This window comes from Panicum hallii, chromosome 5 (assembly GCF_002211085.1).
Source record: "Panicum hallii strain FIL2 chromosome 5, PHallii_v3.1, whole genome shotgun sequence".
Taxonomy (NCBI): Eukaryota; Viridiplantae; Streptophyta; class Magnoliopsida; order Poales; family Poaceae; genus Panicum; species Panicum hallii.
In genome coordinates this window covers 16558476-16630564 of record NC_038046.1, presented here as the reverse complement: position 1 = coordinate 16630564, position 72089 = coordinate 16558476, and the positions used below count along the sequence as shown (strand labels likewise).

The 72089-nt window shown below is 44.5% G+C and overlaps 2 protein-coding genes and 1 non-coding gene across 9 annotated transcripts; 2 read left to right on the top strand and 1 right to left on the bottom strand.

Moving 5' to 3' along the window:
• Nucleotides 1-28394: 28394 nt before the first annotated feature.
• LOC112894705 (pentatricopeptide repeat-containing protein At4g02750) lies at nt 28395-38183 on the top strand. 7 transcript variants are annotated; one of them, XM_025962494.1, is made up of 12 exons: nt 31410-31659; nt 31760-31869; nt 32526-32601; nt 33806-33874; nt 34070-34150; nt 34291-34362; nt 34519-34584; nt 35207-35398; nt 35553-35636; nt 35733-35876; nt 36406-36495; nt 37910-38183. In XM_025962494.1, the coding sequence occupies exons 1-12, from the start codon at nt 31528-31530 to the stop codon at nt 37973-37975; spliced, it is 1182 nt and encodes a 393-aa protein (XP_025818279.1). In that variant the 5' UTR covers nt 31410-31527; the 3' UTR covers nt 37976-38183. The 7 variants fall into 7 exon arrangements, 5 of the variants coding, with proteins under 5 accessions (XP_025818276.1, XP_025818277.1, XP_025818279.1 ...); XM_025962495.1 differs by having other exon boundaries at nt 37902-38030; XM_025962496.1 differs by having other exon boundaries at nt 37898-37921.
• Nucleotides 38184-42537: 4354 nt separating this feature from the next.
• TRNAV-CAC lies at nt 42538-42611 on the top strand. The gene has a single exon. It is a non-coding gene; the product is annotated as a tRNA-Val (tRNA).
• Nucleotides 42612-44056: 1445 nt separating this feature from the next.
• Nucleotides 44057-45584, bottom strand: LOC112891352 (probable protein phosphatase 2C 68). The gene has a single exon (XM_025958182.1). The coding sequence runs from the start codon at nt 45326-45328 to the stop codon at nt 44255-44257; it is 1074 nt and encodes a 357-aa protein (XP_025813967.1). The 5' UTR covers nt 45329-45584; the 3' UTR covers nt 44057-44254.
• Between the last annotated feature and the right edge of the window lie 26505 nt (nt 45585-72089).

Sequence of the window (72089 nt, the reverse complement as noted above, 5' to 3'; positions counted from 1 at the left end):
ACAGAACTGGGGCTCCCCACGGCGACGAGCTTGGTCTAATGAAGCCAATTCGCTGCAGTTCTTCTAGTTGCTTCTTTAATTCTATTAACTCAGAAGCTGCCATCCTATAGGGTCTCTTGGCTATCGGAGAGGTTTCGGGGATAAGGTCTATGACGAACTCTATATCCCTGTCCGGCGGCATACCGGGAAGCTCTTCGGGGAACACATCTGGGTATTCGCTTACTACCGGGACTCCTTCTAAGGGCTTGGCTTCCAAGCTAAACACCATTGGGTCGAACTTACGGTCCCGGGTATGGCAGATCACTTGGACTCCTTCGGGGTTTGTTAGGTGTACCACTTTGTCGGTACAGCCTATGAGACCATTGTGTCGGCTTAACCAGTCCATTCCAAGGATCACGTCTATTCCCCCAGACTTAAGTACTACCAAATCTGCTAGAAAGTCTACCCCACTTAAATTGATCCTTACCCGTGGACAACCTAACTGACAGTTAATGTCGCCTCCAGGCGTCCGGGTTAATAGGGGTGTTTTTAGTAGCACTGTAGGTATTCTGTGTTTTTCCACAAAACTCGAGGATATGAACGAGTGCGACGCTCCAGAATCGAATAGTACTGTTGCCAGAGCTGAGTTGACTAGGTACTCACCGAGCACTACGCCTTGAGCCTCTTGAGCCTCCTGCGTGTCGATGTGATTGACGCGGGCTCGTCCAAATGATTGCTGCTTCATCTGCTGGCTGTTGTCGCTGTTGCGGATGGGCACTCGGTTAGCACCGGTCAGGGCTGGTCTGGGCCCATTCACCGTGTTGGAGAAGGCCGATATTGCCGGCTTATTCTTGGCATAAGGGCAATTGGCGATGAAGTGCCCTGTCTCACGGCAGTTGAAACAGGCCCTAACATTGTTGTTGTCGGAGGCGGCCAGGCTTGTGTTGCTCTGCGGGGCTCTCATGGTATTCTGACTTTTAGGCTGTGCTTCAGGGGCCCGTGGTCCTGTCACCTGGGACTGAGTCCTATACTGCATTGGGGCCTGAGATCTTGGTGTAGTGTAGTTGAAGTTTCTCGGCTTTTGGAAGTGGTCCTGTTGGCGGGCCTTACTTTCCAGGAATTTGCATTTATTATCTTTCCTCTCTTCGGCTTTGGCCCTTTCCGTGAGGATAGCTTTGTTCATCAGGGTGTTGAAGTCCGGATAGATCTGTGGGGTAAGCAAGGTCCGGAGTTCTGGGCTTAATCCCTTCTTGAACATGTCTTGCTTCTTATCGTCGTCGCTCACTTCTTCCGGCGCATATCGGGCCAATTCTATGAACCGGTGGGTGTACTCTTCCACCGTCATGCTTCCTTGTTGTAGTGCGCGGAATTCATCCGCCTTGCGCTTCATGGTGGCTGAAGGGATGTGGTAGCGGCGGAACTCCCTTACAAATTCTCCCCAGGTGATGGTAGAGGCATCCTCGGCTACGGTACAATAGTTTTCCCACCAGGATAATGCTGTTCCGGTGAGCTGGTGGGCTGCTAGAAGGACTTTGTCCCGGTCCTGGCATTCGAATGGTTCGAGCTTCCTCTGAATCACTCGCAACCAGTCGTCTGCATCCACCGGGTTGCAAGATCCGGCAAAGGTGGGCGGCTTGGTCCTTAGAAAGGCCGTCAGCTTGTCGTTCATATTCTGCCCTCGTGGCTGCCGGTTAATGAGGGCATTGGCCAGCGTCTCCAGTATGAGGGTCTGGTTATGGATTATCTGCGCCAAGTCTCCGAGGGGTGGGGGTGGTGGTAGTTGCTCTCCTTCTTGACTTCCTCCTCGGTTCTGGCTTACTTCTTGTTCTCCTTGGGGAAGATCTTGTTCAACAGGCTGTGCTCCGGCACTAGCGGCTACGGGGTTCCGGCCACGGGAGGCCCTCGCGACGTTCCGGGGGGTCACCTGTTGATTGGTTAAATTGGGGTTACGATTATGTGATGTTTAAGTTGTTTAATTCGTATATATAAGGCAGAATCTACCTTCTGGCGGTACCCATATAAACAAGCAGCACACAACAAACCAGCACACAATCATCACAAACAACAAGCACAAACCCTTTTATTACTGCAAGGGGGGTACAACTTGGGGGTACGACTAGGTCTCGTGCTACTCGGCCAGGGTCTTGTCTTAAGGGTACGTCGTAAACAGAAAGGCTGGGGAAGGGGCATCACTGGGACGGCATCGGTCACTCTACTTGCACGGTGTGCCTTCTTCCGGGGCGGGAAGGGGGAGAGGTCCTCGCTCGCCGTCTTCTGGGTTCCCATCGGTCAGGGGTTGCATTGCAGCATCCCCTTCGTCGGCGGCAGCAGAACTTTTAGGGTTCTCGGGTGGGGCTCGTGTGCTCCCAAAGAGCGATCCCCACCCTATGACGGGTGTCCCGAGTAAAACATGGTCTTCCCCGATTGCCGGGACTGGTGTTCCACTTTGGGTCCAATCTTGCATATGCCGGTCTCGGGCCTGCCTAAGGCTCTCTTGGGCGACTGCTTCGCTACTGACCGCGGCTGCGGTTCTTGCTTCGGCGTGGGTGGCTCGGATCTGCTGTAATCTCACTGCGAGCTCTGCTTGCTCGGCTCGATGGATCTGCTCCCTTAGAAGGTTGGCTTGCTCATCAAAGAGTTGGTCCAGAGCGGCCAGGTAAGTAGCCACTTGGTACAGGGGGCCTTCTTCATGGCGACGTCGCTCCAGGTTTCTCATACGTGCTTCCCAGACTGGGGTTCTGATGGCCGGCGGGAAGAACTTGGCTGGCGTGGGGGCGAGGTGTTCTTCAAAAATCTGGCACAAATAACGGAGTGCTTTTCTGATGGCCAAGGGGTAGGTGTCTTGGTGTCTAAACCCTGTGGCGGTCGCTCGCCAAGGCTGGATGTCGGGGTAGCGGTTGCTCCTGGCGATGACCAGTATCACCCTGCAGCGGAGGGTACCATGGTGCTCGTACTCTCGGCTGTAGTACCTTGGGCGTTCTGTAACGCCAAGGTCCTCCAGGGTGTTGATTAAGAGGCCGGGAAAGCCAGGTGCTGTTTGGCAATCGCCCTGGGTCCATCCTTCCTCAGCCATCTGAAACATGAATAGGGTAAACAGTCTAGCACAGATACAAAAGGGAGTGGATAACATTTATTATTGTAACACGGGGATATAGTTTTCATGGGCACGGGGTTATTAGGGTCGGGTTCTAGCTTGGAGTGCTAATCCTATTATGGGGATTCTTTCTCGGTCCTGATGGAGCGCTTCTTTATTGGAAGGAACCGATCCATCTCATTTTCGGTCTGAGTACCCTTATCCCAATGGGTTTCCATGGGTTCTTCTTCTTCTTCCTCTATCCATCCACCTATTCCGTTGCGGTTCTCTTATTCTTGCATCTGGGCTTGGAGGGCGGCTAAAGAATACTCGGCGCTTGCGGCTCTTGTCCGTTGTTCCTCCAGCTCCTGGGTTATCTTTTCAATCCCATGGATTAGCTACTTCAGTTCTGCCGCCTGTTCGCGGTAGAGTGCATCCAAGCCAGTAAGATAGATGGATAGGTGGGAAACCGTGTCTTCCAGATCTTCTTCTTCTCGTCCGAGCCCCCTCATCCGGGCAATCCAAGTGCGTCCTCTTCCCTCAGCGGGTGGGAAAAATCCCATAGGAGTCCGCTGAAGGTGGTGCCTGTAGAGCACCCGCAGCCGTCGCAGGGCTTTACGGGCGGCCTTTCGATAGGAGTCGGGGAAGCGGAAGTTAGAGGTGGAGATGAACCAAGGGTCCACATCAGGGTAGCGGGTGCTCCTCTCCACAAAGACCATAATATCGCACCGAAGGGTGCCTCTGGCGATGTACTCACGGTAGGCATACTCCGGTGGTTCCATAATCCCAACGCGTTCCAGGCTGAGCAATAGTAACTTGGGGAGGCCGGGCTCTGCGTGGCAGATTCCGTTAACCCATCCATTGCCAGCCATCTGGAACAAGGCAAAGACCAGTGGTAAGTGTTTGTGCAGAAAATTTCTAAATCGGGACAAGTTCTAGGGCCTGAAAAGGGTCTCGCTCCTAGGGTCACGTCCTACGGCCAGCCTACGGCTCTGATACCACCTGAAGCATCCCCCCCATCAGGGAAGACTTAAAAGTGTTACGTTATCAGTCCCAGGAGGCTGATAACACTTTTATTACATCAGATGGTACATCACCGTACGACTCTTCGCGGTAATGGGCAGTGAAGCGCCACTATCGCGAGGATTACAACTAAAACCCACACTACTACACTAGCTACGAAGAGGGCATCATCAGAGTCTTGCGTCATGCGGAGTTCCAATGGTGACCTCACCCACAGGCAAGACTGGGTGCAGGACGGAACCCTACTCGACGTCTTCGGGGATGTAGTCGGGATCTTCCACTGTAAAAGTAAGAATGGGGTGAGTACAAACGTACTCAGCAAGTCCAATCACACCCGCGGAGGGGGAATAACAGAGATAGATGCACAGGTTAATCCAAGGATAAGGTTATGGTTCATTTGCGGAAAAACTCGGTTTTGTGCAAAAGTTCGTTTAAAACATTTTCAAAACAAGTTTTCAAGTGCCAAGGAGTACGTGCTGTTGATCCACACAGGATCCAAGTTTTAAACCGCTACCGGACTCCCCGTCCGCCGTAGCTCACACGACTCAACTGCCGGATACTTTCCAAACAACTCACACCAGCCCAACCGTTCCAGAGAGAAACACTAGTTATGTGACCACACCGTAACTTGCCCAATACAGTGGGCACGGCTATTCGAATAGATTTTAACTCTGCAGAGGTGTGCAACTTTACCCACAGGTGGGGTACCACAGCACGAACACCTTGGTGCCGGTGCAGATCCCATCAAAGCCCTTACCCACCTTAGCTAGACCTGACTAGCCACCACGGGATCTATCAAGGGGTCATTCAACCTAACACCGGGGTTTAACCGGGGCATAAGTCACACAGAGCTTATCCCGTCTCCTTGATCACCCGTTGCTCCCAGCTCTCCTGATGGCTATCAGACTAACTAGTGGGGTTAGGCTAAGCCGTTGCCCATACAACGGTCAAGTGGTTTGCACGACAGGAAGCTAGGTGAGACGACACATCAACTCGGTCCTTAGGGGTGACAAGATGGATATCTCCTTCCTTGCTCAACCACATAGGTACGAGCACACCAACGGCAAATCACACAGAATTGCCATCCATCCCGTCTAACTCATCTTTCAAAACACATTTTATCCCTTCCCACACACGCACACACTTTCTTTACAAAACCAGGTGGTCAAGGTATGGGTATCACAAACAAGGGTGGCTATCCTAGCGTGTTTTCAGTAAGCAAATCCATGCAATTTTATAAAACAGGCCGCCGGGTTGTGTTTATAAACACTAGGATAGAAACATGCATCAAAGGGTGGAGTTGAACTTGCCATCGTCAAGTCCTTGCGGGAGGTCCTGATCGAAGCACTGTCCCTCGGGTTCGGGGTCGCAGAACTGGTCCTCGGTTGCTTGGCCGCAGTCGGGAACTTCTTCGTTCACTCCGTGTCCTACGACGCAAACAAACAGACACACAATCAAGCACAAGGACTAAAAGCTTTTATCGTTGAGCTTGAATCGGAAATAATTTAGTTACGGAGGTAGGGGTAATATTTTCGGGTGGTTTCTTAATGGCGCGGTTAGAACTATACTAGAAAGGGCGTGGTAAAGTTTCGGGTCAATCGGAGGTTGTTCCGCGCATAAAATGACGCGTTAAAGAGGGTTTTAGGGCTTAAATGGGGGTCCAGGGGCCTATTCATAATTATCTAAAGAGGGTAGGGGTCTATTTGCGAACCCTATAAATATTCAGGGTACGCTAAAGGGTGTCGAGTATAATTGGGTTTACGTAATAAAGGGCTTGGTTTGAAATATTAAAAAGAGTAAGGTCTATTTAGCCAAAAGAAGTAATTAAGTGAGGGGGGTTCCTTTTGGGAAAAACAGAAAAGGGGGGGTCTATGGGCAAAAACGCCCCCTTTCTTCCTCCCCTCGCCAGCAGGAACAGAGGAGGGGGAGGAGGAGCTCGGCGCCGGCCCAATCCGGCGGCCTAGGGCCTAATAGCGGCTAGAGATTGGGGGGAGAGGAAGAGGGGGAGGAGGGGGTCTCATTCCGGGCCTTACTCCGGGCGGGGGTGGCGCGAGGTGGCCGGCCGACGGGGCGGGCGGCGGCGGGCAGAGCGGGCCGGCGGGGCGGCGAGGGGAGCTTGGGAAGGGAGCTGGGGGGTGGTGGCGCGGGTTGTGGAGGTGCCGAGGTGCGGGGGGGGGGTGCTATTTATAGGCGGCCGCGGTGGAGGAGCGGGCGAGCGGCTGGTGGCCGGCGGGGCGGCTCCGGGGCGGCCATTAATGGCGCCCGGGGTCGCGACGCGGCGTGCGGCGGCGCAGGCGTCGAGGGTGGCGTCGAGCACGTGGGGAGGCGGGGCCGGCGCTGTGCAGTACAGGGCGGCGCGGGCGGCGAGGCCGGGGCGGCAGCGGCGGGCGGCGCGGCGGCCGTGCTTGCGCGTGCGTGCCGTGGCCGTGCGCGTACGCGTGCGCGTGGGTCGCGTGGATCGCGTGCGCGTGCGGTCCGGCGGCGCGGGCGTGTACGGCGGCGTGCGCGCGAGGGTGGGGCGGCGTGGCCGGGGCCAGAGGCCGGGCGACGCGGCTCGGGAGCAGGGGAGGGAGGAAGGAGCAGGAAGGAAGAAAAAGAAAAGGGAGGGAAGGAAGAAAAGGAAAAGAGGAAAAGGAAAAAGGGAAGGGAAAGAAAAGAGAGGGGAAAAAGAAAAGGTAAAGAAAAGAAGGAAAAAATTAATTAATGCGCGTCGGCGGTATTCGCGGCGGCGACCGTGCGGCGAAATTCGCGGCGGCGACCGCGGCTGGTTAGCCACGCGTGCGCTGCGTTCGCGCGCTGCGCGGAGAGAAAAAGGTGACGTGATCGTGATTGAATTCGGGTGTCGGCCTCGGCTCCCGGGGAGTTAGGGTTTCGACAAAACGGTTCTCGAAAGCGAAAATTTTAGCGTGTAATTTATGGGTAAGTTTTCGGGATGTCACAAATTTCAGGTTGGTTCTGCCACAGACATTCACTTCGTCCGAGACGGTGGCTTTGGGACAAGTCCGTGTTCTACATGTGCCTTCGTCGCATCAGTTTGCTAACATAATGACTAAGGGTCTTTCTGTACAGTTGTTTATTGATTTTAGATCCGGTCTTGGTCTCCGTCGGGCTCCCCCTACGACTGCGGGCGGGTGTTAGGCAGGTGTTAGATATATAGAGTTGTATATGTGCTTGTATTGTATTACTTTACCCCGAGCCTATACGGCCTATCTAATGAAAGGTCACCCCCTCCAAGGGTGTGTGGTGTTTGCCCAACTCTCTACAGTTAGTATTAGCATGGTATCTATGTCATTCGTATATATGAAAATCTTCTTGAATTAGCTGTTTGGTTGGCAACTTAATATAATGGATAAGCTGCAAAGACTTGACATGGAAACCTTGTATGGTATATGCTCACATGTTTTTCTTCTGTGTTTCGTACTACTCATTATCTTGAGATTTAGATTCCTTTCTCTGAAACTATAAGCTTCTGTTTCTGAAGTTTAACTAATGCATAGACATAATCTGAAACCGCAAACTTCTGGTTCTGAAACGTTCCTTTGCTGCTTTCATTGCTGAATAACTAACATAACTTTAATCCTGGCTTTTATAAATGAAAATGAAGTGTTGTGGGGAACTCCCCCACTGTTTGCCCTTAAAAAAAACTTGAATCCTGTTTTTCCTAAACTCAACCCCTATGTTTCTTTGGTTGCATCTTCTAGAGTGTAATATGAGCAGACTAAGCAAATGACCACTCTCAAACACACAGCACAAGTTGACGTGTGCTTGATGTCTATTTTGCAGGTGAGGTGCATGAACATCAAGAGCACCATGGGAAGTCAAACAGAGTGTTCTAGGTGCTCTACCTTTCCCTGATTGCGTTTATCAGTTTTTACCGTTCGCTAGAGCTGATAGATCGGCATGCTTCAGGCTGTGCAGCTGCTTTTTATTTATCTGTTATATGCCCAACATGAACAATGTTGTGTATATGTGAATTATGGTCCCTGCCAACAGGAGTGCCTTGATCCAGTTTAAAATTTTCTCTGGTGTATTGATATTTTTGCACAGCCATTATAGTGGTCCATTCGTTATCTATGTTATACTCCCAACCAGTCCTGAATTAATCGGTGGAATTATGTGTGAATATTAAGGGGATCATTTCCCAGTTGATCATGCATTAACCTTGCATCACTTTAGAATATAGGGCCCTCTTTTATTTTTTTTGTTTTACGTACTCTGCTTCCCAAATGTTTTACAGACGTGCAAAGCGCGCCGAGTGTTCTAGTGTCTCTTGGTTCTAGCACCGCCCCTGCCCACCTCGCTCGCCATGGAGGTTCCTCCTCTCTGCTAGCGCCATGCCGTCCGTCTTGCATCTCGGCGAGACGGCGACTCCCTCCGGCGCTTCTCCCTTGCTGCCGGCAGCCCGGCACCGCTCAGGCCTCCCACCCCACATCTCCTTCGGTGCTAGCAGGCTGCCCAACTCGCTCTTCGTGGCGGCTCCTCGTCGCTGCCAGCGCAGCCACATACAACCGACGCGTGTGCATCACCAGTCTCGCTGGCCTCCGCCGCCTGCAGCTCGCTGGCTTCGCAGGGTGTGTTCGTTTTTTAGTCTAAAGTTTAGAAAGATCACATTAAAGAGAATCTTGTTATTTAGAAGTATTAAATAAAGTTTAATTATAAAACTAATTGCAGAAGTCCAGTGCTAATTCGCGAGACGAATCTAATGAGGTATATTAGTCCATGATTAGCGGATGATTACTGTAGCATCACTGTGGCAAATTATGGATTAATTAGGCTCATTAAATTTGTCTCGCGAATTAGCACCCATCTGTGCAAAAAGTTTTATAATTAGACTTTATTTAATACTTCTAAATGACAAGATTTTCTTTGATGTGATGGGTCTAAAATTTAGAAGGCAGGAAACGAACACGCCCGCAGTTGGTGCCTGTGCCACGCAGGGCTTCTTGGTAAAGGGCTCAGCCGCTCAGGCATCAGGGATTCAGGGGCGATCATCTGCATTCTACCATTGTCCACTCAGATGAAAAGAATGCATTGCGAGGAGCCATAGAGTCATTCGTTTGAGGACTCAATGTGTCAAACAGAGTAGCTACTACTGGAGCTGCTGTATTTTTCATTGATGAAGCTGTAAAAAGTCGATCTGTTTCAATGGAAGGGGCTATTTAGGAGGGCTTCTCCTAAAATGATTTAAAATGGTTTAATCTGGCTTCTAGTTCATTTCAGCAGGATCTTACAAAATGACTTCACGCTACAATATCTCGATTTGCGTGAAACAGGTGAAGCCGAAACTAAAATAAACCCTACCAAACAAGTCCTAATTAATATGTCAAGAATCAGTGTCTTTTAAATCTGTATACAAGAGTGCTAAGGATTGTCATTGATTTGCTCCATGGTTGGACCATGCCCAACATATGTTACTTTGACTTTTGGGATTTTTAGCTTTTATTGTCCTTGGATATTTGTCTTCACCGTGTAACCTTCTGAGCTTTAAGCTCTGCTGTGTTTCAAATGCAAATTGAACACTAGATCGGCTGGCAATTGTCAGGACATTTTTGCTGACACAAAGATCTATATTCTCCAGCCAATTAGAAACGTGAACTACCGTGTGTGTAATATGAAGTCCCAAGAATAATCTGAAATTCTTGGAAAGAGTTGCACCGTTGTATTAACAGTATATGGAAAGGTTAAATAAATAACATGTCATTGTGGCTTCAGTATTTCTAAGTAAATGATCAACGAACCTTGAGTATCAGTTAATTGTTCATCAACAAATACTGTTGTTCAATGAAAAAAGTTGCTTCAATAATGACTGCTTTGTTGCCAGTTTCTATTGTGATAACGCACATTGATACTCACAAAACCAACTCTAAAAGTGAACCATCAGAGAGGATTTGATATCCAATCTAGCGTCAAACTCCATAGCATCGAGATCCATTCAGCAAAGGCAGGAGCGTAACGCCACGGGTGCTCAGAATGACGGTGGGCTGCCAGAGTGGCGGGTGATGGCCATCGTAGGGGTTGTGGTTGATAGGCCTTTTTTTTAAAAGGGGATAAAAGAAAAACAAAATTCGAAAAAGGGGTGCTAGTTGGAGAAATTTAGGGAAATGGGTGCCTCCCGCCCGCTGGGAGGGCGGAAAGAGGCATCCCGCCCAACCATAGGGCGGGATGCTCAAAAAAATTTTCAGGGACCTCTTCGCGAATAAAAAAACTTTTTTTATTCGCGAAGTGGTCCCTGAAGCAGGCCTCCCGCCCGGCCACTGGGCGGCATGCCTCCCGCCCGGCAACTGGGCGGGATGCCTCCCGCTGCACTGTTATTTCATGTGTATGTGTTTTCTGGCTTCCAAAATTCGTAACAATTCACAGAAAAATCCAAAAATAGCAAAACTAGTTTTGTTAGAAAGTAGATTTCAAACTCTATAACTTTTGTTAATGGAGTTTAGTTTGAAACAAAATACTTTTACTCCTATTTTAAAACTAAGATTAAGGAAAGTTTATGCATAACTTTAGGATTTCATGCTTTGTTGTTTATGAAGTTTGGTATGACTATTCTATAAACTCTAGGTACCTTTGTGCAAAGTTTCAAACTCAAATTTGATGTAAATTTAACTTCTTTTGTCTTGAATTTTTCAAATTTGAAATGTTAACTAAACCTAATTATAACCCTTTTCTAATTAAAATCTATTGTTATTCTCTAATGTGATATTATTTAATATCTAATATATAGTCAAAGTTCTAAAACCTATAAAGTTCTAAAACCTATAATCTTATGCTCCTGGTCCATTTTTGTTATATTTTTTCTTAGATTATTTGTTTCAGAAACTATTTGAAATTCAGAATTTTTTCAAATATAAGATTCATTCGCCATACTCTTATGTATGCACATAAAATTTTAATTCAATTTTCCAAAGAAGATTACGGTATCGAAAACTCGTACGAAGATAGTTAAACGATAACGTTTGCAACGTAGAATCTAAATATTACGATAGTACAATACATGAAGCCATTTAAAATAAAATAATATGATAATGAACATTACAAATATTACAAATACATGAATCCAAATATTGTGTCTTCAGTCAATGCGGCAAATATTACAAATACGTTTCTAGGTCTGATAGAATCTCAACGCAGCAAATATTACATATGAGCAAACAACGTTTAAATAAAATTACAACTAAATGATGCCTGATGACGTACTAGCACTCGATCGGCGACGTCTCCCACTTCTTGATGCAACCGGAGGTCTTCCATCTGTAGCATCACCTGTAGGGCCAGCTTCAGCACAACTGGGGCCAGCATCATTGGTTGGACAACGTTTATACGTGTGTCCAATCTGATTACATGCACTGCAGCGTTGTATCCTCGGACGGAGCTCTGACTCATCCATATCATTACGAATACGCCGTGACTGACGGCGTCCTCTCTTAACCCGTGATGATCTTGGGTCTGGAATATAGATAACAGGATTCGCTGTCTCAGTGAACGATCCAACCAAACGGAACCCATAGATCTCATACTGCCAGGTGCTAGCAATTGTCTCCTTTCTGAAGTAATGTGAAACATATATATCGACAGGATGTCCAATATCTGCACAAGCAGCCATTACATGAGAACAAGGTAAGTGCAGCAACTTGGGCCTCATGCATGAGCAACAACAAGTTCCATCGAACTTGAGAATGCACTCCTTTACAGGAGTTTGACGCCTCATGCCATGTCGCGCCCTATCTTTAGGAGATACCTCAAACTTGAGCTCCTGTGTTCCACATTGCCGTACATGGTGTAGCCGGGCGCTTTCTGCCTTCTTAGTCATGTATTCTGTTACCTTGAATCCAAAATTTCTGTCTGGATCTCGCATGAATATCTGATTTTTATTGAACCGCTCCCGAAAGTAATCGGTACACCCGCGGACAATGAATTCAACAATTGCAACCAGTGGAAGCCCACGAACACCTCGCAGCACCCAATTATAAACTTCGGCGAAGTTGGTGGTCATTATACCGTATCTTGCACCATCGGTATCATAAAGTAACGCCCACTTCTCCTTAGGTTCATTCTCAATCCATTCAGAAAATTTTTTCACCGCTGACCCAGACCTTCTGCGAGTACGTGCAGTATCTGTTGGCAAAGAGCACAAAGCCTCTGCTTCATCCAGTGCAGTTATGTTTTTTGATGCGTCCTCGGCTCTTTTCTTCCCGGTCAGTTCATCAAGTTTCTGCCACTGCTTGTTAAATTTTTGCTGATTCGTTTCCTTGCATAGCCTCTTAAACATATCCATAAGGTGCTTATTCTTGAATTGCCTGAAAAAGTTTGCACCGATATGCCTCATGCACCACCTACTGCGAATATCACGCCACTTGGGCGGCTCTCCGGTCTCCACACACCCCTGCTGCAAATCTAGAATTGCCCTCAGTATACCGGCGTGACGATCATGAATCAGGCAGACATCTTCCCTATCCCGAACGACTGCAAGCTTAACCCGTTCCAGAAACCAGTACCAACTGTCTGTGTTCTCACTCTCAACAAAAGCAAAAGCAACAGGCAGCAATTGATTGTTTCCATCCACTCCAATAGCTGTCAGCATTTACAATCTATACTTCCCTGTGAGAAAGGTCCCGTCGATGCACAGGATAGGCCGGCAGTGATGGAATGCGTTAATGCATGGACCCAAGCTGAAAAAGACCCGCTGCAATATGTGGGGCGGACCTTCTCCTCTGTCTAGAGTTTTCAGGTCATAGTAGCTTCCAGGATTTCTCTGACATAGGACGGCCAGCATTCGAGGAACATTATCATATGCAGCCTCGAACGTACCAAACCTCATCTCCAACACCTTTTGTTTTGCACTCCACGCCTTACTGTATGAGATGGTATACTTGTACTTTTCCTGAATGTACCTGATAATAGACTTTGGTTCATATGACAAGTTCTCTACTATCGTCCCGTACATCTCATTTGCGATGTATTGCGACGTGAGGTTGCGATGGCTCTTCTGCACCCCAGGCAAATGACAAGTGTGCTGAGTGACAATGGAGCATTCCCAATAATCTTTCCATTTACCCTTGTAGGCATGCACCCGCCATGGACAGCCATCCTTCACACATACCACATCGTACTTACGAGATTTGCACTCGACTGTCTTAAACTCTCGCATAAGAGAGAGAGACCAGCACTTAACAGCTTTCTTCACCTCTTCAATTGAGTGGTACCTTGCACCCTGGATAATTTCATTCTTCCTGCAATCCGAAGGCCAGCTACATCCGTCATCTACGACAAGATGACTGAAGTCGCTGCTTACCCAATCTTGAGGCACATCATCGTCATCATCAGACGAATCGGCATTCATTGCTTCATCCAATTCACGTTCTTCGTCTTGCAGCTGTTCAACAATAAAGGGTATGTTCTCCCCCTCATCAGCCACGCATTGAGGTGCTGCGGTGCCACCTGCCTCAATGTTTGCCTCCTCGACTTCTTCATCAATATTTTCATCCCCCGGACCAGCTTCAATGTTTATCAAAGGAGGGTTTTGGTGCACACTGACAAGGAGTACCAGTGGCCACTGCCAATGACTTGCATTTTGCAGATAAGTTAGCCAGTCCTCGTTGCTTGCAAGTGGCATAAGCTCCCAGATCAAAGCGTGAGTGGTACGATTTATGACGCATTGAACACTCACAGTGTGTGTCTCCTGATTAATCCTTAGTCCCCTCATTAACCAGTTGCATAGGGATTCAAATGTCCTCTCGTGCGGTCTGGTAATTCCTCTGACCGCACAGTTGAATTCACTTAAATCTACCCCATTCGGCCCATAAATCACATTTCCTTCTCCGTAATATATACTGAAAATACCCTTCTCGGAAGACATATCTGTCAATCATTAATAAACTAGTTATACTACATATTAATACACAACGAACGACGATCCTAAATTTCAGCGACTCTCAGATTATATTTTACAGATTCTAAACTATTCAGATTATAAATTATACTAAAAACAAATGAAAATACTAAAACTATTCAAAACATAACTACTCTAACAAATATTTCCTAAATTATAGTTATTTTCAAGTACTTATATGGCTAGAACGAGAATATACCTCAAAATCGACGCGTGGACAGGGCTTCGCCGCTTCCTCTTCTCTCTTTCTCTTTTTTCTGATTTTTGCTGGATAAAATGGCATTTTTGGGGCAGGTTGGGGCTTAAATAGCCGGTGGGGGGGACCTCCCGCCCGACCAAAGGGCGGGATGCCTCCCGCCCGCTGAACGGGCGGTACGCGTGGACATCCCGCCCTTTGGTTGGGCGGGATGCCCTCTCAGGGACCTCTTCGCAAATAATTTATTTGCGAAGAGGCCCTCGGGTGACATCCCGCCCTATGGGTGGGTGGGATGTCCCGGGCCCCACGCGTCCCGCCCGTTCAGCGGGCGGGAGGCACCCATTTCTCTAAATTTTCCCAACGGCCACCCCTTTTTCGAATTTTAATTTTTTTTTATCCCTTTTTTAAAAAAAATTCGTGGTTGATAGGCTGAGGTTGCCTAGCAGGTGAACCACTGGGCCACGAGCTCATGGGCCGCGAGCCCCTCCTCTGTGGCTGCTCCACAAAGGAGTAATGGGCGGTGCTAGGTGACGGAGGGTCTATGGATAGTTGATGGACGGGCTGCGGTATCCTCTATTCGCCTGATTGGACGGCTGCCGGCAAGACCTTGCGCAGGTGAGCGATGGCGAGCCCATGGGCGGTGCCAAGCCTCTCCCCAAACGCCGCGGAAGAGAATTCCTCTTTCCGATCTGTTGAGGTGAGGAATAACGGTGCAAATTAATTAGATGAGGAACCATAATTACTAAATTACACTTATCTGTAGAAAATTACCTGTTTCTTAGATCAATGGCTGAGAATTATTATGATGGAAGGAACCTCTAAGTTCCTCTTATTGTTTAAATGAATGATCCAGATAATTTTCATAGGAGGTTCCTCCCAAGCACCGTATCAGATCTTAATAAATTTTACAAAACTACATTGAAGCTGCACGTACCACCACACTTTTAAAACTCCCTTCATAAAACTACACTTTTATCTATCAACAACCTATACGGCCAAGTCACACTAGAGAATCAGTTGTAGAAAACTACACTCCTATTGACATGTCCTATCACAAAATAATACTTACTGCCATTTTTATAGCAAAACTATATTTTTAAGACATAAAAAAGATGTACTCCTTCCAAATTATAAGCCGTTTTTTTTTAACTATAAAACTTTTGCTATGCACCATGTATCCAGATTTACTAGAACAATCTAGAATTTAGAATGGAAGGAGTAGTTTTGTGAAACAAAATAAATTTATGAATGATAGGCTACCGATTACTCAAACAAAATAAGATTTATGACATGAGCTAATGGGCATGATATAATTTTGTGGACATGGTTCACAAAAATGTATTTTTTTTCTACAACTCGTTAAGAAAACTTAGTCTTATAAAGCTCTTCCAAATGTAGGGTAGTTTGCGTCTCTACATCGAGTGATTAAGCACAAATCTTTTATCTCGATTTGAGGCTAGAATAGATTAAGGAGAAACATTATTCTCATCCAAACATTGGTGTTAAAAAAAACTAGCCACCAACTTTGGGCATACACATTAGGGTGGACACGTTTCACCAAAAATCAAGGACCGACCAAACCAAACAAACTAATTCAGGACATCTTGAAAAGTGTTTATCATGGATGATATTTTTAGTGCACCAGTATCTAGTAATGCTAATATTTCATAGGAAATGTTAGGCTTTAAGACTATTTTATAAGGGATTCTTATACCTAGTATACCTTTAAATGGAAACTTAACTATATATTTACTTTCAAAACTTGTTATAGTATCTTTTAATTGTATTAGGGTGTCCCCCCTTTGATCTCGTACTGTTATTGTTTGTTCTTTATTTTTTGTGCTAATACCTTTTTATTTGCAATCAAAATATTCTATTTTATTTCTGAGTTCTTCTAACTCTATTTCTAAGCTATTTATTCTATTTTCAAGATTTCTAACTCTACTGGATAATATTTTTTCTTTTGGCTCAATTTCTACTTCCGTTCTTCATTTTTTATTTCTTAACTTTAAGCATTCACAACATGTTTGTTTGAAGCATAAGCTACATGTTGCTCTGTTATCTTGGCTTGGGTAATATATGCAACAAGCATATTTAATATTATAATCACCTTTTCCCCTGATCCAATCATGTTCGCACTCTATTTGATTCATCGTTTCAATATCTAGACCAGCTAAGTCATCAATTAGGTCTATTTCATCATTACTTGAACTATTTTCTAATTCTAAATTTTATATTTCGTCTTTTTCAATGATAGAGTGTATAGATTCATCATCTTTTATTTCATCATCACATACTAATATATTTTTATTTACACTATCTATGATTAGGACTCTTTCTTGCTCTTCATACTTACTTGAGTATCTTTTTTATCTTTACTTGGGTAGATTTTACTAAGATGGTCTGGCGAATTGCATATAAAACATCTATAGATTTTGTTATAATTTTTTCTAGGATTATATCTTCTTACATTTCTTTTATGCAAAGATGGTGCTCTATTATCAGATCTTCTAAGAAAATATCTTCTCTTTATTTTGAAGTTATTGTTATATCTTTTGTAGGTTTTATAATTTCTCTTTTTATAGCCAGCTTTCCCATATGTTAATGGAATTTGGACAATTCTATTGCAAAGATTGTAATATGATCTTTTCATAGATCTTTGAGCTTGTATGTTTGTGCATATTTTTTCTAAATTGCTTAAACACAAAAGTTATTGCCTGTGAAATATTTATAACCACTCCCTCAATTTTTTTTTATATTATTCAAATATCATAGAACCTAAAGCATCGGTAGCTTATTAAAGTATCTTTCAATTACTCCTCTGTTATATCCTTATTTTGCAGTAGTAGCATTATATAAGTAATGTTGCAAAAATTCTTTTATGCCCCTCCAGTTTTATAAGGTTAGTTTTTCTATTTCTCTCAATTTCTCATTTTGTAATATTGTATGTTCTAATTCTGGATCTTCTGCTATAATAATATTTGATATTATGTTAGCAAAATTATTTAGGTTATTTTTTGCTCTTTTTAATTCTTTATATTGGTGCAGGATAACTTTCTACCCGTTGCTCCCATAGAACTCTTACTGATTCTCCAAGAAATGTTTCTAGGTATATTATCATGTCTTCAACCTTATTTCCTATATTAATTTAATTTTGTATATACTTTTGTACTATTAACCCATTCCAGATATTTATTATATTTGGCCAGTCTATAGGATCATGTGCAGTAAGGTTTAATATTGCACTATCACTTTTCTACTTTTCGATAGCTTCCATAATATTTTTTAAATTGTGTATACTTTCATCATCTAAGAAGTTAATATTATTATCAGAGTCGTTGAATATATTACTATTGTATTCTTCTTCTTCTTTTTCTTCTTCTTCTTCTTCACAACTTTCTAAAAGTAGATTACTATTTATATCCTATTATTCTTCTTCACTTGGAACCTTATCCTTTGGAAGTTTATGACTAGCTTCATTTTTCATTTTAGTCAGATTTTTATTTGCTTCTATTATGCGCAACCTATTTGTAGCTAGACTTTTGTTTTTCTGTAAATTTTTAATTCTAGAAATTTCATTTATTAGAAAAGGGTCCTTTTCTCTTATCTTAGGCCAATCTATTGTCATTGCATTTTTATATTCCCCATCTGTTTTCTTTAAGATTTCTTCATACTGTCTAATTTCATCATTTAACACTGGTTTTTCCATATATTCAAATATACTGTGTCTTCTGCTATCTGATGCTTCCGCGTCTAAGTTTCTTATGGATTTCATCTTATAGTTTGTAAATCTAATGCTAGTTCTTCCTATGCTATTGTCGGAGGATTTCTCCAGCCGGGTGGCAGAGTGCACCCGCCTAATCCTAGTTTAGGATGAGTTTCGGGCAAGTCAAGGAATATTTGATCCAGAGGCGTATGAACACGAGGAGCATACAAGGATTTAGAGTGGTTCAGGCCGCCGGAGCGTAAAACCCTACGTCCACTGTGTGTTGTATTGCTTATGAGTTTGCGAAGACTTGTGTGTGTGTGTGTGTGTGTGTGTGGAAAAGCTTGTGTTCTAATGTGCGCGCTCTCCCTTTTATAGGCTCAAGGGGAGCGGGTACACTGAGCGGGGTCCCGACAGGTGGACCCGGCGACATATTAAGTAACGTACACATCGGAGCCTTAAATGCCCTAGATCCGGAGATCTTCCTCATCAGCCTCTGTGCGTATCCTCTGTCTGGATATGGTCTTGTGCCGTCTTGCTAGCATAGGGTCTGCTGCCGCTGACATGCGTAGAGGGAGTTGTGCTGTCGCTGTAGAGTCAGCTCCCGCTGACAGGCGAAGGGGCTATACTGACCTGCCATGCTATAGCCTTTGCGCACTGTAGCAGTACACACCGTGGCCTTCCTGTAGCAGGTCATAATGACCCTTCGCTCACGCGCGCGGCGCTGTGATGTGACTATACGTCCCTCGCCCACGCACGTGGCCCTGTGATGTGACGCGCCGTCTTAGTAACTCGCGGGCTTACCATGATGTCAGCTATACCTGCCCAACGTGTCAGTGGGCAGCCTATGCCCTGTCTCGGGCACGCGCACCCCAACCACCCGCATTTAATGCGGTAGTTGGGCTGGCTTCTCGCAGAAGGCTAGAAACCACCGGACACGTGGCGGTGCTGGTTTAGCGGCCGCTTCCCCAGGGGCACGTGGCGGCACCGGACCTCCTCCCTGGAGGGATGGGAGGTTCGGGCTCCTTGGCTGGCCCAGGCGCTCAGGCCTCCTGGGGGGTCCGGTTTCCACTCGTGGGGGCCCAAGACCATCCCGTGGGGGTCCGGGTCCGTGGTAGCTATTCCTGCTAGTGCATGGGGGGAGGTCCAGAGACCGTGCCCCCAGCTATCAGGCTCGGGCCGTACGCCCTGTTGCCCAGAGGCTTAGTGCGTGGTTACGGATAACCTCGCGCCTCTTGGACAGGACTCACTAGTAGGAGGTACCCCTATCTGTATGTACCGATAGCTATTATTGTTATAACTAATATAACCCCTGGTTGTTTAAGATCTTACTTTCTATAAGCTCACTTATTTTTCATTCTTCTCCCGCTCTTTCTTCATAACTAATTTTTAAAGGACTCATAAATTTTATTTCTTTTGATTTAATACTTTCAATTTCATCATTTACATTTACTTTACTACCACTTCTATTAGTTAGTCTTCCTACAAATTCTATACTAACCAAAAGATTCGTTCCTTTGAAGTTTTCATAACCCTTTGTTAGAAACCCAAGGCTCATTTTTTCTATGAATTTTTTATAGGCATTATTAGGTTTGGAGCTATATAGGTGATTAGATTATTTTCATTCATATATTCTTCAACAAATTCTATTGCTACTTTATTTATATAGTCCCATCTTTTATTTAGTAGTAATATTAAAACTTTTGTTCCTAACTTTTTTTTCTAGTCATCCCTTTTATTCCTATAATATACATATTTGGTGAATATATTTGTAACCTGAATATTTTAAGTTATTCTTAATTTCTTTACTTACTATTCTTAGTTCAACTGGATGTGTTAGGACACTTAGTTCTACTTCTCTTGATATTCTGTATAGTCCACTTCTGTGACAGTTCAAGTACTTGTAAGCTAGGCACATTATTTGTTAGTGTGAAATATATGCTTGTTGGTGTAAAGCTTGTGTGTGTGTTTATGTGAAGCTTTTAAAAACTTAAGTGCAAGTAAAAGGGGTATTTTTATAATTACGGAAAAGTTAGGGTTGTTTTTGCAAAATGTATTTGGTGGGAGGTAACTTCAAAATAGGTGAAGGGTTGTTTTGCAAACATATTTTTATTACTTTAACCCCTGTAAAAAATGTATTTACCCAAAAGTTTCATTTGAAATGTATGTGTTGAATTGTGTGAAATTTGAGTGAAGTTATGAAAATAAGGGTGTATATGTAATTTCACAAAAATACAAGTCCTTTTATGTAAGTAGTTGAATTATAAAAGTAACTTTCAAAGTTACTAAGGGCTAAAATGTAAAAATACAAGTAATCATGACCAGTCATAAATGTTTGCAGTTAAGTCCAAAACTACATAAAATTCACCTTACTAAGGACAAAAACTTTATTAAGTTTGAGTTGAGTGTAAAATGGTAAAATAAAGCCTTGTGCTTTAGGTTTCTGAACTTGAGCCCTAAAGCAAAGTTGTAGGATTTGAAAAATTCTACAACTTCTATTTTGACCATTTCCTCATTAGAGCTTTGGATCAGTGGGAAAATTTATTTTACAGTGAAGTCCCTAAGATTTTTGCAAATTCCAAAGAGGTCCTTCGGACCCCTTTCCCTCTTCTTCTTCCTCTGGCACATGCTCTGTTCCTCTGCTCCTCTGCCGCCGGTCGTCAGAGCCGCTCATCGCCGCTCCAGCTTCTCCCCAGCGCCACCTCCTGCTCGGGTAGACCCTACACGTCACTTGGACGCCGGCCACCGCCCTAGCCCCCTCTCTTCTGGCCCTTCCCGCGTGCGCCACGCCGCTCTGCTCCTATCCAAGCGCCGCCCCGCGGCTCTACACCTGCCACCTCGCCGCTGCCGTGCCACGGACCGAGCACTCCCTCTTGGCCTCCATTATCCTATCCACGAGCTTCTGCAACCCGTGCCCATCCCATTTCCCTTCTCTCCCCTCCTGCCCAGCGCCCCGAGTACCCGGACCCCCGCCGCTCATGTTGTTCTGCTCCGGCGAGCTCGGCTTGCTGTGGACCGCCGCCATCGCCCCTTCCGCACCCACTACAACCCCTAGCAAGCTTTCTCGCCACCCACTGAATCTCTCCAGCCCCACCTCGCTGCCCTTCCCGCACCGGAACTTGTTCCTCCGCCGCCGCTTCGGGCTCTCGTGGAGATCATCTTTCCGGCCATCCTCCGCCCACACCAACCCCAAATTTGAGCTCCCCTTGTCGCCCTCCATCTCACCGAGCCGCTAAACCCCCGCTGCGGCCCGTATCTCGTCGGAACAGAAGCCGCCGCCGCCGCCTCCGCCATGGTGCACGTCGCCGTCCTACCCCGGTTCACCTCCGACCCCGTTTTCTTCACAAGACCGACGCGTGGTGAGCCCCTTGTGCTTCCCCACCACTTCCCCGCTACCGATATGCCCTCTCCCTCGCCGGATTTGAAGCACAGATCACTGCCGCGCCGCGAGGGACTACATTGCGAAGATCGAAATCTTTTTAGGGTCTTTAGTGCAAAACCCAGGGGCCTATCTATAATATTTTGTTTTAGCTCTAGTTTTCAAATCAGTGAACTTCTAAATTCCATAGAAATTTTTAGGAAATTCATAAAAATGCAAAACAAGTTTTGTTTGAATCCCTAAGTCAAAATCTACAAGTTTTATGTTGTGATCTTGAGCTGAATATGTTTGAATTGTGATCTAGGTTAAATATTAGGAAATGAGTGTTTCATTTGTATCTCATGTTATATGCATGTATTGTAGCTGAAATTTGAATCATAGTATGTGTGTCTCAAGTAGAGATTTATGTAAAATTTGTAGACTCAGAACTGTTTCCTAGCTATGATGTTTAAGTGTTTTGGTTTTATATTGATGAAATATTTAGGATTTGTTTAAGGATGAATCTGTAAGTGTTTGTAGCTAAATTTTGTGCTCTAGCTTCCTTTTTACAGGTTTAATCCATAGTAAAAATATTAAGCCAAGTAGCATAATGTAACTTAAGTTATGAATTTATGCTTATATTCAAAGATAATTCATGAATAATAGTCCTGATTTATGAAAATTTATGAAATTAAATTATAGTGTTACTCTTGAGTAGTGTAACATGCTCACAAAGTTTCAGTACAAGATCTTGTGTATAACTCTTGATATAAATAGATCTTAATATAATAGTGTTGTTTTTTTTTTACTTTTGTGGCATGGTTTCTGTGAAGATAAAATTTTGATAAATTTACAGTAGCTTAGATACAGATCAACTTAGCTCTAGTAAAATTTTCATCTTTAGAATTTCAGTAGGTCAATCTATAAAAATGATTCATGTTTTATACCTGATTTGATTTGCATAATAATTATAATTTGTTTACTGTATAAAATATTCTGAAACTTTTAGATTAATTTTGTTTCTAAAATTTTTGTGTACATTAATTTTTATGAAATTAATATACATTTCTAGTTTAGGGTTTGTTTAATTAATCACCAGCTGAAATTATTAATTAATAATAGTAATCTAAGTTATTTTATGAAATAGTTAACTTGTTAACAAAGTTAATAGTGATGTTTAATATAATTAGTCTGGTTGTGTAGGGTAAAATGGTCTATGTTGGATCTGTGTAGCATAATAATTTTAATGCCACACTTTGTCTGTAGATTAGTGGTTGTTAGTTATAAACCATAGTTATAAGGATAAAATAAAACTAACCCTAGTTGGTTTACGTAGTTAAACATATTGTTTAGTGTAGCTAATTAAGTTAGTCTATACTCGATAAATGACTGTCCAGTAGAAGAGTGAATGATATGTTTGGTAAATAGAATGTTTTCCGTTTTGCATTATTGATAAGTTGGATAGTCTTAGCTCATATTCTTGTGATAGACATGTATGATGTTTAGTTAACCCTTTCACATGAGTGCTCCACTATCGTGACCTTGTCTTTTTCTGGTTTGCAATCTTTTAGGGCCCCTTTCTGTATCAAAATCCTTAGTTACCCTCTCTGTCAGTACACTTCTATCGGCCGATTTATCGGCTGATATATTTGGCCACACACCCCTCAGCTATACATCCATAGAACACACCCCTATCGGCCACATACCTTTTGGCTGCGCGTTTGTAAGGACACCCATCGGCTATACGCCTACCAACCACACGCCCTCTTTAGCTACACATCTATTGGCACAAGCCCATCAGCCACATCCTCGTAAGTCTAGTTCCGCGCTTGTGATTTCATCAGCCTAGTCCGATATTAGTGTTCTGTTCCACCTGGTTCTTGTAGCGAGTTCAGTTTAGATGACCCCATCGGCGGTATGTCAATCGATTGTTGTCCTGACGTAATTAAGCTGATGCAACCACACCTAGTTACCTAGGATAACACTTAAACACATCTCAGTTAAGCACATTTAGTGCAGAGTAGGACAATCAGCTACACGGCTGATATGCCCCAATAAATGTAGGAGAACATTAAGGATGAAAACCAGCTACACAGCCAACCCATCAATCGACTGAATATGCCGAGAGGCACTTTTGAATGAATTCTTGAGGTTTTGGTATAACAGCTGCTCAGCCGATTTTTGTTAGACATGACCCCATCGGCCATGAGCCTTTTGACTTCTTCCCTATCGGCAAAAGCCCCCTTAGCCCAATGTTAACCGCCCTATCGGTCCGATCCGATGTTAGTGCCCTGACCGACCTGGTCCAATCTAGACAATCGCATCGGCTATGCGTCAATCGGTTGTTTTGCTGATATAATCGAGCCGATCAAATACTAATTACTTAGGTTAACACTCCAGTCAAGAATCGGATAGGCACATCCAATAGAGAACGTATCTATCGGCTAAGCACAGCCAGTACAGAATAGGGAATTGGCTACACAGCCGATATGCACGAGCTATACGGTAGAACACTGCGAGTGAAAATCGGCTGGATATATTGATGCACAGCTTGACTGGTTTTGCAAATGCACTGATCGGCTACTTGTGCCGATTCACAAATCTAATACATGCGCACATATCAGCTCGGCCGATGTTCACACTCTCGACTAGTTTACCAATGCGCAATCGGATAGTTACATGCTACACGAGTCGAGTAGTTGTTGCACAATCGGCTACTTCAACATACCCTGATCGGCTTGCATACCGATGTTCACAGATCGACTAGTTGGCTAAAAGCACAAATCGGCTATGCCGATGCGCGCAGTGATCAGCTAGACATCCGATTTAGATGGCATATCGGCTGCACCTGCCAAGACACAGCACCCCAGATCGGCAAGTTAGCACAGTAAGAATCTCTGTTAGACACGGCCGATACAGCTTTGGCCAATCGGCTAGCACCAGTAGACATCCAATCGGATAGACAAAAAATATGATGATAATCCAATCGGCAAGATCCTTCCTTTTTCTATCCTTGAAGTACTGTACCTTCAACGTTCCTCTCCATATCAGCCGATTTGACCTCAGGTGGACCCAAATCGGCTAATCCCCTCTGATCATACACAGAGACCGCTCCTGCCGATTTCTCTTTCAAACAGAAATCAGCCGATTTCCTAAGGCAAAGTAGACAGCTCCCTCTTTTGCCGATTCCATCGGCTGAACCCTGTTGTTTCCAATCAGCTCTTTTGTAACCTTTAGCAAGATAGCCGATTTGATCAATTTACCACCCAAGGCTCTACCAAAATTTATTTTCAAACCTTTATAGTTGTTTATATGAGTAGTATACTAAATATATGTTAGATTGCAACTTTATCATGAAGGAAATTAGTTTTGTGTGCACACTTTGAATGTAATATTGCATTGCATGTAGATACTCTCAGGAGTCTGCAGAGGATGTTTCTGAAGACCAAGTGAACGTCACCAAGAGATTATATGAAGTCCCGAACCAAAGTTCGGAAGATAATAATACTAACATCCCTGACTCCAGCCCCACCAGTAAAGGCAACCCCCGGACATAAAACCACTACTTTATTTACACTGCAATCTACATTTGCATATATATATATATATACTTGTGCATTAAGTTCTTAGGAATTGTCTAGAAACTCTAGCTGCATATTCCTAGAAACCGATGTACTGAATAATCGAACCTGAGTCCGACTAGTGCTATGCTAATGCTAATAGGACCGGTAGAAGTCGAGTGATTTCCTGTCACTCGCGCGATATAGGAATTGGTTGTTTACGATCCTGCAATCACTGTAAGGATGACGGACGGGGTTGTGTGCAGTATCATGGAAAAGAAGGATACCCCGTCTGTGTTGATGAAATTGGTTAAGGTCGCAGTGTGTGGTAGTGGCAGTTAAACGTTTGAAAGTATTAGCCACATGCCGCAAAATATGGTAAGCGGTAAGCCTAGTAACCAATCGGCCCGGCAAGTGGACTCGTCCCCCGCCACTCGACTTTTATTTTATGTTTACACGCACCGACTGTGGGAGTACGTTCTGCAGAGCAGACGGGAATATGGTCATGTAGTCGCGCTACAGACGTATGTCCTGCACATTGGATGTGCGTATGGTCTTGCAGTCGCTTGTGGTGGCTTTGTTCCACGATCCGGAATGAAAGGCAAACGGTTGCTTCGGAACGACCTGTTGGTGTTCCAAGCGTGTGAGTTAGGTTTACCTTGCAAGGATTGAAATTCGATTCAGAATCGTCCGTTTCTCGCGGAGATTAAGACTGCTTAATTCTTCTGCCACATAGAGTAACAAGAGAAACCTTATGAGGAGTAATACTGAGATATATTTTAAAGAGGCTCTACCTTGCTTGAGTAGTTATAAGTGCTTACTTAGAATGGTTAAATGAACTAGAAACTGAAAGCTTAAACATGAAAGTAAGGATCTACTCTTTGTTGCTTTTCAGCAAAAGCTCAACCCAGAACCTTTGCAAAGCCTTCATGGTCTAGTTATGGGCTAAGTATACCCTAATTCCGGGTAAGTCTTGTTGAGTTTTAGAGTACTCAGCCTTGCAATATGATTTTATTTCAGGTAATGTCTCTGAAGACCCTACTTGTCCCATACCTTGGCCTTATGCTTTGCCTGATGGTTGGTCCATGGAGTGGGACTCGTCCCCGGCCAACTCTGATCATATCGAGTGATGTCATGCTAGGGCTTAGCATGATGTCCATATTGGCGACGTGTAAAGTTATCGTACTTTAAATTCCACTGTCGTAAACTTGAACTGTTAAACTGGTTTGTAATAACTTCTAGCCGTTTAGAACTTATGCTACTCTGAAAACTTTTGTAATATAAGTGCCTGTAATGTAAAATATGTTGGCGATTGTATCTCTGGACTCGCCTTCGTGCGAGGTACCTTGTTGGATCCTGTTTTCGGTGGTTTATCGGGATGTTACCCGACAGGCCAAGGGGTTACACCGTTTGAAGTACGTTGGAGCCCTTGAGAGGGGACTTGGGTACTTAAGCCGGTGTAATTCAGGTTGGTTCTGCCACAGCTTCTACTTTCAAAGATTCTCATTTGATATAGTTGTTGTGGTCTTAAGCTTTTTAGTGTATTTCTTTGGTACCTTTCCATATCTCTGTCCACATCTATGACTTCTTCTAGATTATCAATATCATCTAATTTACATTTTAATCTACTAAACAAAGTGAGTGGCCTAGAATCTTGTCTTACTAATTGGATGTGCTTGTATCTTCTGACGAGGATTTTAGATAATTCTATTTTTCTAAATTTATTGATTTACTAGATGCAACTATTCCTGATGAGGTTAATATAATTTCTTTATTACTTTGATTGGTATCGAGTTTTTAAAGACTTGTACAAGCTGTTGGATGATTGTATTATTTTGTCTTATTATAACATTAGAATCTTCTTTAGGTGTTTCGTAGTTTGAGAAGTCTATAGGTGGAAACGGATATTTTGTTGTTTCTTTTAGAGCTTGATTATATTCAGACATATAACTAAGAGAAAATAAGAGTTTTAACTTCTTCTACTAATTTTTTAGTTTCAAGAACAACTTGAGCTAGATATGGATCTTTCTGAACTTGACTAAATTCTAAGTTATTTTTATTTGGAAGATAATTTAACTCTTTTCTAATAAAAGTTGCTTCTTCTTTGATATAATCACTATTTTTAGACGTTTTATTTTGTTGTAAGTTTATTTCTTCTAAAGAAAGTATGATTAAATTGATTTTATTGTCTAGTTTAGAAATTTTATTATTGGTTTGCTGGTATTCTTTATTTAGTCTTTCAAATTTTTGATCTAATTCATCTTGTCTCTTTTCCCAAGTTATGTACGAATTATGTATTAGATCAACAATTAAATTTAGTTGATTATGTGACGTATGCCAAGAATAACCTTCTGTAGTATTAATTCTACACGTGATCACTTGTATTAACAATCTTCCTTGTGCTAACTTGAAGATTAAGATATTTTAACATTTTAATATTGAATCAGCTCTGATGCCAGATAGACAGTTAAACAAATACGTGGAAACAGTTAAACAAATACATGGAATTTAAGATTAGTATTAGAATATTCAGATTGGGATGCTTGTTTTATATGTTTATGATATTTGGATTAGAACATACGGCTTGTGTATTTGTTTATTCGTTGATTAATTTTTGTGCTTTGTGATTAGTGTTTTATATGCTCAGGAGCTGATTAGTTTTATATGTATTGCAGGATCGTTTCAGGTTGACGAAACCAACGCGACAGCCGGTGTGCTATGTGGTTATAAAGTCCTGCTCAGTACTCACCATATTATCTAAAGTCTGTATTTAATAAGCAATCTCCTATCTCCGGCTATCTACAATCATGACTATGCGGCCTAAAGACCTATCTTCTCCCTAGGCAGTTCAACCCGAAGGGAACACTTCTTTACGGCAACAATATCCTCTCGGACTGCTAAACACGGCTTTGAACGAGAACTAAAAGATATCTCTCCTATAGGATTCATGGCACAGAAATTTAAAACGCACAACCAGACCACCAGACCAGTAGATACATGAAAATTAAAGAAAAACTACTTTATTAAACAAACATGCTTACATGTAGTTTTCCCTTTCAGGAAACGCCAAACTCTTAAAACAATAAAACAATAAGGAAGTGGAAAAATTACCTTACACTTACACTAGGTATATTACAACGGACTTGGTGACTATGTTACATGGATGATACTAGAGATTTTATTGGTTTTGGGAACTCTCGTAGGAACTTCTCTCTTGGAGGCTCTGGCTATTCCTTCCAATGCTCTTATTGTATGACGCATGTCCTTCTTATATACTGCTACGTAGGAGGTCTTCGCTGCTCTCATCCTCTTTGGCGAGGTTTTCCTCCATATGGCGCTAACTTCTGCATAGCGGTCGTCCATATGGTTTGATGTTTCTTCGCTTCCATTCTTTTTTATCACAAGTATCCATATAGACTTTTTAGGATACTATGACATACTGAGTGAGTATACGTAAAATTTATTAGTGGCTCGTCAATTTTTCTGCGATGCTTATATACAATCTGATAACTTTTTTATTATTTATTTATGTTTTCCAGTATTATTGTTTTAAATTTTGTAGGATATATCTTCCGCGCTTAAAGATTTGATAGTACTGCTATCACGTCAAACTAATGGAATGAGAAAGTTATTCAGGTTTTCTCTCTCTCTCGCTCGCTCACTCAGCCGCCTTCTTTCCAAGCGGCGACGACAGGGAGGGGTGCCGCCCTTGCCCAGTTCTTCGTCGGACGCTTCGCCGCCGACCGACAAGGTATGTCCGCCCTTTCCCTTCCCTTCCTTTCCTGCTGTGCGAAATCGAACACCTTAACCCCCTAACGCGTGCTATTTGTATTCAGATTTGACCATGGATTTTACCTACTAACTTCGATTTTTTTTGCAAAGTACACCTCAGTTCGAAAAAACCACCCATGCTCCCTTCGCGCCATCTCCGCGCCGCCGCGCGGCAGCGAAGCCCTCGGCCCGCGGCCGGTGCCGGCGACACCTCATTCTCGGCCAAGCCCGACGCGGAGGTGATCCGACGGAACAAGGCCATCACGGCCCACATGCGCGCTGGCCGCGTCCCGGACGCCGAGCGCCTCTTCGCCGCGATGCCACACCGCTCCACCTCCACCTACAATGCCATGCTCGCCGGGTATGCCTCCAACGGCCGTCTCCCGCTGGCAATCTCCTTCTTCCGCTCCATCCCGCGGCCCGACACCTTCTCCTACAACACGCTCCTCCACGCGCTGGCGGTCTCGTCGTCCCTGGCCGACGCGCGAAGCCTGTTCGACGAAATGCCCGTGAAGGACTCCGTGTCCTACAACGTCATGATCTCGTCTCACGCCAACCATGGGCTTGTATCACTCGCGCGGCACTACTTTGATCTTGCGCCGGAGAAGGATGCTGTTTCGTGGAACGGCATGCTTGCTGCGTATGTGCGGAATGGAAGGATTCAAGAGGCAAGGGGGCTGTTTGATTCAAGGACAGAGTGGGATTCAATTTCTTGGAACGCTTTGATGGCTGGGTATGTGCAGTGGGGTCAGATGGCTGAAGCGCAGGAGATGTTTAATAGAATGCCGCAGAGAGATGTCGTGTCTTGGAACACTATGGTATCTGGTTATGCAAGGAGGGGGGATATGATGGAGGCGAGAAGGTTCTTTGATGCAACCCCGGTTAGGGACGTGTTCACATGGACAGCAGTTGTGTCTGGGTATGCACAAAATGGGATGCTCGAAGAGGCCAGGAGGGTGTTTGATGCCATGCAAGAGAAGAATGCTGTGTCGTGGAATGCAATGATGGCAGCATATGTCCAGCGGAGGATGATGAAGGAGGCGAATGAGTTGTTTGATGCCATGCCCTGCAGGAATGTGGCTTCGTGGAACACAATGTTGACAGGGTATGCTCAGGCTGGGATGTTGGAGGAGGCAAGGACAATTTTTGACACCATGCCACAGAAAGATGCAGTCTCATGGGCTGCAATGCTGGCTGCATATTCGCAGGGTGGTTTCAGTGAGGAAACCCTGCAGTTGTTCAAAGAGATGGGGCGTTGTGGTGAGTGGGTGAATAGGTCAGCATTTGCTTGTGTTTTGAGCACGTGTGCTGACATTGCTGCACTTGAGTGTGGAATGCAGCTGCATAGTAGGTTGATTAAGGCTGGTTATGGTGTGGGCTGCTTTGTGGGGAATGCACTCCTAGCTATGTACTTCAAATGTGGGAACATGGAGGAAGCTCACAATGCATTTGGGGAGATGGAGGAGAGGGATGTTGTTTCATGGAATACTATGATTGCAGGCTATGCGCGGCATGGTTTTGGCAAGGAAGCACTTAAGGTTTTTGATACAATGAGGAAGACTTCTACCAAGCCAGATGATATTACTTTGGTAAAAAGATCCTTTATGGAGGCGGAAAGCTGTCTTTTAAGTTTGTTGCATGGACAAGTTACACTAGATGCAATTAGTTTCGCTTGTGGGATCAATATCTACTTCATGATATTTTAGTATTTATCTATATATCTTTCTTTGTAGTAAAGTCATGTACTATGATATCTGCATGTGTCTTCTTTTTGTGGACAACATAAACTGAATAAGCCTACAGGAAGTTGGCCTGGTGTAGTAAAATGTAAAATCAAGAATAGTTGTTCTCTTGCGATCTAATGTTTTTGGTTAATCTGACTTTCAGGTTGGAGTACTTGCAGCATGTAGTCACTCTGGTTTGATTGAGAAAGGCGTTTCATACTTCTATTCAATGCACCACGACTTTGGTGTGACAGCGAAACCTGAACACTACACTTGTATGATAGACCTTCTTGGACGGGCTGGAAGATTGGATGAAGCAGTTAATCTTATGAAGGACATGCCTTTTGAGCCTGACTCTACCATGTGGGGTGCGTTACTTGGTGCTAGTAGGATCCACCGCAACTCTGAACTAGGCAGGAGTGCAGCTGAGAAAATATTTGAGTTGGAACCTGAAAATGCTGGCATGTATGTCTTGCTTTCAAATATATATGCATCCTCTGGCAAATGGCGTGATGTGGACAAGATGAGAGTTATGATGTATGAGCGTGGTGTGAAGAAGGTTCCAGGATTCAGTTGGATTGAAGTGCAGAACAAAGTCCACACTTTCTCAGCGGGTGATTGTATACATCCTGAGAAAGAAGACATATATGCTTTCCTAGAAAACCTGGGCATGAGGATGAAAAAGGCAGGCTATGTATCTGCTACAGATATGGTTTTGCATGATGTGGAGGAGGAAGAGAAGGAGCACATGCTCAAGTATCATAGCGAGAAGCTTGCTATTGCTTATGGTATTCTTAAAATTCCTCCTGGGAGGCCCATCAGGGTGATAAAAAACCTGAGAGTATGCGAAGACTGTCATACTGCTTTCAAGTATATATCTGCTATTGAGGGCCGACTGATCATATTGCGGGATTCTAACCGTTTTCACCATTTTAGAGATGGTTCATGTTCATGTGGTGATTACTGGTAATGATGAGTAGATATACGTGCAAAGAAATTCTGTAATGTGGTCCTGTGGATTTCGAAATCATAATCATGCAATGCAGACTACAGACAAACATAGTGGGCATCCTGATGTCTGGATCTGGCCATGTTAGCCACTAGGCTTTTTATTTTAGTTCTGGTCCGAAAGATTATCCTGGTGATTTGCTGTGTTAATTAGGGATTTCAGTTTATTTGTGAGTACTGAGATCCGTATCTCCAGATGGAAACACAAAAGGTTTCTAGAGAGAGAACAAATCTACAGAGTGCATGTTCTGGTCTCACATGAACTGTACCTGGACAGCTATGCTACCATTTGTCTATTGGAGAAACCTTGGGGAAAAAAAAAGATGCATCCCTTGTAATTTGTCAATAGGTAGAGGTCAGAGGGAGAACCATCAGGTTAGGTGTGAAGTACTGAGAAACAACAACCATCTTGTTATTAATTTTCTACAGATGAAGAATAAAAAAGAGTTGAAACTACTTGCTTTCCTGTTATCAGGTGCATTGGAGTATTCAAAGGTCTTATCCAGCGCTAGACATTTTACCTGAAACAAAAGATGGCTACTCACTTCTGCTCTTCTGGCATTGGGAGGACTGTTTGAAACAGAGGTATTTCTCACTGAACTAACCTTAGAGCTATCCTGCATTTCAGGTACACGCTGTGTTGTCACTCTAGACGTTAGTGTCAAGTGTACAAAGAGTGTATGTGGTTTACATATGCAAAGAAACCATTCACAAGGAACTAATAACAACTTCATACATATACATCTAACAGAAAGAAATCCGTAGTTTATCAATTTGTTCTGCTTTTAAGATATTTGTAGGAAAAATATGGTTGGGTATGTGAGGGGAAAATGAAAAGATTAGAGTGTTTGTGTCATCATTACATCATACTTATTGGTGCTTCTTGCACAACTAAATATTTAAATTGATTGGTTAAAAACTGCTGTGAGCCTATGACCTTGGAGAAACCAACTATTGGATATAATAGTAACATTCATCTGCATGAACTTGAATGAAAAGATTAGAGTGTTTGTGTCATCATTACATCATACTTATTGGTGTTTCTTGCACAACTAAATATTTAAATTGATTGATTAAAAACTGCTGTGAGCCTGTGACCTTGGAGAAACCAAATATTGGATATAATAGTAACATTCATCTGCATGAACTTGAATGAATCAAGATAAAATAATCTTTTTTGTTGATGATTATCATGATCGTGCTCGGTTTCAACTATAATTCTCAGATTGATACTATTGCAGATATGAAAAGTTTGTTATGTCGCTGGAGGATGCTGTTAAAGATATGCTGCCAAATCTCAAGGACAAAGCAATGAAGGTTAGTTAAACTTGTGTAACTTTGTGAATACTTACTTTAACACTGTACATTATCTTAGGGTACATATATTGAGCTTACCGAATAACAAAGTTGATTGGGCAACGTGTGGGGCATATACAATTGTTTCCTGTAATCAGTTGGCAAACTTGGAAGTATTGAACACAAGATAATAGTTATGTGAAAACAGAAACACATTTTCAGAAGTTAGTTTTGGTTTGTAAGACAAATCTTGCATTGCATTCAATCTAGTAGTGAATTTTCTTCTGTTCTCAGACTTCATCTTATTTTTCTTGACATGGATGGACATGATGTTGTCAAGATATGTATGTGGTAAATAATGGGGATAGCCTGCTGTAGGAAGTTGTAGGACCATGGGGGTGTGTTGGTGCAGGTGACAGATATAAGAGAGGAAGAGAATTCTTTTATTCCTTCTCAATTAATCAAATGAACCTTATGTCTCTCTAAGAACTCAATTTAGAGATAGAACAAGCTAACAGCCTAATCTTTAAACTGGCACGTGCGCACGTGGCTCCATTTGTACACCTATCAGAACTATCACAAGCCTACAAAACTTCGAACTCCAATTTTCATTGAACATGTATTACGTATAGTATTGCTGGAGATAGCCATTTCCAACAGAAATTGTATTTGCATTTTCAATAGTTTCTGGTAAAAATAACATCCAATAGACTTCCTCGTTATATGTGTTTTAATTGCATATTCTATCTGCATCTTTTGGGAACCATCTGGAGTTAAGTTGAACTGTTTGGGACTCATGTTGATTTTCACCACAAGTATCGCACCATAGGATGGTTAGCTGGGGGCAACAGTCTGCCCGAACAACATTAGGAGCAATAATGGGGAGACTTGTTATATAGAGAGGTTTACTTGACTCCTGATGCATTATCTCTCTTTATATAGAGAGGTTTACTTGACTCCTAAGCATCTAGGGGGATATAATCTAATCTGAACAAACCATACCTAGAAGATAGCGGTGACAATCCCTTACCATCTCAAACATACTAATCTACCTAAGGAGCAAACATGATAACGCGTGGACCCAGTGCCACATCAATCTTGGGTTCTGTAGAGTTACGGTAGCATGCATCATGACACAAGCACTCTATTCTTTTCATTTCCCCCCTTCATAGTTTATGTAATGATATGAATGTGGTTTGGACTATTCCTATTTTCTTTATTGCAGACGATTTTCATCCTTTTGAAAAGTAAATCAGAGCAGGAACGTCGGTTACTTACAACTCTTGTTAACATGGTGGGTTGCCTTTTCTTTACACTATAGAACTCCATTCTTTTTGTAGTTTTCGGTCTCCTATTAATTCAATATATGTAGAACAGACATAATTTAGATTTAAAAGCAAAATGCATTAGATGATATACGGGCAATATTGCCTTAAAGTCTTACTATGAGCGACACAATCTTGCTTCTCATGCAATTTATCTACTGCAGCTTGGAGATCCTGAAAGGAGAGCAGCATTGAGTGCTGCATATCTGTTAACATGTCTACTGGCTGCTCATCCTAATATGAAGGTATATGCTGTGGGGATTCTATTATTGGCAAGGATTGATGCTTTCAGTCAAGATAGCTAATTATGCAAAATATTGCATACAAAGCACGCCACACAAAATTCATCTTCTTTTTTACCTCAATAAACTGTTTTAACTTGCAGATGGTTGTGATAGATGAGGTGGATTCTTTTCTCTTCAGACCGCATGTTGGGCTTAGGGCCAAGTACCAGGCTGTATGTAATTGTTAATAGCATTTTCAGTATTGTTTCAAAATGGCATAGACAAGGAATTTATCAATATAGGATTTTGCTAAATTGTCTACCAAAAGTACCATGTAATTATTAAAAATATGGTTTGCATAGCCTTTTAATTGGTTGTTTTGTGTACAGGTCAATTTTCTGGGCCAGATTCTACCTTTTAAGTGGTTGGTCGATGTCTACATTGCACTGTTCAAGGTCTGGATGCATTTCAGCTTTATCTAATTGTTTCTATACTTACTGTACAAATATTGAACATATGGTGGGTTGACCTTAATGTACAATCCTGGGTAACCGGAGAACAAGGACCTGAACCCAGTGCACATGCGAGGTGCTGTTGTGGCACATCAGCTTTGCGCATAGATAACAGGTCACCATCTTTTGGAGAGGGGAGTGTGCTAGTAAAAAGTGACACTCTGGTGTGTTGGGGACTAGACTAATCTTTAAGCCTGTGGTTGTGCTTTATTTTGGCGCTAGGCACGTTTCCAGCCAACATTTTGATGTGATTTAGTAGTTATTATAGCTGTTCGTCCTGGTTGGTGTATCTAATTAGCTTTTGTGCTTGATCTTGTCATCCTTTTGTTTATTGCTTTTTGGTCACATCTATTTTTCACGTACTATTTTGCTAACTACTGAAGTATGCGAAAAACATGTGCTATTTTATTATTAAGTTTTTTTTCTGGAATCCACAGTCTTTCCTTTCTTTTTTTGGCTTTTAGTTTTGTCTCATTTTGATATATTGTTACTTGTACAAATTCCAATGTTTGGCATAAAGGATACACAACTCAGTTTTTATTGTTCCATTGCACAATTATGTTAGGTACTCATGAGCTCTAATGATACTAAAGGAGATACATGCAGTAAATACAGCAAGAAAAATGTAGAAAATGGAAAAATAGAGGGAGGAAACAACAAGGGTAAGGACTCCAAATCCCATGGAAACAATGAAGAGAGTTCAACAGCAGGATCAGATTTGGAGATGGACTCCAGAATCCTCTCTGCACTTTTAACTGTATGTATTACGCTCTACTGACCACTTTATTTTTGTCTTATTTATATCTCATGAGTTAAAACTTTGCTCATACACTTGACTTGGCTTATTTTTGCTTAAACTGGTGATTGATTTGTGCCTGCATTCCCTTTATTAATCCTTACATAATATGCAGGGCGTAAATAGGGGATTACCATATGTTGCGAGCTCGGAAGTTGATGATATAGTGGAAGTTCAGGCACCTATTCTTTTCAGATTGGTGAGTTTTCTAGATAATGATATGAAGTACCGGACTCAGTTTGTATGTTTAGGACATATAAAGCTTTCCTGACCTAATCATTTTGGTTTCATGTAGGTTCATGCTGAGAATTTCAATGTTGGAGTTCAGGCGTTGATGCTTTTATTCCAAATATCTTCAAAAAATCAGATAGCAAGTGATCGTTTCTATCGTGCATTGTGTGCAAAGCTCTTGAGTCCTGCTGCTGTTTCTTCTTCAAAGGTTTTACTTCCCTGCTCCTTATCTTTTCCTTTCTTATCTGCATTCTGAAGTATTCTTGATTTTATTTTGAGCCTGCTTGGTTGAATTCAAATTTTTGCCCAGCCAAAACCATGGCAGGCCAAAATCAAGTCATCCGAAAGTCTAGGGCAAGAAATTTAGGTATTTACTTGGTATAGTGCCAAAATGTGGCAACCAATACTTCCCCCTTGTGAGCTTTGAGAAGATTCCAGTTACTTGCCATGGTTTTGGCTACAAACATTGATGCGTCAATTTCTTAGAAATGAACTAATTTACAGCAAAAATTTCTAGGCATGCCTTGATTTTGGCTGGAAACATTAGAACCCAACCAAGCAGGTTCTTTATTACAAATTTAAATTGGCGGGTTCACAATTATGTTTGATTATCCAAAGGAGCCCTTTACCTATCTTAGTATAACTATGAAGAAAGTAGCTTTGAACTCTGTATTCGTATACATTGTCAAGTGTCTCCTCAATATTTTATCTGATCCGTTATGCCTTACATATTTCAGCCAGAGTTATTTCTTGGGCTGTTGGTGAAAGCAATGAAGAATGATGTGATGTTGAAGAGAGTAGCTGCATTTTCGAAGCGGCTCCTGCAGGTCTGTTGTTTTCTAAAGCGATAGCTAATCTTCATGATGCATCTGTAATTACTGATACGAGTGAAACAACTAATCCTTAGTATACTAAGTAAGGAGGCATTGAATGTTATTTCTAGTACTGCAAATGGTTACATGTTTGCAAAACTCGAACTTTCATTTGCAAAAATGGGCTGTTCTGCGGTGGCATGCCTATTTGGATGGCACAATGGCTGTCTTTCCCAATTAGCAGTTGCATGCTGGTAATTTTCTGAATCCTACAACAACACAACCGAGTCTTTTGGCCCCAAGCAAGTTGAGGTAGGGTAGAGATGAAACCCACAAAGAGCAAAAAAAAAAAGAACATAGATATAGATGTAGTGGTATAATGTAAGTAAAATAAACTAATGATGATAATAAGTAAAAGGTGATTGATTTTCTGGGTCATAGTTCAAGCATGTATATTTTAATTTCTACATGCTCCTGTCCAAAACTAAATTTGGATACTGGTTCCTTCAAGTCTCTCGCTATTGCTTTCTCTGACCTTGGAATGGTGGACCCCTGTCTCTCCTTGCATTGTTACCTTGTCATCATGCCCTAAAGTTTTGCTACATTGGTGCCTCCCCTGCTGAATGCCCAAAGCACCGCAATCGGTATTGGATAGCCTTTTCTTCGTTTGGTGCCACCCCAACCCTATCTTGTGCAGCACCACTCTTGATAATTTATACCATCATATTGAATTGAATCCTATCTTGTATGATCACGCATTCACTACAACATATCCATTGCATTTTATGTAAAGTAACTGTTAGATGTGCCAACCATTTAGTAGGATAACATTTTGTGCCATACTATACTAGTATGCTCAATACCAAATCTAGTCGCTGTACTACAGAACTCACCTCTTAGCTTTTGTGGCACCTTTTTTTATGTCACAAAGGATGTCTTCATCATCACCAGTTACTGAGGGCAATGTGGAATTTTAACGTGCAAATTTATGGGGAATTCACATATTAGGGGATGTGGATGGGGAAGTTCTATTCTTGTTCCACATCCAGCTAGCAGCTATAGCCCCGATATACACATGCACACTCCCACAAGAACCCAATTTGTGCTCTACTTGCTTCATGGTTTTATGGCATTTTTTTTTACAATGATACATTTTATACTTAGAAATGGATTATTTTTGTATGTTGTGCTATTTATATAGCCCTTTCGTCCACATCTTGGTGTTTGTTTTAGCTTCTAATTTGGGATTCTGCCCACAAAATCTGAAACAGAAACAAACCAACCTATTCTAGTAGTCGATTCTCAGAACCTTAGTTTACCTCTGCAACTAGAATCACAATGTGGTATGATGATGCTCTGTGATTGAGGATGATGAGGTTGCTACCTAATGCTCTCCATGTCAAATCCAATCCGTAAGGTAGGATAACAGGTGGCAGGAGCTTTAAAGAATTACCTTCTCCAAAGCCACAGACCAGAATCATTTGCCAATATGTGAGATCAAACTGGACAGGATACAATCATACAACTTTTGTGGCTGCTGGCGCGAGGTGCCATGACATGAGGAATTTTGCAGAGGATGAAGATTAACAGGAAGAGTAGTTTCAGATCATTTTTCGTACTTCGCTCGTTCTGGTCTTTGCAATTTATAGATTTGCTTTGATGCTCTTGGTGTTTTACCGCCACGGCAATCGAGGGATACTCCCGGAGTGGTGAGTTTGTAGGTAGGGTGTCGCCGAGATCAGGAACTCGAAGGTGCAAAAGAATGCAAGTTTTAGACAGGTTCGGACCGCTAAGAGCGTAATACTGTATGTTCTTCTGTGTGATTTGTATTGCTTTTGATGTTGATTGTCACCGAGGGGGTCCCTTCCGCCCTTGTATAGTCTGGGGGATAGGTTTACTTCTCGGGTAGTTTCCTACCATGTCCGACTAGTCTAACTACCGTACGAGTAATCCTGCTGCATTATGAGTAGTTACAACAGACGTAGGGTGTGGGCCATGTCCCATCCCGTATCCGAGAAGAAGTATGCCACGTGTGCAGTCCCGTGCATCCAGGTCTGACAAGCACTACTTCGTTTACTGGTTCACAAATGGTACTATATGGAGTTTACTGCAAGGGCATCGCTCCCATACTTGCAGCACTACTCCGATTACTGGTTCCCGACTAGTAGTACGTGCAGTTTACTGCAAGGGCTTTGTACCCACACTGGAAACTTCTAGTACTACTCCGATTCATGACTAGTAATACGTGTAGTTTACTGAAGGAGTTCTGTCCCAATATTTCCAGTACTACTACGTTTACTGGTTCATGACTGGTACTACATGCAGTTTACTGAAGGGCATCGCTCCCAAAATGCTAGTCTGTTTACGGGTTCACGACTGGTATTATGTGCAGTTTACTGCAAGGGCATTGTTCCCACACTTTCGGTACTACTCCGTTTACTGGTTCCTGCTATTACTACGTGCAATTTACTGCAAGAGCTTTGTACCCATACTTACAGGACTACTCCATTTAGTTCACGGCTATTACTACGTGCAGTGTACAGCAAGGGCTTTGTACCCACACTTTCAACACTAGTACTGCTCCGTTTACTTGTTCACGCTATTACTACGTGCAATTTACTGCAAGAGCTTTGTACCCATACGTACAGGACTATTCCATTTAGTTCACGGCTATTACTACGTGCAGTTTATTGCAAGGGCTTTGTACCTATACTTCCAGTACTACTCCGTTACTAGTTCACGACTGGTACTACGTGCAGTTTACTGCAAGAGTATTGTTCTTATACTGCTAGTACCACTACGTAGAGTTTACTGAAGGGGTCTTTTTCCATACTTTCAGTACTACTCCGTTTACTAGTTCCCGACCAGTACGACATGCAGTTTACTGTAAGGGTTTTGTATCCACACTTCCAGTACTACTCCGTTTACTAGTTCACGACTACATGACTAGTACTACGTGGAGTTTACTGAAGGGGCCTCGTCCCAATATTTCCAGTATTACTCCGTTTACTTGTTCACGATTGGTACTACATGCAGCAAGGGCATCGCTCCCATATTGCCAGTACTACTGCATTTACTGGCTCACAACTGGTACTACATGCAACAACGGGTACTATATGCAGTTTACTGCAATGGCATAGTACTACTCCATTTATTAGTTTTCGACTAGTACTACGTGCAGTTTACTGAAGTGGTCTTGCTCCCATAACGTCAGCTACTTTGACTACTCGTCTCGCTTACAAAACTAGTCGAAATCGACTCCGACTAGTCGGCTTCATCGGCAGTTCAAGATCCAGCGGCAACTTGGCTAATGCCTAGGCTCGGCGGCTGGCGCCACCGACTACTGGGTGTATCTTGTGCGACTCATCTAGCTCCCAGGTTCAGGGGCTGAATACGACACGGCTCTCAGCGAATAAGATTTGATTTGAGTGGTAATTTAGGGAGCTTTTTGGAGAAGTTATTTGTTTAACTATTTTTTGAGAGAATTCATCCCGAAAAAAAGGTTTTCGAATTTCTAAACCAATTTGCCCATCTTAACCATCAAATTTTTATTATCATTGCATATCACGATTCTTTGTATCCTTTATTCCAAACCTTGATTCTTTGAATCCTTTATTCCAAACCTTAAGAATTTGGATCCAAGGCTCGGAGGCTGCGGGACACATGTCATCAGCGACTTATTTTTCGAATCTTTTGGAAGATAAGGATAGAAGACTCAAAACTAAATTGACCCTCAGCCTAATTCTACAAGTTCACTCGCACTCCATATAAAAGAAGATTTGACAACTACTCGAGGTATAAGCACTTCACAGTCTTGATGCAACTAAGGAAGTACTTGGAAGACACCTTCAAGATGGAGTTCGGGAAAACTCGAAGACGCCTTCAGAAGTACTCGGAAGCCTGCAGTACTCGACTATAAAGAGCTCGGAGCCTTATCAAACCCAGCCCACGGGACTGCGCACATGGCCTACATCTTACAGGATAAGGGGTGGGATATGGTCCACGCCTGTTGTAACTATTCATAGCGTAGTAGAACTAATCATACAGTAGTAAAACTAGTCGGAACAGAAGGAAACTACCTAAAAACTACTCGGGTAGAACCTCTAGGCTCGTATCCGATTAGGACTTCCATGTAACCCTATCCCCAGACTATATAAGGGTGGACAGAGATCCCCTCCAAACAGAAGATCACCCGATCACCATCTAAGATAATACAAACCACACAGAACGTAGGGTATTACGCTCTCGGCAGTCAGAACCTGTTTAAACTTTGTGTTCCTTACATTTTCGAGTTTCTGATCTCGGCGACATCCTACCTACAAACTCACTACCTCTATGGTATCCCTCAGTGGCCGTGGCGCTAAAATACCGACACAGTGCAAACAATAGAAAAGTAACAGAAGAAAGGTAACTTATGGTGTGAGATATTATAGGGGTAAATGCAAGTGAGAAGAAAAGCAGTATTTGGAGCACTTGCTACTTGGTATGAGAACTCAAAGAGGGACTAGTGCCATTTCCATTTGGTAGCCTTTTGACACGGCCCACTCCAGATGGGTGAACACACACAGTCATGCATGTGTCTGAAAATTGTCAAGGTAGCAGGGTCATCATGCTTGCTTTTGTTTGTTTATCTTCGTTCCATGCGACGTTTGTCTTCGTTCCATGCGACACTGACAATTTAAACTTATCAACCTAGCAGAGAAACACAAAACATGGTGTAGTATAAAATCCAAAGAAATAATCTTGGCATACAAAATATGGTGCCATAATTCTCGAATTTGGAATTTAGAGGAAATCCAAAATTTGGACAAAAACATCGTTGACAACATTATTGTTCAGCCTGATGCATTTTGTATTCTTGAGCCTGTAATTGTTACTAATATCTTACCATCACATCTATTGCTCTGGCACACACGCTACATCGTGCCATGTTTTTCTTTTTCTTTTTCTTATGTATATTACGTACAAAGCCATGCCAATGTGTGTTTTGCTCTTTTGGCGTGGCCCTCCAAAAAAAAAATGTGAACATCCAAAGCCAGCCAGTGTCTGAACAATGTCAAGGTAGCCATGATGCATGCCTTTATTTGTTTATTATCTTCATGCTGCAAATCTCAGAATCTAGCTGGGCAGCACAAGATGATGTGTGTTGATGTAGCACACATGTACTCCTCAGAATTACTGCCACGTGCATTATATTTCCGTGACTGAGCTTGACTGTAGAGATTTCACTGCTGATATCGGTGGATGGTGGTGGCATTGGAATTTACTGTTCGTCGAGCAAAGCAAGCCCTGGCGCTGGCGGAGTGAACCGAAAATTCAGAACGGCAGCAGTCAGGCTCTGTTCGTTCTGATGAATGATGATGCAGGAGTGCTTGCTCTTTGCTTCTCGTTTCAACAATCCAACTAGCTAGGCAGCTGTGGAACTCTGCTGCACTAGGGAGTAGGAATTCTGCTCATCGGTAGTGGGCACACATCAGAAAATGTCCTTCACTTCACTGATGTGAATGATATACAACTTGGAAGCCGGTCTCCAGGCCAACTGTAGCAGGGACTCAAGAGAACGAGGTGCTGGGTTGGCATGGCTGGCGATGCTAGGCGGCGCCACGGCGGCGGGGAGCTGGGGACCTCGTCCTGCGCTCGCCGCGTCAGTGAGAGAGCCGTTTGGTTTGGTTGGGGCCGGGGACTTGGCACTTGGGGAGGAGGAGGGTGATGAGGGAACTACCGGGCCGTGGATCCAACTTATCTTTATTTGCAGGCATCAACCCAAACGACCCTGTAGTCACCTGAAAGAAAACCCAGGCCTCTGGACTTCTGCCCCGGTCCATACGTATTAACAGCGGCAGGTCCAAATTACTATATTTGCAACAAGTGTAGGCGTAATTGGCAAAACAAAAATAAAAGAGTGAACGAGCAGTTATTGCCCGAAAAGAATATGAGTTTCTCACACCAATGTAAATAGGGTTTTACCCCCACTAAATAGGGTCCTTGTGCTAAGGCAAGTGGAGCTACAGTTGTCATGAGGGGTATGTAGAGAAACAGGAGAAGGCTGAGCATCTTGTCTGGGTGGTGTAGTTGGTTATCACGTTAGTCTCACACACTAAAGGTCCCCAGTTCGAACCTGGGCTCAGACATGTGTGTTGTTTTGTTGTTTTTGCGCATTTTTAGGAACACAAAGAAAAACAAGACTACGAGTAGAGCTCGTGCCAAAGTCCAACCAACGGCAATCGCGACTCGCGAGGTCAGGCTGGAACCGTACATGTGCTCCATGATGAGAGGGAGAGAGAGACTTCGGATTCCCCGTGGCCTGCCCGCCCGCTCGCCGATCACATCAAGCCCAGCAGGCCGCGCGGCACCGTCCGCCCGCTCGCCTTGAGCCCTCCACCAACCTTCCCGGCGCGCGCAGGTGCAGCAGATGCGTGTGGCCCGGCGGGCGCCAGCTCTCTCGCTCGCCCCTGCCCGGCCGGCACCTCCGCCCCACGCGTCGCCTCGCCGAATCCCACCAGCTGGAGCGCGCGAGCGGTCAGCTGTCGTACCAGCTGGGAGGGACACCTGGAACGGAACGAGCATCAGGCCCCTGGCGTGCCCAGCCCAACTACCCACCGGACCAGACCGTTCCTGCCCCGAGAACGCAAAAGATCCGCCGCCTGGCCAACAACCAGGGTCCTAGCGATCGCCGTGCCGTGATGCTCGCGGGTCGGAGCGCACGATTTCTGAAAGGGCCTCCCTCCCTCCCTCCGTGACGCGCTCTCAGGAGAATCTCCGAGCCGTGCGCTGGCCCGTCTCGCCTCGCCGCTGGGAAGCTCCAGCGAGAGATCTGCTGCCGATCCGGTGGGAATCAGGCGAGGCGAGGCTGCTGGGCTCGTCGTCGCCGTCGTGGTGGAGTCGCTCACGCAACCGGCGGCGGCACTCCACGTGGATCCTCGGAAAGAGATCTCCCGCCGCCTGCGAGATTCCGGGGCCGTTCGCCCTCGCAAACGCTGACGCAAATGTGCGCGCGCGCGCCTGTACTAGTTTTTTTTTTTTCTCCGTTTGGGAGAAGATGGAAAGATCTCTTGAGTGACGTGCAGGCGTACTGGTTTTTCCTCGTGTGTCTAGTTTTCATTCCGTTGGGCCGGAGAGGCACAGATCGGTTCTTTGCTAGTAGAATTGAGATCACCTTTTCCAGCGCCCAATTTTCAATTCATCAGCGTGCTCCACCCAACCTGAAAAATCCTGAACCAGGGTGGAGACATGCGTATAGTATGTATGATGATTTCAATCGAGCAAGGAAGCCAAATTTCCGGAGATTAAGAGAAAATCATTTTGCCAATCTGAACCGACTCGATAAACGGGGCAACTAGTGGTTGCACAAAACGGCTCCCATCCCATCAATCAGAGATCCAGGGATGATTCATTTTGTTCATAATGTACTCCCCCTCTCTGTTGTTTATTCAGAAGATTTGCCCCTCCTAGTTTCCCCTTCGTTTCGGATGCGGAAGTGAAACAATGAGTTCTTCTCAGACTAGACCATCCGGCTTTCTCCGATGATTTTGAGAACTTCGTTTTCATTCCACATGGTATCCGGATCAAATTCCGGTTACACCATAATAATTCATTGATCTATGCGCTCCTCTGAACCAAATTGATTCAGGGAGAGATACAGCCCAAAAAATGATCTCCAACAGAAAAAGAAATTAGTAGAATTACTACTACTGCTACTGCAACTACCACCCCAAATCATCCTTTTGTGCATCATCCTTCCCGCTGTACTAGTGCTACCACCATTTCTCGAGAGCTAGTGGTTCTTGCGCCGGAGATCGACGACGACGACGGAGACGTTGTCGGAGCTGCGCCTCGCGAGCGCCAGCTTGGTGAGCAGCGCGGCGGCCTCGGCGCACCACTTCTCCCTGCCCCTGCGGAGGCAGGCGCGCGCCACCTCGCAGGCGGCCTCGTTGCTGACCACGTCCCACAGCCCGTCGCTGGCCAGGATCAGGCACTCGTCGCCGTCGGCGAGGTCGGCCACCGTCACCTCGGGCACCGAGCACACGTACGGCTTGAGGTACCCATCCCCGATGGCGCGGGACATGGCCAGGACGCCCAGCACGCGCGCGCCCTCCCAGAAGATGACCCGCCCGCCCGCGGCCTCGATCCGCTCCTGCTCGTCGGGGCGGTCGGGCTTGTGGTCCGAGGACAGCGGGACGGGCGCCGTGCCGTCGCCCCCGCGGCAGAGCACCGCGCGGGAGTCGCCGCAGTGGGCCACCACCAACCGGCGCTCCTCCACCACGGCCACCACGGCGGTGGACCCCACGTGGTCGCACTTGTGCGCGTCGCACCGGCAGCTGGCGCTGGCCGCGGCGCGCCCGCTGGCGGAGGTGACCTCGGCGTCCATCCGCGCGAAGCACCGCTCCATCGCGGCGGTCCAGGCCGCGGGGTGCCTCTGCGCCGCCGGGCCTTCCTCGTCGGCGCCGGCGGCCAGCTCCTCGGCGAGCAGCTCGTGCATCCGGTCCCGGCACGCCTCGGCGACGTGCGAGCAGCCGTGGCCGTCGAACACCCCGTAGAAGTCGCACCTCCCGGCGCCACCGGCGGCGAAGGCCTCGTGCACGGACAAGGCGTCCTCCATCTCCCTCCTGCGGCCGGCCACCGAGGCCGCGCCGTGCTTCCGCGCCACGAGCAGCTCCCCGGCCTCTACGCGTCGCTTCCTCGTGGCCGCCTCGGCCGTCCCGGCCGCCACCGGCGCGTGCTTCCACCTCCCGGCCTCCCCTGCCCGGCGCCGTCTCTCGGCGCGCGCCCTCGCCCTGACCTCCGCCTCCGGCCCAACTACCGCCGCCGCAGCGCTCGCGGAGTCACAGCACACCTGCGCCATCGACATCAACTAGCAGCACCGCCTCCACCCCGCCTCGAAGCCTCCACGGCTACCCCCACCACCAGCAAAGCTTACAGGAAGAACCCACGAACGCTGAGAGAGTTGAGAGAGAGGGACCTCCGGTTCGGGGCGCCCTTTTTAAAGTCCCCCTCCGAGAGGGAACGGGGCGCGTGGCGGGGCGCGCGGGGTCTGAGGCCCGCCGCATCCAGGCCGTCCACGACCCCCGCACGGGGCTCGCCGCGCTCGACACGTAGCCGCCGCAGTTCAGCAGGGCCGCGACACGTGACGCCGGCAGGCCGGTGCTAAGCACGCACGCACCGCATTATTATCGACGCGCACCACGTCTAATCCTTGTTATTCTACTAGCATAGTATAGTCTAGTCTAGTCTAATCTAATCGCGCACCAGCAGACCGAAACCGGACCGAACCCATCGCAACCGCCCGGCCCTGGTGGCGCCGCGCGGTGGCGAGCGGCGATTGGCCGCGCGGGCGCTGCTGGACGCGACGACCGGCGCACGGGATCCGGGCCCCGGTGCGGCGGGACACGCGTCCGTCCCATCGCCCCCACCCCCCCCCCCCCCGAACACACATCACACGCAACACCTGGCAAAATGCCGCCCGGTTTGATCGAAAGGTGGCCGCCGCGGGGGCCACGCCACGGTGGGTGCGTGCCGAGCGGGGATTGGCTGCCGCTTCCGCCTCCTGGTGGCGCGAGGACTCGTGTCCCGGTTGACTCGGCGCCCGGCGCGACCCGGCCCCGGGGAGACATGACACGTTCGCCCGGCCGCTTTTGCCCGGGGCGGTCAGGCACTTCGTGTGCCAAAAACCTCACTGGTCACCATAATAATCTCCCCAACATATCTTAGCTCCACTTTATTGAGAAGGTTGGCCATGCAATTTCAGAGTTCAGTTCCAATAATATTTGAAGAAGCACCTATATCGGTACATACAGACAGAGGTACCTCCTGCTAGGGTATTCAGACCCTTAACGTATCACCATACGTGATCCCCCCTCGCCTCCTGGGAGACGTGGCATGTGGCCCAGGCCTGACAGCTGGGATCATAGTCTCCGGACCCTCCCCGAGCTCTCTGAGGTCCAGGACCCCCACATGCCACGGAAGGTAAGGGAGCTCTCGGGTAGCCCCCGCGGACCCGGACTCCTTAGGGAGATCCGGGACCGCTACGTGTGATGGCCGGACCATCACGGGTCTGATCGCTCCAACCGGCCTCGGGGGCCCGGACCCCCACCCTCCGGGGAGTGGTTCGGTGCCGCCACGGGCCGCCTCTGTGGAAGGAGCGGAACTGGCCCTGACACGTGCGCGTGGCTGGAGGCCCTTCGCGGATCTCCAGCCCACCTACCAGCATTTAATGCGGTAGCTGGGCTGGACGCGCCCAAGTCAAAAAGTGTGGCCTGCCCCTAACACACGGGGCAGGTTGGCTGACACCACGGTAAGCCCGCCTGTTACCAAGGCGGCGCGTCGTATCACCGTCACTGTGCGCAAGCGGCGTGCAGTCCCGTCACGGTGCGGCGCGCAGCGTGATGATGGCCTGTAACAGGAGAGCTGAGGCGTGCGCTGCTACAGTGCGCGCGGAGGCGACGGCGCGGCGGGTCAGCACTGCCCCCACGCCTGTCAGAGTCACACCCAACAGTGGCAGCATAGCACCACTGTTGAGCAACACTGACAGGGGTCGCTGTGCCTGCAGGACAGCACACGACTATATCCAGGTTGTGGATACGCACGCTATCTTCCCACCCGTGAAGGCTACAACGGGGAGCTGGAGATGGAAATCTCCATATCACTTAGAATAGGTTTCTGATGGCCGGGCCCGCCTGTCGGGGCCCCGCACAGTGTAAGCACCTCCCTTGAACTATAAAAGAAAGAGTGCACTCGTTAGAAGACAAGTTCCAGATTGCACACACAAGCTTATGCTGCTTTCCATTCAGGCTCACGCAGCCAATACAACACCAAAGTGGACGTAGGGTATTACGCTCCGGCGGCACGAACCACTCTAAATCTTCGTGTCCTTCATGCGTTCATCTGTCCACCGATCGAGCGCTTCTAAGTTTCCTCCAAACCCATCCTTAACTAGGATTAGGCGGATGCTTTCCGCCACCCGGCTGGAGAATTCCTCCGACAACCTACATTTCAAATACTCTTTCCAATTTAATTCCAAAACATAGGTAACTTTCATTTGCCATGTGTAACTGCACATCATGTAACACTGCTTCTTACATGAATCTGAAAACGTAGCATAGTGGTAATAATTCTTAAACATCATCAAATTGTCTTGGAAACAAAAACTTTTAAAATAAAATCAGTATCTAAATCTTCTATGGAATGAACAACTCCGTTCAAAGTTCAAGTGCAAGCGGTCACTTAAGTTCAGTTCGAAGCCAAAACATAATGCAAGTAAAATTACATAATGTGCAATAGTCATACCTATTCAGCCTTCTTAAACTCCGCCTTACTCTGAGTTGCACCTTCAACGTTAATTGGAAGGGTCACGATAGCCTCTATTGATGCAATAGATCTTCCTCACTTGAATCTCCACATGCAAATCACATCCAAAAAGTGACCACATAGATAGTTTATTCATTAGTTGATTAAAACAAGTTAAAAACCCACGAATTCCATAAAAAACTTATTATTAGCAATATTGTTATACAAGACTCTTTTTAACGTTAATATAGTGAGAAAACTCATTTCCTGTCAAAAAGCTTTAATCTCAAATATTTCACTTAGCTAATACATATTTGCATGTCAAAATGAAAAATATAATGTGTATCATATTATATATTTCATGGATCAAAATATATAAATATAAACTAAAGATTTGTTGTGTATATCAAATCTAAATAAAAATAAATATTTTGTTTGGCATTTTTTGAACCCATAAATTATATTTTACGTAATTAACAACTAGCAGCCCACTTATAAAAAAAATAAATCAAAATGAAAACACCCAAAAACTAAAAACAGGATCCTATTTATCTGGGACGGTAGATCCACCTGAGACTAAGACTAAAGGTGGACCGAAATTTTTGTATGATCCGTCAAAATTAAACAAAGAGAGCCTTTAGTCCTCGGTCCCGCGTCGTGGCTCCATCTGCGACTGAAGATCCCCGTATATATATCCCGATCTTTCCTCTCCTCTTCCTCCTCCAACACTTGGTCGTTTCTTGATCTCTGCCGCCATCGCCTCTTCACCGTCGCCGCCTAGGTACTCTGCGCCACTATCTCCACCTCTCGCGCGGCCTCGCACGCCGGCCTCCGTCCCGGATCTGCTGCACCTCCGCCGTTCCTGCCCAGCCGTCCACCGAGCCCGCGTCCCCATGCAACCTACGTGCCGGCCGGCCCTCCTCGTCGCCTCCCCGGCCGTGCAGCTACCTGGTCGTGCCGCAAGCGCCGCCCACCCGCGCATCTCTCGCTGCACCGCCGCCGCTCCCGCCGCCGCCCGACCTGGCAGCCGTCCTCCAAGTGTGCCGCGTCCCTGAGCGCCCCGGGCCCCTTCTCATTTGATTTCCGTTTACCAGGAGCCAGGCTCCGCCGGGCAATTTGCACACGTTGGGCCGGGCTAAAGGCGAAGTACAGGCAACCAAACTGCTTGATCCAGCATCTGGCCGACCAGATCACGCTATATGCACGGAACCAAACGCACTAGTACAATATGGCTCTACACAAGCGGTAGCCTTTTTCCATCACAAGCGGCTAGGTTGTAAAACCGCTTGAGATGTGCCAGGCCATTCAAACCGCTTGTGATGTTTAAGTATCACAAGCGGTCCGAAATTAAAAAGCGCATGTGATATCCGCGTCAACATCACAGGCGGTTTATAAGACAACCTGCTTGTGAGTTTATCACCATCACAGGCGGTTTTTAATGAAAGATATCTAGGCCCCTAAGTGGGTTTTGGTGATATATGACAAAGCACATGTATATTTAATCGTGTTATTAAGCATGTGTGCAGGTGCTAACGGTGACTAAGCAAAGCTTTTAGAGAAGCGTGAACCCTCAAAAAGGATATGAAAAGCGGCGTCCTCAAGTGTTCTTAAAGACTAGATTTTATTTTTGAAATTGAGTATAGGAACGCCGTACTATCAAGGGGAACTGTGATCCACTAGTGTAGACATGGTAGTTGTGCTCAAGAGAACCCACAAAAATCATAAGAAACCATCTCAACACTCAAAAAGGGACTTAAATGTGAAATTCAGTGTCTAGCCCGGAGTCTCCGGGTCCCAGTCCGGAATGTCCGGACAGAATGTCCGGAGTATCCGGACGTATACCCGGAGTGTCCGGGTTACTGTTACCTGTCTGGAAAACCAGTTTGTCCGGAGTCTCCGGACCCCTATGTCCGGAGTATCCGGACATATACCCGGAGTTTCCGGGTACCGCTCTTCCAACGGCTAGTTTCTGGGAGAGGGGGTATAAATACCCCCCATACCCCCTCTCACTCTCTCTCTCTTGCTCATTTTCGACCAGACCTGCAGAAAGCCTAAAGAGAGCCCTCTCACTCCCCATTTGCTTAATTCTTGAGTGATTTTCGTTGGGGTTTGAAGTGAGATTGTTGCAAGAGCTAAGATTGTGCAAGTAAGCCTTGATTTCATCTCTTGAGCACATCAAACCAAGTCTAGGCCGTGGATTTTAGTTTATTACTCTTGGAGCTCCAAGCTCCTAGACGGCTAGGCGTCGCTTGTGATTGCGTGATTGATTTGTAAGCATCACAGCTGGTTTGTAATCTTCCTTCCTCTCCGAGGAATTCATAGTAAGTGTCCCTAGGGTTTGAGCGTTGGTCTCACCCTTGGGAGAGGAGAATAGGAGTTCTTGAGCACCGTCTCTTGAATTCTTCCTCAACGGAGACGTAGCTCCTTTGGGAGTGAACTTCGGGAAACAAATTCTGTGTCAATCTCATATTTCTACCTCATTCTTGTGATTATTTGCTTGTGAGACTAACCTTTTAGGGTTTGAGGCCGATCTACTTTTGTACAAGTTTCACGAGAAAGAAAACTGGTGAGAAACACTCCAGAGGTACCCCTAGTCTCTCTAAATTTACCTGATTCAATTTACAGCATCTACAACAGTAATTAGTAGTACGGTTTTTCATACCCGGATAGTCCGGACAATATATCCGGAAACTCCGGACTCTATATCCGGAGTATCCGGACATATATCCGGAATATCCGGATACCTGTGTTACTAACCGTGTTCAAAGTGTTTTAAGTTGCAGATTAGCCTATTCACCCCCCCCCCCTCTAGGCATCTTGAGGTCCTTTCAATTGGTATCAGAGCAAGATTCTCCATATTTGAAGCTTAACCGCTTGGAGAGTCAAGATGTCGAGTGATGCTTCATCCAAGGGTCAAGCCGATCCAATGGTTGAAGTTCAGAGGGAGAAGTCATCTGAAAGATCAGAGGATAAGAAAAAGAACAGGCTACAAGAAGAGGAAGAAGATTTGAAAACAACCGACGATGAGATGTCATTTCAAGAATGGAAGGCTTGGAGGAAGAAGAAGAAATTGCAAAGAAAGAAAGAGAAATCAGGCACCAAGGTTATGATAGAGTCAAGTGATGACTCGGACAACGACTATAAGAGAAGATCTTCAAGCTCTTCAAAGGTGAAGAAAAGAGCCAACTATCACCAAGTTGGTCATGACTATACATTTCAAATTCCTAGTGATCATAGTGCTTCAATTCACATGGGAAAGCCCCCTTATTTTGATGGAACGGGGTATAATCAATGGAAGACCAAAATGTTTGGTTATTTGAGTGCAATTCACAAGGATCTATGGAAAATCATTGAAGTAGGGTGTGAGATCCCGGAAGATGGAGAAGCCACAACACCCGTTCAAGCATATGTCTTACAAAGAAATTATCAAGCTTTGAACATTCTTCACACTTCCGTGAGTCCGGAAGAGTTTGACAAAATTGAAGATTGCTCCACCGCCAAGGATGCTTGGGACACTCTCCAAGTAAATCATCAAGGGTCAAGAAAAGTCCGAGAATCAAGAATCAAGACTTTGGAAGATGAACTAAGTCTATTCTCCATGAAGAAAGATGAAACCGTTAAGGAGATGTATAACCGTATGAAAAAGATCACCAATCAAATCAAATCTCTTGGTGGAGACAAATGGGGTGATCGTGAGATAGTGGATAAGCTCTTAACCGTCTACATGGCTAGGGATGTCACATTACCTAGTTTGATAAGAGCGGAAAGAGGTTTCAAACACTTCACCGCCGAGAATGTTCTTGGAAGAATTGAGGCTCATCATGATCAATTGAAGAGAGTCAAAATAAATCAAGATTTAGCCGACCTACAAGAGCAAGCTGCAAAGAATAATGGGTTGGCTCTTCAAGCTAAGTTGAAAGGCAAAGAAAAAGCATCGCAATCATCAAAGATTGATGACTCTAGTGATAGTGAAGATGATGAGTTTGATGATGAGCAAATGGCCTTTTTCATCAAGAACTTTAGAAGAGTTCTAAGGAAGGGCAACTTTCGAAACTTTGGCAAGAACAAGAATGAATCAAGAAGAAGATCAAGCAAGCCATGCTTCGGTTGCAAGAAAATCGGGCATTTCATTGCGGATTGTCCGGAAGAAAAGAAGAAGAACAAGAATACCAAGGAGAGTTCATCCAAGAGGGATAAGCCAAGATATAGAAAGCATGTTGGTGAAGCTCATCTTGGTCAAGAATGGGATTCAAATGAAGAAAGCAACTCCGACAATGAAGACATTGCAACCATGGCTTTCAAGACTTTATCTTCACATCAACCAAGCTTGTTTGAAGATCTCACCGATGATGAAGGTCAAGACCAAATTATGTGCTTGATGGCAAAGAATTCAAAGGTAATATCTCCAAACTCATCGGATGATGAAATAGATGATGATGATGAAGTTGCTAGTCTTATTAAACAATATGGCAAGAGTGCGGCAACTAGAATAATGAAATTAATAATGAAACTAGATGATCTAGATGAGACTCTTGAATCACAAGAGGAATTGTTTAGGCTTGAAAGAGAAAAATCCGAGACTCTTGAAAAGAACCTTACCTATGAAAGGAAGGAAAACAAGAGGCTTGGAGAATCTCTAAAAGCTAAGGATAACATGCTTCTTGAGGTAAAAGAGTCATTTACTAGTGAAAAGAGGAAAGTGGATGACTTAACTAAAAAACTTCTTTTAGTTGAAGACACTCATGCTAGATTAAAGAGAGACAATGACAAACTTCAAGAAAGCTTAACAAGCTTGCAAGCCATGAACATGGCACTTGAAGTTAAAGTTAGCACTCTCCTAGTAAGTTCCTCTAACACTTGTAAGACATCAAAGTCATCTAGTCCTTCAACTAGTAATGGTTGTGCACGATGCTTTAATGTTGATATTCAAACTTGTGTGACTAACCATGCCGAAGTGCAAGCCATGAGGAAAGAGATTAGTAGACTCACTCAATTGGTGCAAGAAGAGGAAATATCTCACAAGGGAGTACTCAAGACAAATCCCTCACCGAGGGTAGGTGAGTTTGAGAAGCATACCAAGGGGTTTGGTTCAAGATACTTAAGTAAATATGGTTTTGAGAAAGGTAAGGGATTAGGAAAGAATGAAGATGGCACTTCTCAAACCATTTCTTATGTCAAGAATAACAAGAAGGCCGCCTTAGGGGCAAGAGGAGGCCTAGTGAACATGACAACTCCCATCCATAGGAGAAGTAGTGAGAAGCAAGGGTTAAGTCAAATTAAGTTTGTCAAGAGAGGCACAACATGTGATGAAGGTGCCAAAATTGTTGCATCCTCTTTGAAGCAAGACAAATTTCAAATGCCCAAGACACCAAAAACCTTATCTCAAATGTCATTTTATGCGGATTATGTTTTAACTAGGAACCACCATGGTAAAGTGGTTGCTAGGTTTGTGGGTCACCGCTCATGGAACACTAAGGTGAAAAGCCATGTGTGGGTACCCAAAGTGCTTTTGACTAACACTCAAGGACCCAAGTATTGTTGGGTACCTAAAAGAAAGGAATAATCTTGTTTTGTAGGAATACTTCTCCGGTGGATCAACATGGGTGATTGATAGCGGATGCACCAATCATATGACCGGAGAAGGAAGCATATTTGAGAGTTTGAAAGAATCAAATGATGATCATTACATTACTTTTGCCGGAAATCAAAAGGGAAAAGTGCTTGGTACCGGTAGTATTGATCTAAACTCAAAATTCTCTCTTTCAAAAGTCCTTTTAGTCGAATCTCTTGGGTATAATTTGCTATCCATATCACAACTTTGTGCATCGGGTTTCAATTGTTTATTCACTAACGAAGGTGTGACCGTCATTAGGAGAAGCGATGGCTCCGTTGCCTTCAAGGGTGTACTCAAGGGAAAGCTTTATCTAGTGAATTTTTCACAAGAAAAGGCTCAACTTGATACATGCTTAGTGGCAAAGTCTAGCTTGGGTTGGTTATGGCATCGCCGACTAGCTCATGTTGGGATGAGAAATCTCAACAAGCTCCTAAAGGGGGATCACATTCTAGGACTAACAAATGTTTCTTTTGAGAAAGATCGTATTTGTAGTGCTTGTCAAGCCGGAAAGCAAGTTGGTGTTCCTCATCCGTCAAAGAGCATCATCACCACCGTCAAGCCATTTGAACTACTACACATGGATCTTTTTGGTCCGGTGGCTTATATAAGCATTGGTGGTAACAAATATGGACTTGTTATTGTTGATGATTATTCTCGTTTCACTTGGGTATTCTTTTTGCATGACAAACGTGTAGTGCAAGAGACATTCAAGAAATTTGCAAAAAGAGCTCATAATGAATTCGAGACCAAGATCAAGAAAGTGAGAAGTGACAATGGCACCGAATTCAAGAACACCAACATTGAAGAATTTTTAGAAGAAGAGGGCATTGGACATGAGTTCTCCGTTCCATATACTCCACAACAAAATGGAATTGTTGAAAGGAAAAATAGAACTCTTATTGAAGCCGCAAGAACAATGCTTGATGAATACAAGGTCTCGGATCAATTTTGGGCGGAAGCAATCAACACGGCATGTCACGCTATCAACCGTCTTTATCTTCACAAGATCTTGAACAAGACGGCCTACGAACTTCTACTTGGTAAAAAGCCTAATGTGTCATATTTTAGAGTTTTTGGAAGTAAGTGCTTCATTCTCAACAAGAAGCCCAAGAACTCTAAATTTGCATCTAAAGTTGATGAAGGTTTTCTTCTTGGTTATGCCTCAAATGCTCATGGATATCGTGTCTTCAACAAAACCTCCGGTTGTGTTGAAGTTGCGTGTGATGTGACATTTGATGAATCTAATGGCTCTCAAGAAGAGCAAGTTGATGATGTTGTAGGCGTGGAAGAATCACCAAGCAAGGCGATCAAGAAGCTAGCCACTGGTGAAATAAAGCCACAAGAACAAGAGGATCAAGACGATGATGATGTGTTGATGTTCAAAGGGTCATCTACTTCAACTTCCGCGGCGCAACCCGGAAACTCCGGGTATATATCCGGAGACTCCGGATCAACTGTCCGGAGTATCCGGACACAGGGCCGGAGTATCCGGTTTACAGAAGATCGACCATCATCTCCACATCAAGATCAACCTCAGGCTGAACAAGAAGTCGAACCTATACAACATGAAGCTCAAGTTCCTCATCCAAGAATTCATCAAATTATTCAAAAGGATCATCCTGTGGATAACATTCTTGGAAGCATAAACAAAGGGGTAACTACTCGTTCTCGTTTAGCAACGTTTTGTGAACATTACTCGTTTGTTTCTTCTTTGGAACCACTTAAGGTTGAAGAAGCTCTGGATGATCCGGATTGGGTGATGGCCATGCAAGAAGAGTTGAACAACTTCACACGGAATGAAGTCTGGTCCTTGGTAGAAAGACCCAAGCAAAATGTCATTGGAACAAAGTGGGTCTTTCGAAACAAACAAGATGAACATGGTGTGGTAACAAGAAACAAGGCAAGGTTGGTTGCTCAAGGCTTCACTCAAATCGAAGGTTTGGATTTTGGTGAGACTTATGCACCCGTAGCTAGGCTTGAGTCAATTCGTATCCTGCTTGCCTTTGCAACTCACCATGATTTCAAGCTATACCAAATGGATGTGAAGAGTGCTTTTCTTAATGGACCAATCTCCGAATTGGTATATGTTGAGCAACCACCGGGTTTTGAAGATCCTAAGCTACCTAATCACGTCTACAAGCTCCATAAGGCGCTCTATGGGCTTAAGCAAGCTCCTAGAGCATGGTATGAATGCCTTAAGGATTTTCTCTTAAGGAAAGGCTTTGAGATAGGTAAAGCCGATCCTACTCTTTTCACTCGCAAAGTTGACAAAGAAATTTTTGTGTGCCAAATATATGTCGATGACATTATATTTGGTTCTACTAATCAATCTTGGTGCGAGGATTTTAGTAGGATCATGACAAAGAGATTCGAGATGTCCATGATGGGAGAGTTGACATTCTTTCTTGGCTTTCAAATCAAGCAACTCAAGGAAGGAACCTTTATTTGTCAAACCAAGTATACCAAAGATATGTTGAAGAAGTTTGACATGGAGAATGCCAAGCCCATCAAGACACCCATGCCGACTAATGGACATCTCGATCTAAATGAGGATGGCAAGGCCGTAGATCAAAAGGTATATCGCTCCATGATTGGTTCCCTTCTTTATCTTTGTGCGTCTAGGCCCGATATCATGCTTAGTGTGTGCATGTGTGCAAGGTTTCAAGCTAATCCTAAGGAATGTCATCTTATGGCTGTTAAGAGAATTCTAAGATATTTAGTTTTCACTCCGTACCTAGGCTTGTGGTATCCCAAGGGCTCCACTTTCAATCTACTTGGCTACTCCGATTCGGATTATGCCGGTTGCAAGGTAGATAGGAAGAGTACATCGGGGACGTGTCAATTTCTTGGCCGGTCCCTTGTGTCTTGGAGTTCCAAGAAACAAAATTCCGTTGCCTTATCCACTGCCGAAGCCGAATATGTTGCTGCAGGTGCTTGTTGTGCACAATTACTTTGGATGAAATCCACCTTGAGAGACTTTGGTTGTAAGTTTAGCAAGATTCCACTCTTGTGTGACAACGAGAGTGCAATCAAGCTAGCTAACAACCCCGTTAACCACTCAAGAACCAAACATATTGACATAAGGCACCATTTCTTGAGAGACCATGAAGCCAAAGGAGATATCGTTTTAAGTCATGTGAGCACCGATAAACAACTAGCCGATATCTTCACTAAACCACTTGATGAGCAAAGGTTTTGTACCTTGAGGAGTGAGCTAAATATTTTGGATTCTCGTAACTTAGTTTGAGATCATGCACATGTTTGAGTGCTATAGAGAAATTGTGTTGAAAAATCTACTAGAGTTGGTAGGAGTGTGACTTTCAAAATAATTTGAATCTTTTCTTACTTGCTTGAGACTATTGTTCCCATTGTTGATTGCTGGCTAGTCTCAAGTTAAGCAAGCCACTCACATCACTAGATCTCTCTTATCAAAATTCAATCCTATTCTCATTGGAATTCTGCGCAGTTTTAGGAGGAGCCGGATTCTCCGGACAATGGACCGGATACTCCGGATATCCGGATACTCCGGTCATACGTCCGGATACTCCGGATGGTAAAACATTCTTATATATACCGCGGCGGGGGTCGGTCAAAAACCGTTCTATCTCTTATTTTTCACCTCCACCGCGCCTCTCCTACTCTCCTCTGTCTCCCACTCGCCCAAGGGGAGATTTCCACCATCTTTTCGCGTAAGGGTTGCGAATCGTTGGAGGGAGTGCTCCATCTCGTCCGGAATCTCCGGAGAACGCTTTGGATTTGAAGTTTCCCGCGTTTTCCTCTTCATTAAGGTATTCAAACTTCAAATCGCCCGATCTCTCAATGTAGTGGTCAAAACTAGATATCCTTTGGGGCATTATCTTCCCTCTTGTGCAGCTGCTTGTGCCCCAAATTTCATTCAAATCCCATGGTCAAATCTCTAGATTTCATGAAAGTAGGGTTTACATGTCGATGCCCGGAGACTCCGGATGTTCAGTCCGGATACTCCGGACTGTCCGGAGTATCCGGACATATATCCGGACTCTCCGGATTCCTAGAGATTCTGCCCATCTGTCTCATTCCTATTTCGTCTAGCTGCTCCTAATCGATATATTCTATATCCAGGCTATGGGACGTGAGCGTGCACAGGCTTCTTCCGGTCAGAGACGGCAAAAACGCCGTCATGATCCTCAAATCCAAGAGGAGGAAGTTTCTCCTCCTAGTCCTCCTCCAAGAGAACTTCGTCCTCGTCACCGTCCGGGCAAAGAGCCTGCAGGAAGCAGCTCACAAGCCCGTCCACCTCGCCAAGCTCCTTACATGATGCCAAGCATGGCAGTGCCTCCTCCTTCTCGGGCTAATCCATCGAGACGGGGAATTGCTTGGGATATCTGCCCTCGCACTCCTCCTCGCCTTCAAATTGAATATCCACAAGATCAACGTACATATCCTAGGTGTCCAAAGCTTCATCGTCCTCAAATCCTCACTGAGTTTACTACTACTATGGGGAGGAATTATTTCAAGCAGACTGTGGCACTTACGGATGCACGCAAGGAGGACGTTTACAAGTATGAGAAGGCTGAAAACTTGGAAAGGAGATTTTGGTGTCAGTTGCATCAAGATTTCTACTCCTCTGTTGTCATGCGCAAGGGCAAAGCTCCCATTGTTCCTTGCAAGTATGTTGATTGGGAATATTTTGAGAGGATGAATGACCCATTCTTCAATCAAGCTATTGGAAAGTGCAAGGAATTTGGTCTTTATGACATCATGGGATTTCGGTATGATTGGAATGAGGAGATTCTTGCTCAGTTTCACTCCTCTCTATATTATGATGCAAGGCAAGTTGCCTTCTTTTGGACTACCGAGGGAGTGAAATATGGAGTTGACTACATGACATTCTCTAGACTCCTTGGACTTGGTTCAGGGGATGAGAAGAGAGATCCCATTCATGTGGAACATCAGTTGAAACCAAGTCAATTACCGGCTCTTTTCTACAACCCTATTCTAGCGGAAGCCGGCAATGCAAGCACTCTCCAACCATTCTACTACACCATGAACCAATTTTTTCGTGCCACTATTGATGCAAAGGATGGTGATGCCACTGCTCTTAGGTACTTTGCTTGCAATCTCCTTGCCCGTGTCATGCCCGGTGGGTGACCTTTCTCCATTATGAATTTCATTTGGAATGAGTTAAGGAGGACGATGAATGATCCCCAAAAGTTTCTACCATCTGCTCCTTACATCATGTATATGATTGAGAGGGTCACCAAGGTCACCTTTCCCAAGGACTGCAAGCATGCTGCACTTCACCTTCGTCCTCGTTCCGGTGATGCACCGCACGCCCCTCCTCTTCATGCCGGTGCCACAAGGAACCCAAGGTTTGACCCAGCTCCATCCTATTCGGGTCCATCTTCTTCTCGCCGTGGTCATCATGATTCTTTTATCAAGAGGGCTCTTAAGAGCATTTTCTGCATGTGCAAGACTGCAACTCAAGAGATCAATGAAAACCGCCGTGACATTATTGAGATTAAGAGTCACTTGGGGCTTCCGGCGGATCCATACCATGAGTTGCCCGAGTTTGATGACCCATTTGCCGAATGGGATGCTGCGGATGAGGCCGCCACTGCTGCTGCTCATGCTCCTCTTCCTCGCCCACGTCAGCGCACACGTGCCCCTACACGATCCCGTCGCTCTCCTCCTCGTGGCCAAGAGATATTTGATGAAGAGGAAGAAACCGAGGAGGAAGCACCTCCAAACTACCGCGAAATCCCCGATTCGGATGAGGATGAGGACACCTCCGATGAGGATGCCCAAGATGATGATGAGTAGAAGACCTTCATGCCATTTTTCATTTCCTTTTTGGCACTTGATGACAAAGGGGGAGTGAAAATGTCATTTATGTACTCATTTGGGCTATGTATCAAATTGTTAACTTTATGCGTTTCTTTTGAACATTTCTCATGTAAGGACTATGTGGTGTGAGGAACTTTGTAATGTGTGCTACTTTGTGGTCTACTAGTTTGCAGTTTGTTTTTAAGGATGAGCTCATAGTATGAGCCTAATTTGATTATGATGCAATGTTAATTTTTCCTGTGTTCTGATCTGGTGGTCCGGAGTCTCCGGATTGAAAGCCGGAGTCTCCGGGTTATCGTGATCAAACACTAGTGTTTCCTGTTATATGACATGACTTTTGCATCACACACTTTTCAGCACACACATGCTCACCCCACTGTAGAATGTATAAAGAGTTTCCATGTCTTTTTCTATATATGCCAATCTTGACTTTAGAGAAGTCAATTTGAAATTCAAATTCATGGCATACATTAAGGGGGAGCTCTTTACATGCTTAAGATTACGATTTTTTTTATGGTTATCAAATGAGATACATGTGGGTTGTCATCAATCACCAAAAAGGGGGAGATTGAAAGATATCTAGGCCCCTAAGTGGGTTTTGGTGATATATGACAAAGCACATGTATATTTAATCGTGTTATTAAGCATGTGTGCAGGTGCTAACGGTGACTAAGCAAAGCTTTTAGAGAAGCGTGAACCCTCAAAAAGGATATGAAAAGCGGCGTCCTCAAGTGTTCTTAAAGACTAGATTTTATTTTTGAAATTGAGTATAGGAACGCCGTACTATCAAGGGGAACTGTGATCCACTAGTGTAGACATGGTAGTTGTGCTCAAGAGAACCCACAAAAATCATAAGAAACCATCTCAACACTCAAAAAGGGACTTAAATGTGAAATTCAGTGTCTAGCCCGGAGTCTCCGGGTCCCAGTCCGGAATGTCCGGACAGAATGTCCGGAGTATCCGGACGTATACCCGGAGTGTCCGGGTTACTGTTACCTGTCTGGAAAACCAGTTTGTCCGGAGTCTCCGGACCCCTATGTCCGGAGTATCCGGACATATACCCGGAGTTTCCGGGTACCGCTCTTCCAACGGCTAGTTTCTGGGAGAGGGGGTATAAATACCCCCATACCCCCTCTCACTCTCTCTCTCTTGCTCATTTTCGACCAGACCTGCAGAAAGCCTAAAGAGAGCCCTCTCACTCCCCATTTGCTTAATTCTTGAGTGATTTTCGTTGGGGTTTGAAGTGAGATTGTTGCAAGAGCTAAGATTGTGCAAGTAAGCCTTGATTTCATCTCTTGAGCACATCAAACCAAGTCTAGGCCGTGGATTTTAGTTTATTACTCTTGGAGCTCCAAGCTCCTAGACGGCTAGGCGTCGCTTGTGATTGCGTGATTGATTTGTAAGCATCACAGCTGGTTTGTAATCTTCCTTCCTCTCCGAGGAATTCATAGTAAGTGTCCCTAGGGTTTGAGCGTTGGTCTCACCCTTGGGAGAGGAGAATAGGAGTTCTTGAGCACCGTCTCTTGAATTCTTCCTCAACGGAGACGTAGCTCCTTTGGGAGTGAACTTCGGGAAACAAATTCTGTGTCAATCTCATATTTCTACCTCATTCTTGTGATTATTTGCTTGTGAGACTAACCTTTTAGGGTTTGAGGCCGATCTACTTTTGTACAAGTTTCACGAGAAAGAAAACTGGTGAGAAACACTCCAGAGGTACCCCTAGTCTCTCTAAATTTACCTGATTCAATTTACAGCATCTACAACAGTAATTAGTAGTACGGTTTTTCATACCCGGATAGTCCGGACAATATATCCGGAAACTCCGGACTCTATATCCGGAGTATCCGGACATATATCCGGAATATCCGGATACCTGTGTTACTAACCGTGTTCAAAGTGTTTTAAGTTGCAGATTAGCCTATTCACCCCCCCCCCCTCTAGGCATCTTGAGGTCCTTTCATTTAACCTGACCGGCTGTGATATAATTTTGAAATCACAAACGGTCAGTAATACGAAACGCTTGTAATGCGGGACATGTGTCACAAGCGGTTTTAGAATCTTAACCGCTTGTGATGGATTCATATCTCAAGCGGTCTGTAACAGGGAACGCTTGTGACGCTGGATACGTATCACAAGCGGTCAAGCTAAATAGAACCGCTTGTATGTGAATACCAAACCGAGTAAAATTGCATAGACAGAGGCCCTTCATCCAGAATCACAGAATGAAATATACTCAAGTCCAATATAGATCAATACAGAATCACAGAATCGATATTCTTTCAAGTCCAATATAGATAAATACAGAATCACAGAAGGGAAATTTCTATAATCTACAAGTAACAAATTAATATGTAACACTATAATGAGCTCCAACAAATGATCCTTGTAGCTGAGACCTCTCCTGGGCATTGCTGCACATATAGGCAAAACAAATCAGTTCACCGTGACCTTTAGCATCAACATGAGCATTTATATTGTTAGTAGAAAACCACCATATATATATGTGAATGAATTTAAATAGCACACATAGAGAACTTGAGAGATTTTAAATTCATTGGTAACCACAATACATAGTCGATCGGACACATGACAAATACAATTTGATTTATACAATTTTTCATGAACTACCATTTTTCCGCATGTATGGCTTCAAGTTCTTATCAATTTTCTTTTCCACACGCTTGATTCTCTCAGGACCATTAAAGACGGACATCTCTTCATACTTATTGTATTCCTCATCTCCGTCTCCCACATTCTCAACTCCAACAATTTTTTGCTTTCCAGAAATAACTACATGGCACTTCTCATTTGATGGATCGAGTACATAGAACACTTGTGCAACACATTCGGCGAGAACCCACGGGTCATCTTTATATCCTACTTTCTTTAAGTCTACCAGTGTGAGTCCATAGTTGTCCACTGTCACCCCCCGGGATGTTGTACCCATTGGCACCTAAATAATGGTATTTTCAAGCTCGGGCCATAATCAAGTTCCCATATTTCCTCTATGAATCCAAAATATGTGGTCTTCTGTCCCTGTAGGTCAAAAGCATCAATACGAACACCGCTATTTTGCACAACACTTTTCATGTCTTTTGATTTAGTGTGGAATGTGTACCCATTGATGTCATATGCTTGCCATGATGTCACTAAACACGATGGTCCAGAAGCCAAATTCCTCATTGTTTTCTCTTCCAAAGAGTCTCCGGATGGGATGTTTTTGTCCATTAACCATTCGCTAAAACGATGTTTGTGCTCCCTCGTGATCCAGTCCTCTGTGCGGTTCTGATTTTCTTTACGAAGCTCATCTAGGTGTTCCTCAATGTAAGGCTCGGCTATCGCGAGATGTTGTAGTACACTACCATGAGCACAATGTACTATCTTGTAATCCTCAACGCGGAAAGTTTTCCTGCCCATTCTCCCTCTCCCACATAGTTTACCCTCATGTTTAGGTACAGGCACACCTATCATTGTTCCATCTCTGATGTAATCTATACAGCTCTCAATCACTTCTTCTGTAGTGTATCCCTCCATGATTGAACCCTCTGGGTGAGCGCGATTTCGCACATAACCTTTTAACACTGCCAAGTACCGCTCCAACTGAAACATATGATGTAAATATAGTGGCCCTAATATTTTTATCTGATCCACGAGATGTATGATAAGGTGTACTTGCATATCAAAAAATGATGGAGGAAAACACATTTCAAGCTTGCACATAGTCTCGATGATGTATGCCTTCAGATAGTCCAAGTCTTCTAAAGCTATTACTTTTTGTGACACTGCATTGAAAAAGTAACACAAACGTGTGATGACAACTTTGACATGCTCTGTTTCGAGGGCTCTTACCGCAATTGGGAGGAACACCGTCATCATCATATGGCAGTCATGAGAGTTGTAACCAAATAGAGACAAGTCCTTCATCCTAACTAGTTTGCTGATATTGGATGAGAAACCTGTGGGCACTTTGATCCCACGCAAACATTTGCAAATTTTTGTTTTCTCCTCAACTGTCAAGTTGTAGCTAGCTGGGGGAAGGTAAGGCTTCCCTTTGCCACTATCCACTGGATGAAGTTCCGATCTGATTTGAAGATCTACTAGGTCCTGGCGTGACTTAAGTCCATCCTTTGTCTTACTCGGCATGCCCAGTAAGGTTCCAATGATGCTATCAAAAACATTCTTTGTTACATGCATCAAATCAATGCTGTGGCAAATTTCCATATCCTTCCAGTATGGGAGGTACTTGAAAAAAATCGATTGCTTCTTGAAAGTTGTGTCAGTTGAAGGGTCAGTTCTCTTTCTCTTTTCTCCTTTGTTTTTTCCCCTTTCCGAATACAACCTGAATGTTTTTTACAATTTCAAAAATGAGTTTCCTGCTATAAGGCTTCGGTGCACCTTCACTTTCCAGTTCATTGTTAAATTCCTCTTTCATCTTTCGGTACTTATGCTGCTTCATCAAGAACCGTCTGTGTCCCATGAACACCAACTTCTTGGATGATTTAAGGTATAAGGCAGTTCCATCCACGCACACTACACAACCATTCTTTCCTTTGGTCTTTTGCCCTGAAAGTGTGGCGCCCCCGGGAGAATCATGGATGGTAACAAATATAATTGCTCTTAGGTTGAAATACTCCTGGCGATACTCATCCCATATTCGAACTCCTTCATTCCAGAGCTTCGCCATATCTTCCATAAGAGGTTCCAGGAACACATCAATATCAACACCAGCTGCTTTCGGACCTTGAATAAGAATAGTCAACATAATGTACTTCCTTTTGTGACACAACCATGACGGAAGGTTGTACATCGTCAGAGTCACGGGCCAGGTGCTATGTATACTTCTTTTTTCACCAAATGGATTCATTCCGTCTGTACCCAAAGCAAATCTTACATTTCTGATTTCTTTGGCAAACTCAGGATACATATGATCAAAAGTTTTCCACTGTGATGCATCAGCAGGGTGTCGAATCTGTTTGTTATTCTGCTTGCGACTTTCAGCATGCCAGCGCATAAGCTCAGCCTCCCTAGGGTTCGAGAACAAACGCTTCAAGCGATCAATTACTGGAAGATACCACATCACCAAAGCTGGGATCTTTGACCTCCTGTTGCCATCCATGTCATCAAAAGTGTCATCATCAATTTCAGGTCCGATAGCGGCTTTCTTGTTTCTATTTATCTTCGCGATTTTGCTCACACACTCTTGATTGTAGCTCTTCTTGTATCGACTGACATTGCAAACTGGGCATCTTGTTGCGTTCTCAAACTCACCACGATACAGAATACAATGGTTCGGACATGCATGAATTTTTTGCACACCCAGAGCTACGGGAGATATAAGCTTCTTCGCTTTATAAGTGCTGGTTGGTAGTTTGTTTGGTTTTGGTAGGAGTTGGGACAGAAATTTTAAAAGATCTGTGAAGCTACTATCAGACCATCCGGCGCTAGCCTTCAACTTAAGAAGTTCAAGAACTGTACGCAGTGTAGTAAACTCTTTGTCACAGCCCTTTGATTCATCATATAAAGGTTCTTTTGAGGCACTTTCCAAACCCTCCAATTTAGGTAGATCTTTCTTTTGTGATCCCATAGAACTCAACATTTCTGGATCCATATGGCGCAACATGTCTTCGCAATCAAATTCTACAAAATCTTGATTGGCATCCACAGAATCCACTTTACCATCCTTTTTAGCTAACATTCCCACAGCACTTTCGTCATTACCAAGCACTTCACACGGATCCAGCTCACCATGTTCTGTCCATATCGTGTAATTGTTTTTGAACCCTCTTTTGAGCAGATGTGATTGGATTGCTCCTGTATCTCTCCAAGCTACCTTATTATCACAATCGATGCATGGGCACAATATCTCCTTACTTTTTCGCATATTCGCATGCTTGTTGGCCGCTTCAATAAAGCTTCTGACATTTTGAATGTACAACGGATGTGGTCTTGGCACATTGTACATCCAACCTCGGTCCATTGCCTATCCCTATATTGATTAACGTAAATTGAATTCAAGACCATATGACGATAGGTACATGACAGTGAAACAAGAACATATCGATAGGTACATGACAGAAGTCTCAATCTTCAAAATTCTATGCCATGAACTACAAAAACCCCTAATTAATTGAATTCGATCACTAAATCATGAACGAATGTGCATAAACTAAAGCAACAGACAATTTTGATGAGGATACCTTGCGGCTTGGGGTCGGTTCATCAGCTCGTGGACGCGCGGCGCTCTGCTCGGGGACAGCAGCTCGTACACGGCGCGACGCTCGGGGACGGCGGCAGCTCGTGGACGTACGGCGTGGCGCTCTGGGCCGGCGGCAGCTCGTGGACGTACGGCGTGGCGCTCTGGGCCGGCGGCGGCAGCTCGTGGACGCGAATCGACGCTCGGGGCCCGCGGCGCCAGCCCGTGGATGGCGCGGCGCTCGGGGCCGCGGCGCTCGTGGACGGCGGCGGCAGCTCGTGCCACGTCGCGGCGCTCGGGGCAGGGACGGCGGCAGCTCGCCAACGGCAGCCTTGGCGGCGCTGTTAGGCAACGGTAGAAAGTCGAAAGGGTTCCTCTGCACCTCGATTCCAACCAGTTTACATATGTACACACACCACAAGCGGATATAAACCAAAATCCGCTTGAGATACACGGAAATTTTGAGTTGTAGAACTTCACAAGCGCTTTCTCCTTGACGACCGCCTGTGATGTAGAACATCAAAAGCGCTTCTTCCTTCACGACCGCTTGTGATGTGGAACATCACAAGCGCTTTTTCCTTCCCGACCGCTTGTGAAACCGCTTGCGATATGCTTTTCCTTCCCAACCGTCTTTTTCCTTCCAGTCCGCTTGGGATAACTTTTTACAAATTTTGGTCTTATGAAATTTCGTTTCAGAATAATCTGTGTGTGAACGTTGGATAAATCTTTTGGTACAATTTCTACATATCATATAGTGCATGAGTGTCGCTGCCTAGAATTTTCATGAATTTTTGAGTTCGGTAACTATTTAATTGTATTTAAGTGAATTTCTACATGCTTCTTGAGAGTAATTCGAACTTGAACTAAGACTACGAACAATATGTCTCAAAAAAATTCCTGAAAAATATATATTGTGTGATGTGTTATATTATTGACTAATTTCCAGAAAATGATCCAAAATTTAATTGTTTATTTACTAAAAAATGTACCTTTGCTCTGTGTGATGGCAACAAATAAATCTAATAATATGGATATTTTGTCCAAAAAATCTATAACTTGACATGGCATCATACTTTAGGTTACTGAATTCCTAGAAAAAAAATCACTTTATTTAGACAAACTTGGAAACACATTTGTTCATAGGATCACAAGTAAGAGTCACATGATTAGTATAAAGTCAAGTAAATCAATGATCCTATGAACAAGTGTGTTTCCAAAGTTGTCGAAATTAAGTGATTTTTTTTCTACGAGTTCAGTAACCTAAAGTATGATGCCATGTCAAGTTATAGATTTTTTGGACAAAATATCCATATTATTAGATTTATTTGTTGCCATCACACAGAGCAAAGGTACCTTTTTTAGTAAATAAACAATTAAATTTTGGATCATTTTCTGGAAATTAGTCAATAATATAACACATCACACAATATATATTTTTTAGGAATTTTTTTGAGACATATTGTTCGTAGTCTTAGTTCAAGTTCGAATTACTCTCAAGAAGCATGTAGAAATTCACTTAAATACAATTAAATAGTTACCGAACTCAAAAATTCATGAAAATTCTAGGCAGCGACACTCATGCACTATATGATATGTAGAAATTGTACCAAAAGATTTATCCAACGTTCACACACAGATTATTCTGAAACGAAATTTCATAAGACCCAAATTTGTAAAAAGTTATCCCAAGCGGACTGGAAGGAAAAAGCGGTTGGGAAGGAAAAGCGCATCGCAAGCGGTTTCACAAGCGGTCGGGAAGGAAAAAGCGTTTGTGATGTTCCACTTCACAAGCGGTCGTGAAGAAGAAGCGCGTGTGATGTTCTACATCACAGGCGGTCGTCAACGAAAAAGCGCTTGTGAACAGATGGATGCCTATGTGTCCCACGCAGGCGCGCCCCAAACAAAATTTTCATCTCCCTCCCGGAGGCGCGCCGCCAGACAAAATTTTCTAAACCGCCTACCGCGCCAGCCGTGTCCATCCCCTTGCCGGCCGGAGGGCCGCGCCATCCTCGAGCCGAGCGGAGCGCCGCCGTCCCCGAGTGGAGCGCCGCCATCCCCGAGTGGAGCGGCGCCGTCCCCGAGCGGAGTGCCGCCGTGCCCTAACGGACGGCCGCCGTCCCTGAGCGGAGGGGCGCCGTCCCCGAGCGGAGTGCCGCCGTGCCCTAGCGGACGGCCGCCGTGCCCGAGCGGAGCGCCGCCGTCCCCGAGCGGAGGGCCGCCGTGCCCTAGCGGAGGGCCGCCGTCCCCGAGCGGAGGGGCGTCGTCCCCGAGCGGAGTGCCGTCGTGCCCGAGCGGAGGGCCGCCGTCCCCGAGCCGAGTGCCGCCGCCCCCTCGCCCAGTGCAGCCACGGTTGTACCTGTTCCTGTTGGCCTTCTCGTAGTTGACTCTCTGTCTCACAGTTTACATATACGTACATCAATTGTTCTTCCTAGATGCTGCTCTAGTGCACTGCCCTTTACAGAATGCAGTTGTTCTTCATAGATGATAACAATACATGAACTGCCTCTTATGTTAACCTCTATTTGTTAGCATGAACTGCCTCTTATGTTCTAAGATAGCATGTATTCTTGATCTGAATTGTATTGATTCATCGTTTTCAGTTACATAGAATTAGCTTAATTTTTTCTACTGATGTGCAGTGCTTATATTTGTTACTAGGATGGATGATATGGACTTGACCGGTGTCTGTAACAAATCTAATGAAGACGCGACCAGACTCCATTGGCAGACATCAAGCAGTTCCAGTGAAGGCAGCGGGGAGGAGGATAATTCTAGTGATGACAATCCTTCAACACCCATACCTCCGAGACAGAGAAAAACTTCAGATGAGCTTGATGCTGACTATATTCCCAACGAAGAGGAGGTAAATAGAAATCAGCCTGATAACTTAAATTATGTAGCATCTAAAATATGTCCATATATTAAAGGCTATCAATTGTTTGAATATATAGGTCTCAAATGAAGAGAAGAAAGAGGAGGCATGCTCTACAGGAAACACAGAGGAAGCTCCGGTGGCTGAATCATCTGTTTCACAGAAGCGGAAACGAGGGCCACGAGGTCCCAATCAGCTGAAGGCCGGTGCAGTCATGTACATAACAAAGCTCAATGCAGAGGGGTTTCCTGAAGAACCACTTGATGTGGTTACAAAGTTCCGAAATGCCTGTGGGGCTATTGTCAGAGATATAGTGCCAATCACACTTCAGAAGTGGAAGGATTTGGATGCGGACACCCGCAATAGGCTATGGGCTAAGCTGTCAGAGTCATTCAGGGTCCCGAAAGGCACGGAGGATGCAGTAAGGAAGTCGATGCTCTCTGCTATGGCCAGGAGGTTTCGTGGGTGGAAGGTTGAGATGAATAGGGATTTTGTTAAGAAGAACAGGGTTCCTCCGCCGAAGAAAATGGGGAAAATCACACAAGCTCAGTGGGAGGAATTTGTTCGTCAGAAGACCGAACCGAAGGCCATAGAGCTGAGCGAAACTAATTCTCAGAGAGCAAAGAAGAACAAACACCCCCATCGCCTCGGGTCAACCGGATATCTCCCTAAAGCAATGGAGTGGAACAGGATAATTGAGGAAGCTATGGCCAATGGCACTTTGGACCCATTATTAAAAGATATCGACGAGCGAGCTCTTCGTTGGATCTTAGCTCGTGCAGGTTTGACTAATGAGGGCAAACTGTTGAATCCAGAATTGGTTGGTGAAGTTGCAGAAAAAGTTCAAGAATATGCAGAAAAGAGAAAGAAGGGCGAGTTTAAGCCTCGGAGGGAGAATGACATACTAACTGCAGCACTAGGCACTCCTGAACACACTGGACGGGCTCGGGGAATCTCTTCTAAGATTTCCTGGAGAGAGGCATTTCCAGAGTATGCAGTGTCATACAGGAAACATGAGAAGGCGAAAAGGACCCTTGAAGAGGCTATTGATGAAAGGGTACAGAAGGCTATTAGTGAAGCAATGAAGAGAATGAAAGAATCAGGATGTGTACCGAGTGAACAGCATCCAGGCCCCATGAGTCCACCTCTAGTCCCTAGCAGTGTAGGATCTGTGCAAAGCTTGGGATCGGGCACCAAGTTCCCTGTAGACTTCATTGTTGAGGACACGCCTTGCCGTCTTCATATTCCAATCAATCGATCTGGGACAAAAACAAAACAGGCTGCTATTGGTGTGGTAAAACCAGGACTGCTTTGCTGCAATGATAGTCCTGTTCCGCCATTCTATGCTGTGGTCCAAGTTCTAGAGATCACAGATAGTGGTTGTGAAGATTGGGAGATAGACTATCCAGTTGAGGGGATCATGACTTTGCAGCAAGCAGTGAATAAGTTGGTCCTTTGGCATCGACGCGACATTAAGTTGGGTGATGAGCTGATCTCAAGCCCGCTATCGCGTCATAAGTCACCAACACCAACTTCAACACCCATGCAACAGAAAGATAGTTCAATCCCCATGGTGCAGGAAAGTATAGCACCGGCCTCCCACAAAACTAGTGAAACAGTCATATCACCTCTGAAGAAGGCAGTTGAGGAGGGGGATGTGGACAGAATTGTTCCTCAGAATGTTGATGCTGACATTAGAAAGGAAGCAAAGGTTGACACCAATGTTGCAGGGCCAAGTACTTCAAAGAAAATTCATCAACAAATAGCCACTGACAATGTCAAGAAACCGGCAGAAGTTGTGACACGCTACTTGGAAAGGTTGAAGAGAGTTATGACAGATCAGTCAAAAGCAGAATCAGCATCTTGTGGAGTACGCACACGGTCCCAATTAAAAGACAAGCTCGAGGTATGGGAAGAAGATGGAATGATTCATACTCGAGATTCATTACGTCTTAAAGTCGATATCCCGATATACAAGAAGGAGGATGTTCCTCCTAAATTTGTGAATGGGAGGCCGTTCTTGACAACGGTGCAACTTTCTAAGTTGTCGGCTGCAGAGATTACAATGCATGAGTGGTACATGGTGGCTAGCAACAAACACAAACTTGAGGGCTTCTCATATGTTGTGCCAGATGATGCATTTTGGAGCAAAGATAATGTAGATGCTGTGCGGCATTTATTCTTTGACGATCTGTGGTCGTTGTACCATCGAAAAAGGATGGAAACCAACTACTTAACCCTCTTTTGCTTGTAAGTACCTCTAAACTTTAATGTCTGTTAGTTTTGTACAGCACAGATTCTAACAACTATTGCTTCTTACATGTAGGATGCAGTACATAGATGGTAAGAAGAAACAACTTCAGACAGGTTTTCTTGATCCATTGATGATATCCCAAGCTCGCTACAAAGAAGTTGTTCGGAGACATGGAGAAGAATACAAAGACCTTGATGATGATGAATTTGAGAGAGCAGTCAAAAAGAATCAAAGAAAAAAAATAAGGCTAATGGCAGCATACATCGGGCGAGCCATGTACAATCATGTACAACATGGCAAGGAGTTAATAATAGCTCCGCACCACTTTAAGTAAGTTCTCCACATGGTTTGGAACTACAAATTATGGCAATCGTGATCTTAACACGTGTTTTCGTATATGTATATGTAGTGACCACTACATTTGTATCAAGATCTTTCCAAAGAGTGGTACAGCCATGGTCTTCGACTCGCTGAGAATGGAAAAGGATGCATATAATGACTTCTTGAGGATTTTACAGAAGTATGACTATTTTACACTTGTACTTACAACTTAGCAAATGTATTCTCACAATGGTATTCTTATATGCAGCGCATACCGTTTTTATTACAAAGATCTTGGCGGCGAGCATCTAGAGGACAAGCCTAATTTGTCAATATCATTATGTTCAACCAGTCAGAAACAACCTCCTGGTACTGTCCTGTGCGGTTATTATGTATGTGAATGGAGTCGTGTCAACCGTGAGGATGTAAGTTCCCTATCATTGTCTATGTTTCAATTTTTTTTATTGCAGCCCATGACATTACTATTACAAAGCACCTTTTGCTTTCATTCCAGGTTTCTAAATCCAACATCAAGGATGAATCGCAAGGAAGAGATATGGCTACTGTCGGCGTGGCTAAGGTTGTAAGAGACTTGCTTTCCTTTTTGCACCGTGAAGTTCTTCCCCCAAATGGACTACTCTTCAATGAAAAGGGAAAGTTGTCTGATCTCCCAGAATTGTACAATCTAGCTCACAGTGTTTAGACCTTGAATTTGTTTAGCTTATGTCATGTGTGGGCTGTTCTTCAATGTTGATGTATGGACTTGAACTTGAGCTGCTGTAAATTATGGTTTGGTGATAATACTATTGTTGTCGTTCTATGAATGTGATCTGTGATTTGTATGAATCTGTATATCTATTTGCTGTATGAATCTGGATATGATTTGTGAATGCAAATTGAATTTGGATATGAATCTGGACATATTAAACCGCTTGTGATGTGTTAGATCACAAGCGTCTGGGCTTAAAACCGCTTGCGATATGTTCCTATCACAAGCGGATTGGCTTACAAACAGCCTGTGATATGAATTTATCACAAGCGGCTCGGCTCAAAACCGCCTGTGATATGTTCCTATCACAAGCGGATTGGCTTATAAACAACCTGTGATATGTTCGTACCACAAGCGGTTTTTCTTTCAACCCGCCTGTGATGTCTCTGAAACACAAGCCCACTTGTGTTTGTTTCTCACAAGCGGTCCGTTTGGACCAAACCGCCTGTGATGTTGGCCTATCACAAGCGGTTTGTT

Excerpts from the sequence above, each read along its gene's own strand:
- LOC112894705 (XM_025962491.1), top strand. The coding sequence starts at position 28,690 with ATGCTCCCTTCGCGCCATCTCCGCGCCGCCGCGCGGCAGCGAAGCCCT. Across the intron at positions 30,142-30,439 it reads AGCCAGATGATATTACTTTG|GTTGGAGTACTTGCAGCATG; the intron begins GTAAAAAGATCC and ends TCTGACTTTCAG.
- LOC112891352 (XM_025958182.1), bottom strand. The coding sequence starts at position 45,328 with ATGTCGATGGCGCAGGTGTGCTGTGACTCCGCGAGCGCTGCGGCGGCG.